The sequence below is a fragment of the Malus sylvestris genome, chromosome 16, assembly GCF_916048215.2.
Source record: "Malus sylvestris chromosome 16, drMalSylv7.2, whole genome shotgun sequence".
Lineage (NCBI taxonomy): Eukaryota > Viridiplantae > Streptophyta > Magnoliopsida > Rosales > Rosaceae > Malus > Malus sylvestris.
Window position 1 is genome coordinate 33,136,764 of NC_062275.1, and position 72,089 is coordinate 33,208,852.

The 72,089-nt window shown below is 39.0% G+C and overlaps 1 protein-coding gene, 1 long non-coding RNA gene, 1 other non-coding gene and 1 pseudogene across 3 annotated transcripts; 2 read left to right on the forward strand and 2 right to left on the reverse strand.

Moving 5' to 3' along the window:
- Positions 1–3,326: 3,326 nt before the first annotated feature.
- LOC126608480 (uncharacterized) lies at positions 3,327–13,877 on the reverse strand. The gene is made up of 2 exons (XR_007617881.1): positions 13,469–13,877; positions 3,327–4,146 (listed from the first exon to the last, which is right to left on the reverse strand). It is a non-coding gene; the product is annotated as an uncharacterized LOC126608480 (long non-coding RNA).
- A 27,885-nt stretch (positions 13,878–41,762) lies between these two features.
- On the forward strand, positions 41,763–49,430 carry LOC126608476 (1-aminocyclopropane-1-carboxylate oxidase homolog 1-like; annotated as a pseudogene).
- Positions 49,431–63,221: 13,791 nt separating this feature from the next.
- On the forward strand, positions 63,222–66,268 carry LOC126609301 (uncharacterized). Its single transcript, XM_050277249.1, has 6 exons — positions 63,222–64,080; positions 64,166–65,038; positions 65,192–65,280; positions 65,455–65,625; positions 65,756–65,812; positions 66,206–66,268. Exons 1-6 carry the CDS (start codon positions 63,222–63,224, stop codon positions 66,266–66,268), a joined length of 2,112 nt encoding a protein of 703 aa, XP_050133206.1.
- Positions 63,774–63,878, reverse strand: LOC126609436 (small nucleolar RNA R71). The gene has a single exon (XR_007618156.1). It is a non-coding gene; the product is annotated as a small nucleolar RNA R71 (small nucleolar RNA).
- Positions 66,269–72,089: the final 5,821 nt, after the last annotated feature.

Here is a 72,089-nt window from a genome sequence, read left to right on the forward strand (position 1 = left end):
ATAATCATCCTCTAGTGCCTCCTCTTTCTGGGGCTTTTCTGACTGCTAAGACTTCTCCTGAGCAACCTTTGTGAAGGCTCTCTCTTGTTTGTTTATTTTGATTCATGTATATGTACATATTTGTAACTTATCGGAGATATCAATAAACAAGCTTTGCTTCATTTTAACGTATTGTGTTAAATACACCAAGGCCTTCTTCACTAAGTTATTTGAATTTTTCCTTTTGTTGAAGCTTGTATGTTCAAGCTTTGTGAGTGAAGCATGTAGGTTGAGGTAGTGCTCCCTTAATTTCCTAAGTGAGAAAAACTTCTCGGTTGGAGACTTGAAAAAATCCAAGTCACTGAGTAGTCGTGAGACTTCCGAGTATCAAGGTGCAGTAGCATATGGTAGGAGTCCCCCAAGTCTCCGGTTGAGGGAGTTGACGAAGGAGGTGTCTTGCTAGTAGCCAAGTTTCCAAAGTAACAAAACTTCACCATTTTCCTTTCTAAGTGGTAGCCCAAAACTCCTCCTTCATATATATTTGTTATGAAAGTTGTTAGGCCCAAAAAAGATGAGGCCTAGGCAATTTTTTTTTTCTTTTGAATTTTCGATTTTTTTTTAATTTTCAAATTTTCGAATTTCCAAATTTCTGAATTTTCGAATTTCCGAATTTTTTAATTTTCGAATTTTCGAAAAAAAAAATTAAATAAATACATACATATATATATATATATATATATTAAGCTTTATAGGTGAAACTTTGTAGGTGAAGCTTTGTTGGGTACCATGAATTGATTTTGCTTCACACTATCTTGCTTCACACTATCTTGATCAAGAAAGTGTGAAGCTTTTGTGTTGAAGCTTTTGTAGGTGAAGCTTTTGTGGTGGGTGAAGCTTTTGTGGGTGAAGCTTTTTGTGGGTGAAGCTTTTGTGGTGAGGGAAGCTTTTATGGGTGAAGCTTTTGTGGGTTAAGCTTTTGTTGGTGAAGCTTTTATGGATGAAGCTTTTGTGGGTGAAGCTTTTGTGGTGGGTGAAGCTTTTGTCGGTGAAGCTTTTAGGGTTGAAGCTTTTGTAGGTGAAGCTATTGTGGGTGGGTGAAGCTTTTGTGGTGGGTGAAGCTTTTGTGGGTGAAGCTTTTGTAGGTGGGTGAAGCTTTTGTGGTGGGTGAAGCTTTTGTGGGTGAAGCTTTTGTTGGTGAAGCTTTTATGGGTGAAGCTTTTGTTGGTGAAGCTTTTATGGGTGAAGCTTTTGTGGTGGATGAAGCTTTTGTGGGTGAAGCTTTTATGGGTGAAGCTTTTGTTGGTGAAGCTTTTATGGGTGAAGCTTTTGTGGTGGATGAAGCTTTTGTGGGTGAAGCTTTTATGGGTGAAGCTTTTGTGGTGGATGAAGCTTTTGTGGATGAAGCTTTTGTTGGTGAAGCTTTTATGGGTGAAGCTTTTGTAGGTGAAGCTATTGTGGGTGAAGCTTTTGTAGGTGAAGCTTTGGTGGTGAAGCTTTGGTGTTGAAGCTTTGAGGTTGAAGCTTTATTGGGTACCATGAATTGATTTTACTTCACACTATCTTGATCAAGATAGTGTGAAGCTTTTGAGAATTTGTAGTTGTCCTCCATTGATGAAGCTTTTGTGGATTTCCCTTTTCTTTTTTTTCTGTTTTTTTGGGAAATTAGAAATTTGAAAATGTGGGAGAGACAACATATACAAATTTTGCTTCCACATTGTTGAGCAAGAGATTGTGATGCAAGCCACACTTTGTAGTAGTCGAAGGTTTGGATAAACCATATAAATTGAATTTGCTTCAAACAATCTTGAATTTGCTTCGAAGGTTTGAGAATTGTAGTTGCCCTCAATTGATGAACCTCTTGTTGGCATCATAAATTGGTTTTGCTTTACACTGTCTTGATCAAGAGTGTGTGAAGCTTTTGAGAATTGTGGTTGAACTTTTTTGATGAAGCTTTTGTTGGCACCATAAATTGGTTTTGCTTCACACTGTCTTGATCAAGAGTGTGTGAAGCTTTTGAGAATTGTGGTTGCCCTCCATTGATGAAGCTCTTATTGGCACCATAAATTGGTTTTTCTTCACACTGTCTTGATCAAGAGTGTGTGAAGCTTTTGAGAATTGTGGTTGAACTCCTTTGATGAAGCTCTTGTTTGCACCATAAATTGGTTTTGCTTCACACTGTCTTGATCAAGAGTGTGTGAAGCTTTTGAGAATTATGGTTGAACTCCTCTGATGAAGCTTTTATTGGCATCATAAATTGGTTTGGCTTCACACTGTCTTGGTCAAGAGTATGTGAAGCTTTCTACGAGTTGTAGTGTTTGCATTGTCACAAAGGGGAAATGTCTGAAGTAGATGCAAGAGGGCTGAATAGCTTGATCTTCGTATGCCATGCACTGAAGTTATTGTTGGCTTGCAATAAGACTTTGTTGGTGACTATAACTCTTGTTGGGCATAAGTGCTTGATGCGAAATATATAAGCACATAAATTGAACCCTCTTTTTATCAAATGTAGTAAAATATGTAAGTAAGGATCGTTCTGGACCGGGGATTAGGAGGGATTGCTAAACACTTGAAAACTGACTTAGAAACGTAAATACAAAGTTTAAAACACTAAATTAGACTCAAAGAATGTAAAACTAAAGTTTGAAACACAAACCAAAAGACTCAAAATAGCAAACAAACACTCAAAACTGCCTTAAAAACACTTTCTGGGCAATTTTGAACACAAACACAAATTTGGACGAAATTGGGTTACAACTTGAATCAAAACACTTAAAAACACAAACTAAATGGATTTCTAACTAATCTAACACTTTAAAATAAAGGGGGATTTGATTTTGACGAAATTGAAAACAAGACAAAACTTTGTAATTAAAACAAATTGTAGAACGAATTTGAATGAAACTTATGGATGGAAGGCTAGCTAGGAGGTTCTTCTCCACACATGTCACACTTGCATACAAAACGATTTCCAATTGCTTTTCAATAAACCATGAATTCTTAACGCCCCAGATTAACCGTGAATTGCACTAATTAACCCTCAGATTTTCCTAAAGTTATTGAATTGGATGATTGCATATGACAATCCAAAGTATTCCCCACAAGTTCCCTACATGAATTGCATAATAGAGATACAAGCAAGAATCATTAAATTCTATGAAAATCATAAACATTGACGAGGCACTTGTTACTATGAATTGCATGAAACTTATGCCAAGAATTTACTTAACGCGATTGTGATTAACAACCTTTACTACTTGTGAATATAAGTTCATAACGATTAGGTGAAACTCCCTTATATCCTAGCATTAGATTTATGCATGAAAATTAAGCGTGCACTCTCAACCAACACACACAAATCAGTTTTAATTCATATAGATAATTAAATTGAATTCACAACTTATGAAACACAATTAGAAGTAATCAAATCATATTGCAAGCATAAACATGGTTTCGAATTCCCCCTTAGCCAAAGGGGGTTTAATTCCTCATACTTACAAAACAAAGAGTATTGAATTTAAACATTGAAAACAAAGGAAAGAAAACACCTAAAACGTTCCAGCAATCCTAACTTAAATGGCATGCACGTCCAAGGTTTCTCCTCCTTCCTCTTTGCTACGGCACAAGGTTTTGGGGACAGGTTTGGATGATATTTGTATGGAGGAATGGATGGGAGATGGTATGGTGGTGTTTAGGATGGATGGGGGGTGTGGCAAAAGAGAGAAAGATGGCTGAAAATGTGTTTGTGATGTAGTGTATGAATGTGTAGATGGGTTTGGCTAAAAGAATGGATGGAGAATGGGTGGTGTGGCTGATTGTGTTTTTGATGTTGTGTAGTGTTCTTCCCTTCACTCCCTATTTATAGAAGCTCCAAAGCAAAGAATCACTCAAGTGGCTTCAATAAACAATACAAACAAAGACCAAAATGATGCAAAAACAGCTAGTTTACATGCTCTTTTATCATTGTGTCTTGCCTTTAACAAAAGGCAATCATTCCTCTCTTGCTAATTCAACTCCTTTGTAGCTGTCCATGTGCCTTCATTCTTCAATTTCTGATGCATTTGCCTTGTATTCCATCCCTTTTCCACATGTACTAGCTGTTAGACAACTTTCACACACATGTTTTGCATCATTTCATCTTGCAAACATCAACTTTCGGCCACTTTACACCTCTACACACATGTTATGCATCATTTCAGCTTGCAATTATGTTTGTAGTTGCTGAAAATGTGAATACAACTTGTAAAGCAATCCAACAAATGGCATCTTTCACTTCTTTTCCTTTCAAATTGTTCCTTAAGTGTATGTATCTGCACACTTCCACACTTCAACTTCATTATTCAGATTTTTGCATGTGTTGAAACCCTTTTTAAAACACCAAAAATGTCTATCCCACTTGCTCCATATGCATGCAATCCATTTTGGCCCAAAATTGCTCCAAATTGCACCAAAATGCACTTTCTTTCCAACTTTGTTATTAGGACCTACAAACACACGAAAATAGCTTAAAACACTCTTATAAGCAATAACTAACTAAGTAAATGCAAGAAAACATGTTAACTAAGTCGCATAAATATGCTCCTATCAAATTCCCCCACACTTAGCTTTTGCTAGTCCTCGAGCAAAATGAAACAAACAAACAAAACAAAGTAAACAAAACACATTCTAATCCTTCCAACATTTGCCTCAGGGATTTCCAATGCACATGACATGTTAAAAATCATTATTCCCACAGATTTTAGTTATCTTCACACTTGAGCAAATAATTAATCACAGTCACCACTTACTAGTTCACATTTAACCAATTAAAATGATGTTTTGAATGTAGTAACATGCCTTAGAGAATTTGCTCAATTCCTTACAAGATACTCTCTATTTTTCACACATTTTCTGACTACACACCCTACACTAGTTATATGTGAGAAGATTGATGTAAACATGAAAACGAACACTCACATATATGTGTTACAAAGAAAGCAATTTCTGGAGTTATTAAGCATGTTTAGATATGATCTCATGAATGGAATGCTACTACTTAGATGCGAGAACCAGTGACACCATATGCTCATATCAATTTCAAACTCCACAAATTGAAACACACAACACTCAAGATTGAAGTCAAGGGTTGTAACAGGGCTTGGGGGTAATGGCTAACAAAGAAAGGATAGGAATAACAAACGTTCTTAAAGCGATAGCAAGCAAAGTAATGGAATTGACACTTGGAATTTACTTTAGAATGCAAAAATCAACATTTAAACACAAAGGGAAGATTCATGCAACACTTAGGGTCGAATTCAATGCTTTGGACCCTTTCTTCAACAAACAACACTTTAGAGCTCTTTCACATAAAATTTTCAACTCTTTTCACAAATTTTCTTCTTTTCATTCTATTTTCCACGAATTTTTCTTTTTCTTTTCCTTTTCTACCCGTGCCTTATGAAGGACTTTGGCATACACACACACAAGAATCACTTCCCCCACACTTGTTTTTCTGCAAGAGTTCAACAAAAGGAATTCCTTCTAAATTATGCTTTACTATGCTTCAAGAACAAGGGTATGGATGGTCCTAATCTAGGCTAGGAGAGGATAGTGTGGGTAACAAAGAACATAGGCAACACAAGGCTCAACAGGGTTAAACTTAAACACATAATGAACGGGATAGGCTTTTTGGCTCTTGGCTCACTAAACAACTTCATCTTGAATATGTGTTATGCAAATCAATAACATGCTTTGAATGAAATAGGCATGAGTTCTAGCATTTGGAACTAAATGATGAAACGCCTTCTAAGGAGCAACCAAGCAAAGAATAATGAGATCATGCAACGACTTTAGAAAACAATGATGCACAGTTTATTAACTCTCCAAATAAACGTTTAGGCTCAAGTCTCACAGGGTTGTAGCGTACATTTGAGTTCCTTCTTTCAAGCATGTTACAAAACTGATTTTTCCTTTATGATTGCATGTGAATTTATAAATTATAACCACAACCAAGCATACACCAAAGAGTAAATCAAATTTTCATCCTTGTTTATAACTCTCTTTAACATTCATGTAATTAAAAACCAAATCCTCATCATTGTGTTGGAAGGTACCCTAAGACATAAATAAACATACAAAAACAACTCTTTTTGGGTTTTTCAAAACAATTTTTCAAATTTTTAAGAGATTTTCGGATTTTTATGTCAAAACACACTGAAACACTCCAAAACAGCTTAAAATCACTTAAAATAGCAAGGAACAACACTAGAAGTAATGAGTGATAAACTCCTACGAATTTCATGCAGAACAACTTGGTTACCCCCCCCCCCCCACACTTAAATCAAACATTGTCCTCAATGTTTCAAGCATAAACTCACACAAAAACAAGCAAACAAACAAATAACGAATAAACATGACAAATATGGCAAAGCAAAAACCAGATAGAGTAGAGTTTAAGAACACAAATCTGGTTTTGGAGATAGATGATCTTGTTGACTTTCCACAGCTTTGATCTCGAACTGGTTTGGAATTCTGAGCGAGAGTTGCACAGTCTGCATTCTTCTCTGCTTGTTTGTTCTGCATGGTAGGTAGGCACGAGGTAAAGGTGGTGGTTTGTTTCTTTCTTCAATCGTTCCAAGTGCCCACCTCTTGCTTTCTTTCTCCTTGTCCCTAGTTGAGGATGAATCAGCACGTTGTCTCCACATGCTTCGAGGTATCATTTTCACTTCCCTTATTTGTTCCCCAGGCAGATGTGGTAGACGAAGAGGAAGACGAGTACTCGAGAGCAAGGCTAGATAAGCAATCAGGAAGGGGTTCCAGGTAGTTGGTTCCAGATCGGAAGATTGATAGCAAGTGCTGGCTGGTTGCTCTCTTTCTCCTTGTCCCAAAACAACGACAAGGAGAATCACAGGGAGAAAGCATGATATGAGATACTCTTGCTTTCAACCTTCATGATATGAAATACTTTTTCTTTGGATGAGTTGTTTGCAGGGGTACCCCAAGGAATAAGGAACACTGAGTGACTCGAGAGGGTTTGTTGGAAAGGCATTCTCGGAGAAGAAGAAAGGTTATGTATGTCTGCCTTGCAATGGAGGGTGAAGGGTGACATTTATAGGAATTAATAACCGGTACTATTCTTTTACTCTTGTCAGCAACCGTTGGATGATTTAATAGTAAACTTCACGTGCTTTCTACTTCACAAGAGATCTTCGACAGATTGCCCGTAATTTTCGCAAAGCTGACTGTGCATGTGACAGGCGTTGACACATCTGGAAAAACAAGTGCCTCTTCGATATCTGGAAACGGCACTTCGACAAACTACCTGTGATTTCTGCAAAGCTGACTCTGCATGTGACAGATGTTGACACGTCTGGAAAAGCGCTTCGACAAACTGCCCGTGATTTTCGCAAAGTTGACTCTGCATGTGACAGATGTTGACACGTCTCGAGAAGCAGATGGTTGGAATCGGCGCTTCGACAACTGCCCGTGATTTCTGCAAAGCTTACTCTGCATGTGACAGATGTTGACACGTCTCGAGAAGCAGATGGTTGGAATCGGCGCTTCGACAACTGCCCGTGATTTCTGCAAAGCTTACTCTGCATGTGATAGATGCTGACACGTCTGGAAAAGCAGATGCCTCTCCGATATCTGGAATTGCCTCTTCGATCTCTGAAATCCCGTCGAGTGCAAAGGTTGCATGTGACAAGTGCGAACAAATCTGGAAAAGAAGATTGGCCGTGGTTTCTAAGCAAGCCCAGCTTTTGAGAAAGCTAGCGCCTCTTTGATTTTTGAGTTGGCCTCTTCAATTTCTGAGCTCGCCTCTTCAATCTTTGAAATCCCATCGAGTGCTAATTTTTATAGAGGTACGCCGGACGTTCAAAGTACACTTGAATATCTGCTTGTAGAAACTCCATTCTTGCACTTCTACGATCTTGACTTGTCCGACCTCTTCTTTCTTTAACACCTCTGAAAATGTCTGGCCCCTCCGACCATCATTTAGACTTGAACCTGGGTGAAGAGGCAGTCCCGCCTTCTCCAGACAACATATGGCGCCCATCCTTCATATCCCCTACTGGTCCCCTTACAGTTGGGGATTCGGTGATGAAGAATGATATGACAGCTACAGTGGTGGCTCGGAACCTTGTCACTCCTAAAGATAATAGACTGCTTTCCAGACGGTCTGATGAGTTGGCTGTTAAGGAGTCTCTGGCTCTTAGTGTGCAGTGTGCAGGTTTCGTGTCTAATATGGCCCAACGCCTATTTGCCCGAACCCGTCAAGTTGAATCATTGGCAGCTGAAGTGATGAGTCTCAAGCAAGAGATTAGAGGGCTCAACCATGAGAATAAACAGTTGCACAGGCCCGCACATAACTATGCTACAAACATGAAGAGGAGGATTGACCAGATGCAGGAATCTGATGGTCAGATTTTACTTGATCATCAGAGGTTTGTGGGTTTGTTCCAACAGCATTTGCCTTCGTCTTCTGGGGCTGTACCGTGTACTGAAGCTCCAAATGATCAACCTTTGATGCCTCCTCCTTCTGGGGCTCCGCCGACTGCTGAGGCTCCGCCGACTATTGAGACTTCTCCTAAGCAGCCTTTGTGAAGGCTCACTCTTGTATTTATCTGCTTAATGTTCCTTTCTTTTTTATGAATGTAAAAATACCTTGCATAACTGTCAGTGTTTCAAAAATAAACCCACACTAAAAACAATTAAACAAGCAACAAATAAAAATGACAATCATGGCAAAATAAAACTACAGAAAAGGGAAGGTTTTTAGAAACGCAAAACTGATTGTGGGGCAATTAAAAAATCTTCCTTATTTGAATACATGGGTTGCCTCCCAATAAGCGTTTGCTTTAACGTCTTGCAGCCGGACGATACCTCCAGTTAAGCTTGAATAGGACCCACGGTATGGAGGGGTATGTCTTCCACGGCATGCTCCTCAAAATACTCATACATTGGCTCTCTGAATGGAAGGGAACTGTAATCCTTCCTGATTGGGGCATTGAGCATCCTAAAGTCAATGTATTCATTCCCACCAGCTCGGATTCGATTGGGGACCTGCACCATACAAGGTAACAACTTGTTAGTTGAAATGGGAATCGAAATTGAACTAGGTGGCTTACCAATGTGTTGCAATGAAGTGGCAGCACTGTCAACAGATTTTCCAAATGTGCTTTCGGCCAAATTATGCATTTGGAGGTCAGTGGTGTGTTCTTTGTGCTCCACTCCAATTCCCTCTTCGTTGGTGGTTGGAAATTCATCATTCTTGGTTGGTGCTGAAGGTTCTTGCCCTATATCTTTAATTACATCAATGGCAAAACAAGAACGAACATCAGTAAGATTCACATTAGATTCAGGAATTTTAAAGTGAATCATATCACCACCAAATGCCATTGTTAATGCTCCCTTAGCCACATCAATCTTGGTTTGAGTTGTTTTCATGAAAGGTCGTCCAAGCAAGATTGATGATGGTGGAGAGTGGGCTGCATCCTCCATGTCAAGCACATAGAAATCTGCAGGAAAAATTAAGTGGTCTACCTGCACCAACACATCTTCCAAAACTCCTTTCGGGTAGGCATTAGATCTATTGGCTAGTTGAATAACAACACCATCATGTTTAAGCTCTCCTAGATTCATAGATGCATAAATAGAATATGGCATGACATTAATTGATGCACCTAGATCTAGCATAGCATGTTCAAACCTTGTATTACCAATTACACAAGGAATTGTGAAACTACCCGGATCTTTGCATTTGGGTGGCAGCTTTCTTTGTAACATTGCAGAGACATTCTCGCTTACATGTACCACTTATTTCTCCCGAATACGTTTCCTTGTTGTACAAAGCTTCTTAAAAAACTTGGCATACTTCAAGATTTGCTTTATAGCATCAAGGAGTGGGATATTGACATGCACCTTTCTAAACGTCTCCAGAACATCTTTTTCCTCCTCTTCGTTCTTGGCTTGCAAAAATCTGCTAGGAAAGGGTACATTGGGTGGAATATGGTTAGTATTAACCAAAATTGGAACTTCCTTACCTTTGTTGGCCGAATTGGATGGTTTAGGAGCATTTGGGGCCTGCAACAAAGGTGTTTCCACCCTTTCCGTGGGGGTGCTTTGTTCCTTCTCTTCAATTATCAACTCTTCAACCTCATTGGAACGTGATTTGAAAGGTTGGGGATCAGATCCAACTTGTTTTCCACTTCGCAAACTCATGGCTTTGGCAGATTCGAATCCTCCCTTTGGGTTGACAACGGTTGAACTAGGCAACTTACCTTGCTCTCTGAATTGTCCTACAAACTCCGCAATCTGCCCAATTTGCTTCTCCATTTGGTCCACCCTTTTGTCTTGGTTTTGCATTGCATTGGCTTGATTTTCTTGCCCCTGAGACAAATTGGTGAGTAACTTAAGAAGTGTCTCATTATCTAAAGATGTACCTGAGGTGTTTTGGGCAGGTTGTTGTGGGGCTTGTGTTGGTGCGTATTGCTTGGTATAGAAGCCTGGAGGTTGCTGCCTAAAGCCTCCTTGTTGTTGGGGTTGTTGGGGCTCCCTCCACTTGAAATTTGGATGGTTTCTCCAACCTGGATTGTATGTATTAAAATATGGATCGTTCCTTGGCTGGTTGTGGCCTTGAAATTCAATTGCATTGGTGCTTTCCCATCCACCATTTTCAATCAATTAAGGGCACTTTTCAAAGGCATGTCCTTGGATAGAACACACACCACATACACTTGGTTCTTTCATCCTCATTCTTTCAGCCATCTGAGACACAATGGAAGTAAGGTTAGCTAACTGTGATTGAATGTCGGATGTGGAACTTACCTCATTCACTTGCTGTCGTGGGGTGTCTATTTGACCAACGCCTTCATATTGTTGAGCATTCAATGCTCGGTTAGCAATTAAGGTCTTGGCAGCCATAGGTGTTTTGTCCACCAAAGCTCCTCCCACTGAGGCGTCTAGCATTTGGCGTTCAATTGGTAGAAGCCCTTCGTAGAAATATTGAAGAAGAAGCTCCTCCTTCATCTGGTGCTGTGGACATGAAGCAACAAGGGTTTTAAAACTCTCATAGTAAGTGGGAAAGGATTCACCTTGGTTTTGCTGAATGCCACTAATCTTTTTGCGTAGTAGAATGACTCGAGAGGTTGGGAAAAACTTCTCCAAAAATGCCCGTTTCATACTCTCCCATGATGTGATAGTTCCGGGGGCTAGCTTATACAACCAATCTTTAGCCTTTTCTAGGAGAGAAAAGGGAAAAGCCTTCATTTTCAGAATGCTCCCATCAACATTCACATGGGTCATGCTCGAACAAACAACCTCGAACTCCTCCAAGTGTTTATTAGGATCTTCTATGGACATCCCGTGGAACTTAGGGATGTGATGCAACAAACTTGATTTCAATTCGAACTCGTCTGTCTTCCCTAGGGCTGCCAGGGGGTATTGGATGTATAGGGGAGCGGCATTGTCCAATCCCGAAGCAGAAAGCTCCTTGATTGTTCGATTATCCGCTGCCATGTTGGGATCTTCCTCCTCTTTTTCAAGTGGATGTTCTTCCAACTCAGGTTCAGGAATAGGTGGGTTACGATCTTGCTGATTCCTATTCCTTCTCAAAGTCCTTTCAAAATCGTTGTCAAAGTCCAAGATATGCTCACGAATCGGATGAGAACTCCGAGTCATAAACTAGTACCTAAAATAAGAGAACAACAAGGTCAGTAACTAGTCAAAACACACGGAAATAAACAAAAATAAATAACAAGGGATTAGCAAAGTTGCTAATCCCCGGCAACGGCGCAAAAAATTTGATGCGAAATATATAAGCACACAAATTAAACCCTCTTTTTATCAAATGTAGTAAAGTATGCAAGTAGGGATCGTTCTGGACCGGGGATTAGGAGGGATTGCTAAACACTTGAAAACTGACTTAGAAACGTAAAAACAAAGTTTAAAACACTAAATTAGACTCAAAGAATGTAAAACTAAAGTTTGAAACACAAACCAAAAGAATCAAAACAGCAAACAAACACTCAAAACTGCCTTAAAAACACTTTCTGGGCAGTTTTTAACACAAACACAAATTTGGACGAAATTGGGTTACAACTTGAATCAAAACACTTAAAAACACAAACTAAATGGATTTCTAACTAATCTAACACTTTAAAATAAATGGGGATTTGATTTTGACGAAATTGAAAACAAGACAAAACTTTGTAATTAAAACATATTGTAGAACGAATTTGAATGAAACTTATGGATGGAAGGCTAGCTAGGAGGTTCTTCTCCACACATGTCCCACTTGCATACAAAACGATTTCCAATTGCTTTTCAATAAACCATGAATTCTTAACGCTCCAGATTAACCGTGAATTGCACTAATTAACCCTCAGATTTTCCTAAAGTTATTGAATTGGATGATTGCATACGACAACCCAAAGTATTCCCCACAAGTTCCCTACATGAATTGCATAATAGAGATACAAGCAAGAATCATTAAATTCTATGAAAATCATAAGCATTGACGAGGCACTTGTTACTATGAATTGCATGAAACTTATGCCAAGAATTTACTTAACGCGATTGTGATTAACAACCTTTACTACTTGTGAATATAAGTTCATAACGATTAGGTGAAACTCCCTTATATCCTAGCATTAGATTTATGCATGAAAATTAAGCGTGCACTCTCAACCAACACACACAAATCAGTTTTAATTCATATAGATAAGTAAATTGAATTCACAACTTATGAAACACAATTAGAAGTAATCAAATCATATTGCAAGCATAAACATGGTTTCGAATTCCCCCCTAGCCAAAGGGGGGTTTAGTTCCTCATACTTACAAAACAAAGAGTATTGAATTTAAACATTGAAAACAAAGGAAAGAAAACACCTAAAACGTTCCAGCAATCCTAACTTGAATGGCATGCACGTCCAAGGCTTCTCTTCCTTCCTCTTTGATGCGGCACAAGGTTTTGGGGACAGGTTTGGATGGTATTTGTATGAAGGAATGGATGGGAGATGGTATGGTGGTGTTTAGGATAGATGGGGGGTGTGGCAAAAGAGAGAAAGATGGCTGAAAATGTGTTTGTGATGTAGTGTATGAATGTGTAGATGGGTTTGGCTAAAAGAATGGATGGAGAATGGGTGGTGTGGCTGATTGTGTTTTTTATGTTGTGTAGTGTTCTTCCCTTCACTCCCTATTTATAGAAGCTCCAAAGCAAAGAATCACTCAAGTGGCTTCAATAAACAATACAAACAAAGACCAAAATGATGCAAAAACAGCTAGTTTACATGCTCTTTTATCATTGTGTCTTGCCTTTAACAAAAGGCAATCATTCCTCTCTTGCTAATTCAACTCCTTTGTAGCTGTCCATGTGCCTTCATTCTTCAATTTCTGATGCATTTGCCTTGTATTCCATCCCTTTTCCACATGTACTAGCTGTTAGACAACTTTCACACACATGTTTTACATCATTTCATCTTGCAAACATCAACTTTCGGCCACTTTACACCTCTACACACATGCTATGCATCATTTCAGCTTGCAATTATGTTTGTAGTTGCTGAAAATGTGAATACAACTTGTAAAGCAATCCAACAAATGACATCTTTCACTTCTTTTCCTTTCAAATTGTTCCTTAAGTGTATGTATCTGCACACTTCCACACTTCAACTTCATTATTCAGATTTTTGCATATGTTGAAACCCTTTTTAAAACATCAAAAACGTCTATCCCACTTGCTCCATATGCATGCAATCCATTTTGGCCCAAAATTGCTCCAAATTGCACCAAAATGCACTTTCTTTCCAACTTTGTTATTAGGACCTACAAACACACGAAAATAGCTTAAAACACTCTTATAAGCAATAACTAACTAAGTAAATGCAAGAAAACATGTTAACTAAGTCGCATAAATATGCTCCTATCAGTGCTCCCCTAGTTAAGTTGTTAAGCTTGAGGGTTTTTTATTATTTGTGAATGCTAGGAGTTCACATGTACAAGTTGTACCACTCGTCTTCTGGTATGTGGAATGAATGATGAGTTGCTTTCATCCCTTGGTTGGTGGTACGAAGGTGAGTTCCTTCATCACCTTTCATCAAATTTCGTCACCTAGTTGGTGGCACGAGGATGAGTTCCTTCTTCACCTGGTTGGTGGCATGAATGGCAAGTTGCCAAATGATATTAGAGTATGAGTTGTACATTTCATCACTTGGTTGGTGGCATGAAGGAGAGTACGAGTTGTACATTTCATCACCTGGTTGGTGGCATGAAGATGAGTTCCTTCTTCACCTGGTTGGTGGCATGAATGGCAAGTTGCCAAATGATATTAGAGTACGGGTTGTACATTTCATCACCTGATTGGTGGCATGAAGATGAGTTCCTTCTTCACCTAGTTAGTGGCATGAGTCGTAAGTTGCCAAATGATATTAGAGTATGGGTTGTACATTTCATCACCTGGTTGGTGGAATGAAGGAGAGTACGAGTTGTACATTTCATCACCTGGTTGGTGGCATAAAGGATAGTATAGGTTGTACATTTCATCACCTGGTTGGTGGCATGAAGATGAGTTCCTTCTTCACATTTCATCACCTGGTTGGTGAGAATAAGGGCAAGGTGTCGAGGCACATTGTAGCAAGTGTCGAATGACACAAAGTATGTTGAACCCTTTCGAAGCACAGTTGGCTTATGTATGAATGTGTTGGAATGTATGATTGAACGAATATACTGTGAAGCTGTTCGTTTATTTGTATAGTCTTGTTGACATATACTTAGACTTTGTTTCATGTTTGAAGCATTCATGTTGAAGCTTTGAACCCGAGTGTTTCATTGCTAGGAATGTAAGAGGATTAGGACTGAGTTGTCTACATCACCTCTTTATTGAATTCATGCCAAATAGTCTTCGTTCATAGGATGCCGAACGGCTGAAGCTTAACACTTGTACAATGTGAGTTTACTTGTAATATTACTTCAAGTAATCAGCGTTCCATGGATGGCCAAGGGTCTTGCCATCGGAGCTTCTAAGCTTGTAGGAGCCAGGGCGACTGATGCCAACAACTTCAAACGGTCCATCCCAGTTTGGACTAAGTATTCCTTCACTCGGGACTCTATTGCAAAGTAATCTTGTCTTCAATACCTAGTTCCCTACTTTGAAAGAACGAGGTTTGACCCTTGAGTTATAGTAGTTGGAGATGCGCTGCTTATAGGTGACATTCCTCAAGTGAGCCTGGTTTTTATGTTCCTCGACTAGATCTAAATTGAGGGTAAGTTATTTGCCATTTTCACTTTGCACGTAGTTCTGGACTCAGAACGTTGCTTGCTCAAGCTCAACTAGGACAACTGCCTCTGTAGCAAAGGCAAGTGAGAATGGGGTTTCTCCTGTTGATGTTCGATATGAAGTGCGGTATGACCAAAGAACTTGGGGTACGAATTTTGGCCAACAACCTTTAGCCTTGTCCAAGCTGGTTTTCAAAGTTCGCTTGATTATTTTGTTGATGGCTTCGACTTGTCCCTTAGACTAGGGATGAGCTGGGGAGGCAAAACATAAGTTGATGTTGAACTTCGAGCAGAACCCTGAACTTATTGTTGTCGAACTGTCGCCCGTTGTCAGTGACTATTGCATTGGGAATGCCGAATCTACAAAGGATGTTCTTCCATACAAAGTCTTCTATTTTTGCCTCTGTAATGGTTGCCAATGGTTCTACTTCAACCCACTTTGTGAAGTAGTCAACTACAACGATTGCATAGCGGACCTTACCCTTCCCTGCAGGCATTAGGCCGATCAAATCAAGTCCTCATTTGGCCAATGGCCAAGGGATGATCATAAAAGTGAGCGGCTCGGGAGGGGAGTGAGGAATAGTTGCGTAGTGTTGACATTTATCACTTGAGCAAGATATTCTGATGGCGTCTTGGTGGAGTGTTGGCCAGTAATATCCTTGGTGAAAAGCCTTGTGTGCTAAGGATCGAGATCCAGCATGATCTCCGCAGACTCCTTCATATATTTCCCGAAGGACAATTTTCGCCTCTGCGGGCGTAAGGCATCTTAGGTATAGTAGGTTAAAACCCCGCTTGTAGAGTTGGTCATTAATGATCAAGTAACTGGTAGCCTTGCATCGAATCTACTTAGCTTGGACGTTGTCATTTGGAAGGGTGCCATGAGCAAGGAATCTATAAATCAGGGTAATCCAATTATCCCCCTGTTATAAGGTTGCACACTTCCGTAGCCATGGTGTTTGGTGTTGCCAATAATTCGACCTGAATTTTTCTCCAAATCTTGTCTTCCACCGCTGAGGCAAGGCGAGCCAAAACATCTGCATGATTGTTTGCCGCTCGAGGAATTTGGGTGATTTGGTAGTGGAAGTGCTTGAGCAACAATTGTGTTTGTGCTAGATATGCTGCTGTGGAGCTATCCTTAGCGTCAAAGTTGTTGGTGACCTGGTTAACCACCAATTGGGAGTCACTGAAGATATCAATTCATTTAACCCCTAGGTGTTTGGCCAAACATAAGCTTGCTAGGAGGGCTTCATATTTGGCCTCATTGTTCGACGCCTTGAATTTGAAATGAAGAGCATACTCCATCGCCACTTTGTCATGGTCGTAAGGACTAATCCTGCTCCACAACCTTGTTGGTTGGATGAGCCATCAACATATAGACTCCATACTGGGGCTATTGGTTCTATTTTCTAAGCTTCCGAGGGTAATGAAACCACTTCTTTAGGCGTAGAAACAATGTCAACAGGATATGTAAAGTCAGAGATGAAGTCTGCCACTGCTTGGCCCTTCTCAGCTGGCTTTGGTTGGTAGTAGATGTCAAACTCACCCAATGCTATCGCCCATTTTATCATTCACCCCGAAGTGTCAGAACTTTGGAGTATCTGTCGAAGATGATGATTGGTAAGCATGATGATGGAATGTGCTTGGAAGTAAGGGCGAAGTTTTCGAGCAGACATGACCAATGCTATAGCCAATTTCTCAATGTTTAAGTATCGTATCTCTGCATTTTGTAAGGCCTTGCTAGCGTAGTAGACATGTCGTTCAGCAGTACCATCCTTTCAAATGAGAACGGAACTTACTGCTGAAGCTGATACCGATAGATAGATAATGAGAGTGTCACCAACCTCAGGTTTGGAGAGCAAATGGGCTTTACTCATGTAGTCTTTGAGGTTCTTGAATGCCTCTGCATATTCATCAGTCCATGTAATGTACTTCTTACTTCCCTTAAGTGTTTTGAAGAAATGAGCACATCTGTCTGTGGCCTTAGAGATGAACCTAGTTAAGGCTGCCACCTTGCCAGTAAGGCTCTGGATGTATTTTGAAGTTACCGGTTCCTTTATGTCGATGATTGCTTTAATCTTCTCAAGATTAGCCTCAATGCATCGTTGGTTTATCATGAAGCCTAAGAATTTGCCAGAGCCTACGCCGAAGGTAGATTTGTTGGCATTCAACCTCATTCAATACCTCTTCAGAATGGTGAAAGTTTCAGATAGGTTAGCGATGTGTTGGTCAGCATGTTTGCTCTTGACTAGCATATCATCAACGTAAACTTCCATGCTTTTCCCAATCTGTTCGGTGAACATTGAATTGACTAGTCTCTGATAAGTCGCTCCAGCATTCTTTAGGTCGAAAGGCATGACTTTATAGCAATATAGTCCATTGTCAATAGTGAAGGATGTGTGTTCTTTGTTCGGAGTGTTCATAAGGATTTGATTGTATCCTGAGTAAGCATCCATGAAGCTTAGGAGTTCACACCCTGCCGTAGAGCCTATAAGTCTGTCAATGAGAGAAAGAGGAAAGCTATCCTTCGGGCATCCTTTATTTAGGTCAGTGTAGTCGACACAGATTCTCCACAAGACCTTTTGGAGCAAGAGACTTTCTTTGGTCAAATTTTTCTTAACAATGACCACATTTGCTACCCATGTTGGGTAATTGACTTCGCGGATGAAGCCTATGCCTTTGAGTTTTTCAACTTCTGCCTTCATTGCTTCGTATCGTTCAGCGTCATAAGATCTTCGCTTCTGTCTCACCAGCTTGGTCTTGGGGTCAATACTCAAGCGATGACATATGATATCGGGAGAGATGCCTGGCATGTCCTCGTATGACCAGGCGAAGACCTTAGTATTCTCTTACAAAAAAGAGATCAATGCCAACCGAATGGGTGGTGACAAAGTGGTGCCAATCTTCACCATACGATCTAGATAATTTTTTGATATAGAAACCTTCTCCAGCTCTTCAGCGGGTTGTGTTTGCTGGGTGAAAGAGTCATCTCGAGGATCGTCGGGTTGACTGTTGCCACCGTGAAGATCCAAGTTGGCTTTATCTGGGCTGGTCTTGATGACTTGGTCATGTATAGAAAAGGTTTCCTTGGGCACAGGCAAGTGTTATTGCTTGACCGAAGTGTTGTAACATGACCGTGCACTAAGTTGATCTCCTCTGATATAACCATTGCCATATAGGGTTGGAAATATCATCAACAACATATGTGTGGATACCATGGCCTTGAGATCATTAATGCATGTTCGTCCATAGATGAAATTGTATGTCGTTGGGCAATCAACCACCAGGAAGTTAGTGGTAATGGTAGCTACGTAAGGGCCTGTACCAATGGTGAAAGGTAAGTGTATGCTCCCTAAAGGTTGCACGATATCACCGGAGAAGCTTATCAGATGAGAAATCGAGCGATCGAGCAAGTGTTCAGCTACATTAAGTGCCCTAAAAGCTTCAGCAAACATGATATTGACCGAAGCCCCCGTGTCTACCAGGATTCGTCGTACTTCAAAGTTGGCTATGTAAGCTTCCACGATCAGTGGGTCGTTGTGAGGGTAGATACTTGCCTCCTCTTTCTTCCTCAGGGTAGAAACATATTGGATCCCAATTAGGCTTTTGATACTTGCCTCCCATGATGTCTTCCACGTGAAACACTTGGTGGCCAAGCCTTAAAGCTCGTTCGCTGTTTTTCATGGCCCTATTGGAAGATTCAAATATGGGTGTGTCGCTGCTTATGGAATATATCACATTCACTTGGCGTTGGTTACGGTTATGCCTTGAAGGGTGAAGAAGGAATCAATCAAATTTTCCTTCACGCGCCAAATCTTCAATATGATCATGAAGGGTGATACACTTCTCACCGTCATGGCCGTTATGCTCGTGGTAGCAGCAAAACGTGCCCGTGTTCTTCGTGGGCTTGTAACCCGACTGCCTCGGTATTGGCTTCAGTATCAGGTGTGTTATGCTGGGGTAAATAGCCACGCATGTGGCGTTCAAAGGTGTGTATGTCTCATACCTCGGGGTAGGGCTTATCCTGACACATGCTTGGCCCACTGTGTTGACTGCCTGAGGGGTGAGCATTATCGTGGCGATACCCTTGGTTATCACGATAGTGTCCCTTACTCCTTTTACTAAAATGAGACTAGTGAGGATGGAAATCTTTCCTTTTGCCCTGAGGTTAATATGTCTGTTGACTTGGCAAACTATTAAGTAAGGCAGGGGGAGGCACCGCTGCCGTTTGGAAGGTCAAGGTCTTCTCATTTGGTTGGATCTGGCTTCCACTCCCTACTTGTTGATAAGGGGTGGCTGTGGGGGTTTCCCTTGATATGTCCTTGCCTCGACGGAGGCATGGTTGTAAGCCTGTACCATCACCTTAGAGTAAGTCTTCCAAGTGTTGGCATTGATCATGTACTTGAAGAAACAATCACATAGGCCTGCCGTGAAGGCTTTGAGGGCAGTCTTGTCGTCTGCCTTGGCACAAAGGGAATACTCATGGCTGAAACGGCCAAGATACATACGTAATGACTCGTTTGGCTTCTGGCGAATAGTGTACAAGTCATCCGCAAAGTGCAAGCAATCGGTCTGGAAATTGTGTTGAGAAACAAACAGTTTCCTCAATTCCTCAAATGAGTCTACCGTCTCAGGTAGAAAACAGCAATACCAATTTAGAGCTCCGCCAGATAGGTTGGAGGGGAAGAAAAGACATCTCTCTTCGTCAGTGTGCATCTGGTATGCCATGGTGGACTCAAAGAGGTTAAAGTGTTCAATCGAGTCCCCCTTTCCTGTATAGAGTTGCAAGCCAAGCTTCTGCTTTGTCTTTGCTTGAAGGGGGTGTCGAGGATCCTTCTTGTAAGAGGGTCAAGCCTAGGTTGGTTCCAATCAGGTATCTCAGCTTGTCGTTCAGCCTTCAACTTGTTTACTTCCTTAAGGAGCTATGGGACAAGAGGGTCTTGAGTGGATTCATGTACCACTGGAGCTTTCTTTCATAAATCTCCATCTCCTCTTGGAAGTATGAAGGTTTGATCAAAAGCATGTGATTTTTCCCTGGACTCGCCGTACTGACTTCCAAGGTATGTCTGTCGAAACATCTCTGAGTCCCCTATACCTTCGTGTTTCTCTAGGACTTGTTGCCCCTTCCCCAAATTGGTAGCCGGCCTGGGACATGGGAGGGGGCCGAGTCTTTCAAAGACCCTTGGGTCATTGATTTTCAAGCTTACATGGATGGGATTGTCTCGACGTTGCTTTAGGAAGTCTCGACAGTCACGAAAGACGGCTTTCGATCCTTTCACTCATTCTGTAAGGAGATGCTTTCCTCCACTCCTCCTGCTTCGGGTCGAAGTAGCTGGGTTGAGAGAAGTCTCATGTTGGTCGCCATTTCGATGAGTAGCTCGTTCCTCAATGGGAATACCCATGTCGAAGGCAAATAACCCACCATGTTGGGGGGCACCCAATTGATGGTTGACTTCCACAGGGGTGATGAGCTTGTGTGTTTTAGTATATCTAGCCTCATGAAGCATCTTAAAGACCTTCTCATACTACTCTTGGAGGATCTCATTTTTCATCGCTATCTTGTTGTTCTGAGCCTCCAGCTCATCGACTTTAGCCTGAAGAGAAAACTTCTTTTGTTCATTCTTTCGTTGCTTCGCACCAGGTGCAAGAAGGGTGTCATTCTGTGTGTTGTGGCTTCCTTCGCTCCCCATGTTGGAAAGGGATGCCTGGTCAAAAGAGAGTGTACGAATGGTGGAAACCAGCTTAACAAAGCTGAAGAGAGTTGGAATAAGTGTCATTCCCACAGACGGCGCCAAATGTTGATGCACAAAATCAGTGGGGACTTTGGTATAACAGAAAGTGTCAAGTTTGTGACCTTAGCTAGATTGATCCAGTCACTAGTGTGGATAAGTATACAAATGGATAGAGACAGAGAAGCAAACACAAGATGTACTTGGTTCACCCAGATTGGCTACGTCCACGAAGTAGAGGAGTTCTCATTAATTGTGAAGGGTTTACACAAGTACATAGGTTCAAGCTCTCCTTTAGTGAGTACTAGTGAATGATTTAGTACAAATGACATTAGGAAATATTGTGAAAGAATGATCTCTATTTATAGAAGAGAGTTTCTAGTTTTATTCTGACATTGACACGTGTTGTGTTGTGATTGGCTTCTGATGTTAACACGTGTCGCGCTATGATTGGCTTCTGATGTCGACACGTGTCGCGTTGTGATTGGCCTCCTGGTTGGAGGGAACTCTTCTGGGTCCTTGACGGTATAACGTTGACCGGTGCTCAGTAGTTTCGGGGATTGGTCAAGTATGGTATAAACAACCAATATCAAGCTAGTCCTACTTGGTTGAAATGATTATTGTACGCTTAATGCGTTTTTTATGTGTTTAATTGTAGGCCTAACCAATAGGATATGATTATCATATAGAGATACAAGAGTTGATGTCTGACCACAAATTAATTCATACCTTAGAAATAACAACCTTTAACATTGGCATGGTAATTGGATAGTAGTTGGCTCTAGGAAAAGTAAATAGGATTGTTATTGGTGAATTCATAACCTTAGGCTTTCTTGTGTCATGTGTTTATCTTAATTAATTGTCTTTTCTTTTTCTTGTTAATTTTAGTTTTAATTAATTACTCAATTTTTCAATTCAATCTATCCTTTATTTGTTAAATTAAGTCTAGTGTAGTTAATCAGTTAAATTGGTGTTAAAACAATCCTTGTGGGACGACATACAATTGCTTCATGCGCTTGCGAGTTTAATTTGGTTTAAATTAATCTATTATTTAAGTTAGTTTAAATACACATCAGGGATCACAACGTACCCCATCATTATTGCTGTTGTCGCCATTATATACAATCATATCAAATTTTTTCTTTTTTTTTTAAATTTACCATACGCATTTGCACTATCATTCTTGCTCACAACACTTCAAAATTATATTTCATCTAACACTCAACTACTATATTTTACAGCTGATACTTTTAAATTACAACAAAGTGATTTTTTTTAAAACACAATAGTTCCAAACTAACACTTAGTCTAATAAAACTTTTCTTTCCTTTTCAAAGTTCATTGTTGAGCAAACTCAAAGTGAAAAATAAATCGAATTCAATCCTTAGCGAAGGGAAAAAAATATTTAGAAAATTAAACTTTCTAACATGTGTAATTGACCTAATTAAGAACGGTCAGAGATAAAACAAAACTTCAAAGAAGAATCTACAAAAGAAATCAAAAAGCTAACTTTAAGAGTGCTATGAAGTAACAGTATTTTCTTTCTCAAAATAATCTAAACTACTTATTAACAAAATCTTCTTTTTCAACCAAAAGGGGGTGAAAAAATAAGTAGTCTTCTATCACAAAATAAAATTACGAACAGTAAACAATTTAGTCTTCTATTACAAAAAATGATCTTTTACGTTTACGCATCATTCTTTTCACCGAATTTTGTTTTTTCAGATTTTCTTTTTGAAAACATGATCTTTTAGTGGATGCAAAAAGATGATTGGTTCGAATCATTGATATCACGTTTAGATTTTTACGGTTAGTGAAAATATTAATTAGAGTTTATAAAGTCTCTAAAAACTATATAACATCAGCTCATATTTCAGTTAACGTAAACATCAGAACATGATATCAATGGTCAGAACCATTCACTTTTCTACATCCGCTAAAAGATAACATTTTAAAAAATGAAAATTTGAAAAAAAAAATTCGATGAGAAGAATAAAGCGTAATTGACAATCGATAGTTAAATATAAATCTAGGGTTTATGGATTATGGTGCCAGATTTCGAAGTCAAGCCCTTAACAAATTTTGTAAAGTTTGTCATTATGAGTGATTGCATTTTTCTTTTGTTTACATTTTTCACACTTCTACATTAATTATTATGAATTTTATTAATATAACACTCAAACATAAAAACTATTCATGATCGTTTAGACAATTTTAAAAATCTAAATGAATATATAACCATTGTCTAAGCATAGAGGATGCAACCACAACCATTTATATATTCTTTCACATTTTTCAACTTGTACATTAATTATTATGATTTTTTATTTATTTTGCACTCCCCCAAAAACACTATTCATGAGGGTTTGTAGGGTTATAAAAAATTCAAACGATGATGTACCAACCGTCAAAGTGTAGAGGATGCGATCATGAACGTTACATATTTTTCGCACTTGTAGATGAATTATTATGGAATTATTAATGTGCTTTGGTATTTTTAAATTGCTTTGTAATTTTAAAGTGCTTAGGAAAATTTTAAATCTAACTTTTTTAGATTAAGTGCTATGGCTATTGTCGCAACTAGCAAGGGTTTTTTAGTAGTTTAAAATTATCAAACTAACTTTTTTCTTAATGTGTTGAAACAGGTTGCCCTCGTATAAACTCGTTAAGAACCTGTTATACTATTAACGGGTTCTTAGCGGGACCCAATAACGACCTGATTAGTTATCGTGTTGACAGAAACATGTTATTTTTGTATCATGTTAACCAGTTGTCCGAGAAATTGTCAGGTATATATATATATATATATATTAGTACTAATATGTATGATTAGTCCTTCCCACGACAAAAAGAAAATAAAAAAAAAGGTTCTTTAGATATAAACCCTTGTAACTCTTATTTCCTATATAAAAACCCACCTAATTATAAACATTCAAATAAAACCCAAATTTAAAAGTGATTGCCATGTAGGAAAGTAATTGACCTATTAATACAAAATATTTACAGCTTGTACCACAACATTCAAAATAAATCAATAAATATTATTACTCACCTTAATTACAATGAACAAATAATTTATCGCATATTATTACCCCTAACACACACACACACACACACATATACATATATACGTTCAAATGTATATAGTACTACCACAAGCTTAATATATATATGTATATATATATATATGTATGTATGTATATGTATGTATGTATATGTATGTATGTACGTATGTATGCATAGTACTACATATATGATCAAACATATTATACTAATTAATCTACCTATATGTAAATTTATGATGAGCAAATAACATATATTTTGTAGGTATATTATTTTGTATGTATCATCATATATATTGGGCACATTTTATTATTATATGTCACAGCTCATCCCGAAATAAATTTTTCGATGGTATGATTTGTCTAGAATACCCTTGGATGTTGAGTACGTTGTGTGATGTTGTGGTTTGAGTTTGGGTTTTAGACTTATCTATTTAGTTCCTAAGTTTTTGGAACTTAAAATTTGTGGTTGTTATTTGTTGTGATTGGCTACAAATTGGACCACACACACACACCAACCCATCCTTTTGTACAACGTACGGACAACCTTCAAACCTTCACTTCTAGTCACTGATCGAGGTTGTAGTTGGCACCTTTAAACTCCTAGTAAGTTCAGGAGTTGTTCTATACCATTTTTGGTACGTGAAACCCTAGAAAACCCAACAACCCAAGAACCCGATTTGGAGCACTATTCTTGCACTCGTGATTGTGAAGTTTTCAAGAAGTTTTAAGGTTATAGGAAGCCTTAAAACACCTTCACAAAGCTCGGAGAAGAAAAAAGAAGTGTTTTGGACGTCGGGAAGTTGAGTTTGGCAAGTTTCAAGTTTGGCCGGATTATCGAGGTTTCTTCGGCGAAATCTCATGGATTTCAGGGCTTTAAATTGGTAAGGTTTTGTTCTACTCGTTGTAAGCTTCATTTTGGTACAAATTTCGTGAATTTTGGTTGAGAATCGAAGAAGATATGATTATTTTCCTAGTTTACGGCGATAGCAGCGGCACCAGCGCCGGGCTCCGGCGAACCAAGGAAGAAGGAGAAGAATAAGCCGTCAAAGTTGACTGAATATTATGACGTTGTCAGGTATAATTAACTGCATATTCTAGTTTTTAACGGAATATTCCCTAACGCCGTTAGGGAATCCGTTTGGTGTGCATGCGCATGAGCCGCTCGTCTGGCCGTGCCTTGGCATGCGTGGGGTCATGAAAATTTTTTCTAAAGATATGGGGATGTTCCTGAGGTTGAGTAGGTCATGGTGGTATATTCAAATACCCCATTTGAGCAATGTATGAGAAGTTATTTCCTAGTTTTGTGCATGTGCTTTAAATAACGTTTATTCAGTTAATTCGCATATAGGTGAGACCTATCCTAAGGACGAGCGCCATCAATCGAGGCTCAGGGGCTACGACCCTTCGACATATCAGTGAGTGGGCTTTTGGTTTTCCGTATATACCTATATACGGGAGATTTTCCCAGAAAATGAATTTGAATGATTATACGTTTTGAAATGTCATGCAAAGTATCTGCTTATTTTATTTATGTATTAGTATTTGCATATATTTATGATTGGTGCTGCGGACGCACAGGTAAGTGTCAGGTAAGTTCATAAATTAAAGATATGAGGTTACTTTAGTTATGTGAGATATGATGTGATGTATTGAGAGCTCATAAACCTGCACCTCAATGTTAGTGCTCCCACCCAGAGTTAGGGTACAGTCCTTCACGTGATGTTCACCTCCCACACCATATGCTCACCTTGGATCCCAAGTTAGGCTCACCTTGGATCCCAAGTTAGGTGCACAGGTTTGTCGTACATACCATTATAGGTGGTTCCAACTCGCAAGTGACCTGTAATTATTCGCACAGCCATCACGTGATCGTAGCACTAAAGCATATTTATTTTACCCCTAGTCTTGTCGTGCAGACCACTTTAGGTGCTTCTGACTCGTGTACAGGATTTGATATGATTGAGATTGATTATGAGCTATACTCTCAGCCGTACAGATTGAGTTAAAGGGATTTGGCTAATGCAATATCTGGCATTGATATATTTGTCTGGATTACTGATGCATTGCATTGAGATACTCTAACATGGTATACTTCTATAGATTTTCATCTTAAGTATGATCTAATATAGCTTATTATTATTATTATTATTATTATTATTATTATTATTATTATTATTATTATTATTATTATTATTATTATTATTATTATTTTCTGGGAAATTATATAGGTTTCACGGTGAGTGGTTAGAACTTTTGAGAAATGAAATGATTTTGAAACGCTTTGTTTTTGCCCACTCACACTTTCTATTTTGCGCCCCTCCAGGTTTTAGGTAGAAGTGCTTTGGTGGCTCATGGGGATTTCGACGGTGGTTCTGACAGAACATCATAAATGTAGGATCACCCTTGGGTGTTGTATAATTAGCACTTGTCCTGCTTGACTGCACTTAGGCTATTTATGCTATGGTTGTGTATTTCACACTTAATCTCGCACTGGCACCTTATCTTATCTAGTACTCTAATTGATTTAGTTTTTGGTTTATTCATAATTCCTTATATCTCTTTTACTTCTGCACTATGCACATGGTTACGTCACTCTCACGTGACGGCCAGCATGCCCTTATTCAGGTCGGGGTGTGTCATTATATGTACAAAATAATAGGTAAAATAGTATTGAATAAAATAATAATATTTTTTTATGTAGGTACATTATTTTGCTTACATTGGGTTTGCTTTATTATGTAGGTAAATTATTTTTCATGTATTTTACATACGGTGGGGAAATTATTTTGCTTTTTTTAAGCAATCTAACATTTTAAAATTCAAATAGTAGGTGCACTGAATCAAATAACATTTTTTGTAGGTACATTATTTTGCATACATTGGGTTTGCTTTATTATGTAGGTAAATTATTTTGCATGTATTTTACATACAGTGGGGAAATTATTTTGCTTCTAACATTTTAAAATTCGAATAGTAGGTGCACTAGATCAAATAACATTTTTTGTAGGTAAATTATTTTGCATGAATTTTTATGTATACCAGGCATATTTTTTATTTTTTATTTTTGTTATATATATGTGTGTAAAATAATTTACCTCCATTTATATGTAAAATATAATTTGTTCATTTATGTTTTGTTGTTATTATATATTAGGAAATAAATTTATTATTTATTATTTTCGTAAAATCATTAATTCTCCCTTACAATCTATATTTGGGCTGGTTCGGTATGGGATACCGAACCGAAACCCATGTCCCGATTCTCAAATCGAAATTTTTAGGAATCCCAAATCAATTTTTTGGGAATCCCAATTTTTTGGAATCCCGAAATAATTTCGGGATTTAGGGACAAATCGGGAATCCCGAAATGATTTTGGGCTTTTGGGCTTTTGGACTAAAATTTGACATATTATGTTTTGGGCCAAAATTCAACCTTTTATATTGGGCTGCCAATCTGTTGCAGACTAAATTTTCTTAATAAATTTCATAGGCCATTCTAAGTTACAAGTATACAACCAAACCAATCTGTTGCAATAAAAATAAATTTAATCTGTAACTTACAATTTAATCTGTGCACAGATTAAATTTCATGGAGGACCTGAGCATCAAAATTCCCATTAGTCATTAGCGTGCATTTCACTCCTCATTCCCCTCCTTATCTGTCCTAGTCATTTACAATGCCAAATGCCAAACTTTTTCGTGTTTCCCATGCACACACAGACACACATATATACATTCACACCAGGAAAGATAAATCATACACAATTTATATGCAACGGTTGAGATTAAATCTGAACAAAATCCAACGTCTATTAAAATTCTAAATATATATTTAAAAATTAAATAATATATATATATATATATTTTGGTTCGGTTTGGGATTACCGAAATCCCAAAAGCTTGAGATCGATTCCCGTACTGAAATTTTGGGATTGGTTCAGTATTGGGTACCGAAATTTTCAGGAATTTCGGTTTGGGATTTTTTCGGTTCGATTTGGGATTTTTGGGATTTTTTTCCAACCCTAATCTATATGGAACTAATTGTGTACATCAAACATTCAAATAGGGGTGTTTTGGGCATTGAAATTTTTTAAATGTGTAAAGTCAAATATAATTAATGAATTTGCTGATGTGGAATCTAGTTAATGGGTTTTATTTGAGTAACAAAATTATGACGGGTTTTATGTGGAGAAAATTAAATTTTAGAGACTAAAGTCATATTTTCAGTAAATAAAATAGGCAAATACTTTGCATGGCATTTCAAAACGTATAATCATTCAAATTCATTTTCTGGGAAAAATCTCCCATATATAGGTATATACGGAAAACCAAAAGTCCACTCACTGATATGTCGAAGGGTCGTAGCCCCTGAGTCTCGATTGATGGCGCTCGTCCTTAGGATAGGTCTCACCTATATTTGTTTGGATTACTCATGGCATTGCATTGAGATACTCTGGCATGGTATACTTCTATGGATTTTCATCTTGAGTATGATCTGATACAGCTTATTATTATTATTATTATTATTATTATTATTATTATTATTATTATTATTTTCTGGGAAATTATACAGGTTTTACGGTGACGGGTTAAAACTTTTGAGAAATGAAATGATTTTGAAAAGCTTTGTTTTTGCCCACTCACACTTTCTATTTTGCACTGCACCTGGTTTTAGGTAGAAGTGCTTTGGTGGCTCATGGGGATTTCAACGGTGGTTTTGACAGAACATCATAAATGTAGGATCACCCTTGGGTGTTGTATAATTAGCACTTGTCCTGCTTGACTGCACTTAGGCTATTTATGCTATGGTTGTGTATTTCACACTTAATCTCGCATTGGCACCTTATCTTATCTAGTACTCTAGTTGATTTAGTTTTTGGTTTATTCGTAATTCCTTATATCTCTTTTACTTCCGCACTATGCACATGGTTACATCACTCTCACGTGACGGCCAGCATGCCCTTATTCAGGTCGGGGTGTGTCATCATATGTACAAAATAATAGGTAAAATAGTATTGAATAAAATAATAATATTTTTTTACGTAGGTACATTATTTTGCATACATTGGGTTTGCTTTATTATGTATGTAAATTATTTTTCATGTATTTTACATACGGTGGGGAAATTATTTTGCTTTTTTTAAGCAATCTAACATTTTAAAATTCAAATAGTAGGTGCACTGAATCAAATAACATTTTTTGTAGGTACATTATTTTGCATACATTGGGTTTGCTTTATTATGTAGGTAAATTATTTTGCATGTATTTTACATACAGTGGGGAAATTATTTTGTTTTTTTTTAAGAAAACTAACATTTTAAAATTCGAATAGTAGGTGCACTAAATCAAATAACATTTTTTGTAGGTAAATTATTTTGCATGAATTTTTACGTATACCAAGCTTTTTTTTTTTGTTATATATATGTGTGTGAAATAATTTACCTCCATTTATATGTAAAATATAATTTGTTCATTTATGTTTTGTTGTTATTATATATTAGGCAATAAATTTATTATTTATTATTTTCGTAACATCATTAATTCTCCCTTACAATCTATATTAGGGCTGGTTCGGTATGGGATACCAAACCGAAACCCATGTCCCAATTCCCAAACCGAAATTTTTAGGAATCCCAAACCAATTTTTTGGGAATCCCAATTTTCGGGAATCCCGAAATAATTTCGGGATTTAGGGACAAATTGGGAATCCCGAAATGATTTTGGGCTTTTGGACTTTTGGACTAAAATTTGACAGATTATGTTTTGGGCCAAAATTCAACCTTTTATATTGGGCTGCCAATCTGTTGCAGACTAAATTTTCTTAATAAATTTCATAGGCCATTCTAAGTTACAAGTATACAACCAAACCAATCTGTTGCAATAAAAATAAATTTAATCTGCAACTTACAATTTAATCTGTGCACAAATTAAATTTCATGGAGGACCTGAGCATCAAAATTCCCATTAGTCATTAGCGTGCATTTCACTCCTCCTTTCCCTCCTTATCTGTCCTAGTCATTTACAATGCCAAATGCCAAACTTTTTCGTGTTTCCCATGCACACACAGACACTCATATATACATTCACACCAAGAAGGATAAATCATACACAATTTATATGCAATGGTTGAGATTAAATCTCAACAGAATCCAACGTCTATTAAAATTCTAAATATATATTTAAAAATTAAATAATATATTTTTTTTTTTCGTTCGGTTTGGGATTACCGAAATCCCAAAAACTTGAGATCGATTCCCATACCGAAATTTCGGGATCGGTTTGGTATTGGGTACCGAAATTTTCGGGAATTTCGGTTTGGGATTTTTTCGGTTTGGTTTGGTATTTTTGGGATTTTTTTTCCAACCCTAATCTATATGGAACTAATTGTGTACATCAAACATTCAAATAGGGGTGTTTTGGGCATAAAGTCAAATATAATTAATGAATTTGCTGATGTGGAATCTAGTTAATGGGTTTTATTTGAGTAAAAAACTTATGACGGGTTTTATGTGGAGAAAATTAAATTTCAGAGACTAAAGTCATATTTTCAGTAAATAAAATAGGCAAATACTTTGCATGGCATTTCAAAACGTATAATCATTCAAATTCATTTTCTGGGAAAAATCTCCCGTATATGGGTATATACGGAAAACCAAAAGCCCACTCACTGATATGTCGAAGGGTCGTAGCCCCTGAGCCTCGATTGATGGCGCTTATCCTTAGGATAGGTCTCACCTATATTTGTCTCGATTACTCATGGCATTGCATTGAGATACTCTGGCATGGTATACTTATGGATTTTCATCTTGAGTATGATCTGATACAGCTTATTATTATTATTATTATTTTCTGGGAAATTATACAGGTTTTACGGTGACGGGTTAAAACTTTTGAGAAATGAAATGATTTTGAAAAGCTTTATTTTTTCCCACTCAGACTTTCTGTTTTGCGCCCCTCCAGGTTTTAGGTAGAAGTGCTTTGGTGGCTCATGGGGATTTCGACGGTGGTTTTGACAGAACATCATAAATGTAGGATCACCCTTGGGTGTTGTATAATTAGCACTTGTCCTGCTTGACTGCACTTCGGCTATTTATGCTATGGTTGTGTATTTCACACTTAATCTTGCACTGGCACCTTATCTTATCTAGTACTCTAGTTGATTTAGTTTTTGGTTTATTTGTAATTCCTTATATCTCTTTTACTTCCGCACTATGCATATGGTTACGTCACTCTCATGTGACGGCCAGCATGCCCTTATTCAGATCGGGGTGTGTCATCATATGTACAAAATAATAGGTAAAATAGTATTGAATAAAATAATTGTGAACACAGAAAATTCCCGAAACGAAAGAGACAAGAACAACGTGCACAAACAAATATTTGTATTTTTGATGATTTTGGGTTACAATCTCTCTCTATTTTGATCCTCTGATTCGATCTCCGTAAGGTATTGATTTGTGGATGTTTCGTTGATCCAAGGGTCGTTGAGGCTTGATTTTGGATGAACTGTTGGAAGTTTCTTCAAGGGCCGTGGGCTTGATCTTTGAAGGTGGATTTGAGAGAATCTTCAAGGAGCCGTTGGGGCTTGATCTTGAGGATGAGTGTTTCTTCAAGGGCCGTTGAGGCTTGATCTTGAATGACGGTGATGAGCGGATCTTCAAGGGCTTTTGGGCTTGATCTTAAAGAACAGTGATGAACGAAGGCTTGATCTTGAAGGTGGATTTGATCCAAGGGCCGTCGGGGCTTGATCTTGGATTGGTGGATGATTGTTGATCCAAATGGCCGTTGGGGCTTGATCTTGGAAGAACGATGAACGAAGAACGAATAACACTTTCTTCAAGGGCCGTCAGGGCTTGATCTTGAATTGGTGGATGATTGTTGATCCAAAGGGCCGTTGGGGCTTGATCTTGGAAGAACGATGAATGAAGAACGAAGAACGAAGAGAGCTTTCTTGATTCTTCGGGAACCTGGATGCTTGAGAGCTTCGGAGTTTCAGAGTTTCAGAGCATGCTTAATGATTTTTTGGTTCCCCTTCAAATGAATGAATTAGCCTTCTATTTATAGAATTTTCCAAGGCCTAATTTTGAATATAATATTCCAGATGAAATAAGTCGTTTCTGCCAGGTGTTGACACGTGTCCTGTTTGATGACTTTTCCAACTTATTTCGATTTTTTGTTTAGACACACGCTGCGTGTAAAATTTATGTAATACATGAGCGTTGAAACTTTGATTTATCGATCAACATTTATTTACCGAAATTTTGATGTCTACAAATGCCCCCACTTCAAGGCGCATCGTATACATGTGCTTGTCACGTGTAGGAGATGCGTTTTGAAGTCCCTTACTGTAGATGTCGATCCAAGGGCCATCGAGGCTTGATCTTGAATTGGGCTGGAGATTTCTTCAAGGGCCGTTGAGGCTTGATCTTGAATTGGGCTTGAGATTTCTTCAAGGGCCATCGAGGCTTGATCTTGAAGGTTGAAATTGGACCACAAGTAGTTTCATGTGGTAGATGATCCTTGGCTTTGGTAGTGGATGAATCGGCACGTATTTTGTTGCACTTGTTGACTTTCCACAGCTTTGATCTTGAACTGGGTTGGAGGACTTTCTGGATTCCTCCTATTGTTGACTTTCCACAGCTTATTCTTGAACTGGGTTTGATTCAAGGGTGGTAGACACTTGATCTTGAATCGGACTTGTGATTTTCTCAAGGGCCGTCGAGGCTTGATCTTGAATTTGGCTGGAAGCTTCTTCAAGGGCCGTTAAGGCTTGATTCTTGAAGGTTGACTCGAACACATGGCAAACAGGCACGAGGTGAAGGTGACGACTTGTTGCTTTGTTCAATCTTTCTAATTCACACCTGAGCAGTTTGGTCAACGGTATGATCTTCAAGATTGATGGGCTCTTCTTCTAGTTGGTGACTTGATCTTTAAGGATTTGATTCAAGGGTGGTGAATCGGCACGTGCAGTCCACAACGCCTAGTAAGTCGACCCAAGAATTTGAGGGTCAAAACGAGTCCTCCACCCAGAGTGATTGCAAACCTGATGATATGAGATACTTTTGATTTTGAAGAAGTAGTGGATGAATCGGCACGTGCTTTGTTGTGCTTGTCTCCACATGTTTCAATGTATCATTTTCCCTTGTCCTATATATTCTTCTGGCAGAATGTAGCATCTTCTCGAGTTCTTCAGCTCAGACTCCTTCTGCTGAGCTGACTGTGCAGGCTGCATTCTTCTCTGCTTGTTTCTTCAGGCAGATGTGGCAGCTTCTTGAGTTCCTCAGCTCGGACTCCTTCTGTTGAGCTGACTGTGAAGACTGCATTCTTCTCTGCTTATTTCTTCTGCACGTTGTCTCCACATGCTGCAAGGTATCATTTTCACTTGCCTTATCTGTTCTCCAGGCAAATGTGGCATCCGAGTTTGAGTGGAGGTTCCGGCATATTGTTTTCTTTATCCTTGTCTTTGTAGGTAAGAACAAGGACAAAGGAAAGGACAGGGAGAACGCATGATATGAGATACTCTTACTTTCTACCCTGGTGATATGAGATACTTTTGTTTTGGTGTCATTTGTTTGCAGAGGTACCCCAAGGGATAAGAAACACTGAGTGACTCGAGATACTTCGTTGGGAAGGCATTCTTGGAGATGAAGAAAGGTTCTCGGAGATGAAGAAAGGTTATGTATGTCTGCCTTGCTATGGAGGGTGAAGGTGGACAGTTATAGGAAATTCTTTAGTACCTGTAGAGGTACTATTCTTTTACTCATGTCGGCAACCAATGCGTGATTGATCAGTATGGCTTCACGTGCTTTCTTCTTTATCAGAAATCTTCGACAAATTGTCCGTAATTTTCGTCAAGCTGAGTGTGCATGTGACAGGTGTTGACGAGGCTGAAAAAGACTGGCGCCTCTTCGATATCTGGGATCGACGCTTCGACAAATTGCCCGTGATTTCTGCAAAGCTGAGTTTGCGCGTGACGGGTGCTGACGAGGCTGAAAAAGACTGGCGCCTCTTCGATATCTGGGATTGGCGCTTTAAGAAATTGCCCGTGATTTCCGCAAAGCTGAGTTTGCGCGTGACGGGTGCTAACGCGTCTGGAAAAGCAAGATGCTTCTCCGATTTCTGAGCTTGCCTCTTTGATTTTTGAATCAGCCTCTTCGAATTCTGAGCTCGCCTCTTCGATCTCTGAAATCCCGTCGAGTGTTGATTTTTATAGAGGCACGCAGTTCGTTTCAAAGCACACTTGAATTTTCGCTTGTAGAAACTCCCTTCTTGCACTTCTAAGATCTTGATTTGTTCGACCTCTTCTTTCTTCAACACCTTTGAAAATGTCTGGACCCTCCGACCATCGTTTTGATTTGAACCTTGGAAAAGAGGTAGTCCCGCCTTCTCCAGACAACATATGGCGCCCATCCTTCATATCCCTTACTGGTCCTCTTACTGTTGGGGATTCGATAATGAAAAATGATATGACCGCTGCGGTGGTGGCCCGGAACCTTGTCACTCCCAAAGATAACAGACTACTTTCCAAGCGGTCTGATGAGTTGGCTGTTAAGGATTCTCTGGCTCTCAGTGTGCAGTGTGCAGGTTCTGTGTCTAATATGGCCCAACGCCTTTTTGCTCGAACCCGTCAAGTTGAATCCTTGACGGCTGAAGTGATGAGTCTCCAACAGGAGATTAGAGGGCTCAAGCATGAGAATAAACAGTTGCACAGGCTTGCACATAACTATGCCACAAACATGAAGAGGAAGATTGACCAGATGCAGGAATCTGATGGTCAGATTTTACTTGATCATCAGAGGTTTGTGGGTTTGTTCCAACAGCATTTGCCTTCGTCTTCTGGGGCTGTACCGTGTAATGAAGCCCCAAATGATCAACCTTTGGTGCCTCCTCCTCCTGGGGTTATACCAAGTGGTGAGGTGCCCAACAGCCAACCTCCGGCGCCTCTTCTTCCTAGAGCTTCGCCGAGTGGTGAGGCTTCACTTGATCGTCCTTGAAAATCCCCTCTTGTAAATTTGATTTGACCCCTTTTTTTTTAGGTATGTATAATGTAAATTTATGTAAAATTTCCAGAAAAATAAATAAAATGGACTTTATTTCTCTCAATGCATTTTTTTTTTTTTGTATACATACATATATTATGTACATATATATATATTTCACGTGGACTGATCCACCATTCCAAAACCCTTTCCCCTTTTTGTTGCATGGTGCTAGCCACCAAGAATCCATTTACTTCTTTATATATATATATATAATTTTTTTTTTTTTTTTTTTTTTTTGTTTCTTCTTTTCCGTTTGCTTTCGGTGATGACCACCACCAATTGTGCAAATGGTGCGGCACCATTCTCCTCTTTTGTCATGCATCCACTACCATATATATTATATATTATTATACATATTTTTTATATGGTGCGGATGTACTAACATTCCACTATATTTTTTTTATTTTTTTATTTTTTTTGTATAAATTTGGATGGTGAGTTGAGGAATTTGCAAACCAAGTCTCATTTTGAAAGAGAGAGTGGAAAACTTGCTAAGGCCTAAGCCAAGTCGGGAAAACTACAAGGGATGACACTGACGCCCCGTCCGCCCTCGTCCACTTCAAGCACGAGTCCCTCAAGCTCCACGTCATCACCTTCCTCGAGAAGTACTTCGACTACCAGCTCCAAAACGCCGGTGTTGACCTCTCTTCCGTCCATGTACTCGACATCTCCGACGCCTGCCTTGATCCTCGCTCCTTTCCGTGCGTTCTTTCGGCTCTGCAACCTCGTCGGTGATGACGCTGCACCCATCTTCGTGAGCAGGCGACAAAACGATGGTGGAGGTCATGAGGTTGAAACTGAAGTTGAAGATGGTGATGGTGAGGAATCTGGTTGTTTGCATAAAGCTTGTACTCGAAGAAAGGCACAAGGTCATGACGGTTGGAAGTGAGCAAAGGGTGGCTCTTTGAGTTTGTGGTGAAACGGTGGCGGTTGACAATGGCGAAAGCCAAGGCTTTCAGCCATGTGGTGCCGGATTTTGGTATGGTGGCTAACACTATGTCAGTGTCAGTAGCTTGGAAGTGCTTTTGGAAAGTGATTATAGACTGGATCTCAGCTGCCTGGCACCAAAAGCCTTGGAACTGATAGAGGTGAAGAGTTCTCCAACCTCTCTCCTTGGGGAGAGAAAGAAGCATTTGCTTGCACTCATCACCGATTTTTTCTTCCTCAGTGGGTGTCATAGATGTGGTTGTGGAGGTCTTAGAGCTTCTGGTTTAAGAGTTGTCTCGGGAAATCCGAGTTGAGACGAAATCGTTCGACACGCTGCCGCTGTTGACGCTAGAGATGATGCATTGGATGGAAGGAGTTGAAACGTCCTCCAGGTCCAGGTCCTGCCATGGGTACACATCAATCTCGTCCTCCAGGTTCTGCAAATTTCTGCAGCTTTCGGATCCAATTCACCCAGAGAACTGGACTGCATTTATCCCGTCCTCGCTGCCGTCGGGTACTGCATGGGCATCCATTGCTGCTGGTGGTGCTGAGGAATGATTATCCGAATAGCTTCTTAAATATTTATAGCTCTTGGAGGCTGCCGTTTGTGCATGGCTATAAGGAGGAGGTGTTCGAAAACCTGAACTCGATGAGGAATACACGGACTTGGCATCCATGGTGCTCGAGTTTCGAAAATGACTAATGCTGCTCCTTCTTCTCCGCCTCCCACCTTGAGAGCTCGGTTGCTTGTATTTCTTGTGTTTGATGTTGTTTTGCTTTTCCACCGCCACGTGGTTATGGTGATTAGGGTTTTGCTGGCATGGATCCTGGCATCGCAGGCCAAGCAGAGAAAGGCCCAGTAGGGCGAGTGCGGAGAAAAGCTTCCATCTTCTGATTTTATTTTGTTTTTTTCTTTTCTTTTTTTTTTCTAAATACATAATAACATATGTATTCATTTTTTTTTCGAAGAAACTGTAATTTAATTTTGTACAAAGAAAATTGCAAATTTTCTTAACAAAATAAATTTGTAATAAAATTGACCTTCTTTAATAAAACATTTATTCTTTTTATTTTGATGTGACTAAACTCGAAAAATTTGAACATTTGAGCTGCCTACGTACCCCTCCAAAGAAGAGATCAAGTCGTAACGTAGTTCAAATACATACATATATTTTTTTTTGGTATTTTCTTTTTTTGTGCCGTTTACAGTTTCAGCTCATGCAGGCAAGGAGCGTTGATGTTGCCTTTTATGCTCGTGCAGACCAGGAGCTTTGATGTTGCCTTTTATGCTTGTGCAAACCAGGAGCTTGGGTGTCCTGCAGTTTAGGCTCTTGTGGACAAGGAGCTTTGTGAATTTGTCAAACGATCCTGGAGAGGCATTCCTTGCAATTTTCATAGCAAGAAGTCTTGACCGAGTGATTGAAGAAGTCTTCAGGAAAGAAATCGCGCATCGTGATGGGGATGGACGATCTATGTGTCGAAATTTCATCATCTTCAACCCGTTCACGTTGCTTTGAAGGTTGACAAGAGTTGTTTTGCCCCCTTTCCGATTGGCGGACTTGTGGAGGAGACATACGCTTCTTGTGCAATTTCTTAGGAGTGACTTGAGTCCATCCTTCAACTTTGCTTGTCTTGGAGGATGCCCCCAGCGGTTGAGGTAAAAACCTTGAGTCGGAAGAGCCAGAAGTGATGGTGGTATAGTTTGACTTCACCATATCGTCAAGATCTAGCTTGATGATTCCTTTCTGAGCCAGCTTCATGATGAGATCTTTCCGCACGAAGCACTTTTCTGTCGGATGACTGATGAAGCGGTGGAATTTACAATACCTTGGATTGTCGGTGCGATTCATCTCTTCTGGCCGTTTGCACTCAGGCAAGCTAATCACCTTCTTTTCTAGCAAGTCTTCTAACATGGCAACCACATCAGAGTCGGGGAATGGATAAGTTTTCTCCTCAAGCTCCTTCAAAGTGCCTCTACGCATCTCTTGATTACGAAAGGCTTCGGCTTGAATCGCCTTGCCTCGTGTAGGGATTTTGACGGGAGCTGTGTTGACTGTCATTGCTTCCTTGGTGGATTTCCCCATAGCCTTCTCCACCTTTGTCTCAAAAACTTTGTCGTTCTTGTAGTCGGCGATCGGTTCTTTCTTCCCATGATGGGCGATGCTTAACTCCATGTCATGGGCGTGGGTGGCTAGCTCTTCGAAGGTCCGTGGTTTAATGCCTTGAAGGATGTATTGCAAACCCCATTGCATACCTTGGACGCACATCTCGATTGAAGAGGTCTCCGAGAGCCTGTCTTTGCAGTCGAGACTTAGAGTGCGCCATCTGTTGATGTAGTCAATGACCAGCTCATCTTTCCATTACTTTGTGCTCGTTAGCTCTAGCATGCTCACAGTTCGGCGAGTGTTGTAGAAGCGGTTGAGGAATTCCCCCTCCAATTGCTCCCAGCTGTTGATGGACTCAGGCTCTAGGTTCGTGTACCACTCAAAGGCGTTTCCTTTCAGCGAGCGCACAAACTGCTTGACGAGGTAGTCCCCTTCGGTCCCTGCATTGTTGCAAGTTTCAACAAAGTGGGCGACGTGTTGTTTCGGGTTTCCCTTTCCATCAAATTGCATGAACTTTGGCGGTTGATAACCCATCGGCATCCTTAAGGCGTCGATCTTCTTTGAATATGGCTTCGAGTACAACCCGGAGGTATTTGAGCTCCCTTCGTACTGTGCCTTGATGGTGTTGGTGATCATCTCTTGCAGCTGCTGGATAGAAAAAGATCCCATGAGTGCTGCTGCTTGGTCTGGCTCCGGCTTCACATCGATTCTCTCCACCGTAGGCTCATCTTCTGGGTTAGGGTTCTCGCCGTCTTGTGGCTCCAGTCGGCTGACGAGTGCAGCGATTTGCAAATCTTTTTCTTCCACAATCTGTGTTAGCCTTGCAATCGCTTCATTCATTTAAGCCAGCTATTCTTCAATGGAGGTAACGCCGATAGTCATGACTTGTGCGACCAATAGATGTGACTTTCCTTTAGACATCCAGGATGCTGATGAAGAACCTTGTTGGCTGCTTTGGGATGTCATCTTATGTGCCTCAGCATCATGCTTCGGTGCCCCCAGCGAGGTCAGGTTGATGACGGACTCACGCCTTTGATGCTCCCCTTGCTCCTTTAGCGGCACCAACTTTGAAGTGGCATGTTGAGGAGCGGTTGTGGGGCCAATGGATTGTCCGTTTGCGGCAGAAGTGCTTAGGATCCTTCCCTCAGTGGTTGCGAGAACGGCTTGTCCCTTGCTTGATGCCATTGACTTTGAGGTGTGTTTGGATTCCTTGAACGGAGAAAAAGATGAGGGGTAGAGATGGTCCCACTAGGCGTGCCAATTTGTGAACACAGAAAATTCCCGAAACGAAAGAGACAAGAACAACGTGCACAAACAAATATTTGTATTTTTGATGATTTTGGGTTACAATCTCTCTCTATTTTGATCCTCTGATTCGATCTCCGTAAGGTATTGATTTGTGGATGTTTCGTTGATCCAAGGGCCGTTGAGGCTTGATTTTGGATGAACTATTGGAAGTTTCTTCAAGGGCCGTGGGCTTGATCTTTGAAGGTGGATTTGAGAGAATCTTCAAGGAGCCGTTGGGGCTTGATCTTGAGGATGAGTGTTTCTTCAAGGGCCTTTGAGGCTTGATCTTGAATGACGGTGATGAGCGGATCTTCAAGGGCTTTTGGGCTTGATCTTAAAGAACAGTGATGAACGAAGGCTTGATCTTGAAGGTGGATTTGATCCAAGGGCCGTCGGGGCTTGATCTTGGATTGGTGGATGATTGTTGATCCAAATGGCCGTTGGGGCTTGATCTTGGAAGAACGATGAACGAAGAACGAATAACACTTTCTTCAAGGGCCGTCAGGGCTTGATCTTGAATTGGTGGATGATTGTTGATCCAAAGGGCCGTTGGGGCTTGATCTTGGAAGAACGATGAACGAAGAACGAAGAACGAAGAGAGCTTTCTTGATTCTTCGGGAACCTGGATGCTTGAGAGCTTCGGAGTTTCAGAGCTTCAGAGCTTGCTTAATGATTTTTTGGTTCCCCTTTAAATGAATGAATTAGCCTTCTATTTATAGAATTTTCCAAGGCCTAATTTTGAATATAATATTCCAGATGAAATAAGTCGTTTCTGCCAGGTGTTGACACGTGTCCTGTTTGATGACTTTTCCAACTTATTTCGATTTTTTGTTTAGACACACGCTACGTGTAAAATTTATGTAATACATGAGCGTTAAAACTTTGATTTATCGGTCAACATTTATTTACCGAAATTTCGATGTCTACAATAATAATATTTTTTTATGTAGGTACATTATTTTGCATACATTGGGTTTGCTTTATTATGTAGGTAAATTATTTTGCATGTATTTTACATACGGTGGGGAAATTATTTTGCTTTTTTTAAGCAATCTAACATTTTAAAATTCAAATAGTAGGTGCACTGAATCAAATAACATTTTTTGTAGGTACATTATTTTGCATATATTGGGTTTGCTTTATTATGTAGGTAAATTATTTTGCATGTATTTTACATACAGTGGGGAAATTATTTTTCTTTTTTTAAGCAAACTAACATTTTAAAATTCGAATAGTAGGTGCACAAATCAAATAACATTTTTTGTAGGTAAATTATTTTGCATGAATTTTTACGTATACCAGGCATTTTTTTTATTTTTTATTTTTGTTATATATATGTGTGTGAAATAATTTACCTACACTTATATGAAAATATAATTTGTTCATTTATGTTTTGTTGTTATTATATATTAGGCAATAAATTTATTATTTATTATTTTCGTAAAATCATTAATTCTCCCTTACAATCTATATTAGGGCTAGTTCGGTATGGGATACCAAACCGAAATCCGTGTCCCGATTCCCAAACCAAAATTTTTTGGAATCCCAAATCCAATACCGATCCCAAACCAATTTTTTGGGAATCCCAATTTTCGGGAATCCCGAAATAATTTCGGGATATCGGGATAAATTCTAAATATATATTTAAAAATTAAATAATATATATATATATATATTTTGGTTCGGTTTGGGATTACCGAAATCCCAAAAACTTCATATCGATTCCTATACAGAAATTTCGGGATCGGTTCGGTATTGGGTTCCGAAATTTTTGGGAATTTCGGTTTAGGATTTTTTTGGTTCATTTTGGGATTTTTGGGATTTTTTTTCCAGCCCTAATCTATATGGAACTAATTGTGTACATCAAACATTCAAATAGGGGTGTTTTGGGCATTGAAATTTTTTAAATGTGTAAAGTCAAATATAATTAATGAATTTGCTGATGTGGAATCTAGTTAATTGGTTTTATTTGATTAAAAAACTTATGACGGATTTTATGTAGAGAAAATTAAATTTCAGAGACTAAAGTCATATTTTCAGTATAATTTGGTTACTTGATTTAAGGAGTTGGCTTCTAGACCTTCAACAACTGAAGTAAATAAGGGTGGGCTGTATTGTGGGTTATGTTTTCTTCACGTGTCACATAATATTTAGGCAGCTGGCTGCTGCTGTTGAGGAAGAGTTATATGGTCTCTTTTTTTTCGGAAATTCCTGCGCATGTTTAAAAGACCATTTGTTGACCCGTCCTATACATATATATATATATATATATATATATATATATATATCTTATACCCCTCATAGGGTTGTCACAGTGCTATTCTAAACTCTAATCCTTATTCCTTAATTACGTTTTCAGATCCAAAGCAGATAACGAAAATGGTGATCAAAACAAAAGCAGATGAGAGGGAGGGAAGTGGTGCCAAACTCAGTATTCCAACCATTAATCTTTATTGCATTGATAGCGACTCAGTTTTACGTGCTGCAGTGGTCGAGAAAATTCGATATGCATGCAAGAACAGAGGTTTCTTTCAGGTTAAAAATGGAATTCCAGTTGACGTTTTGGACAGGATGGTACATGGAATGCGTGAGTTTCCTGAGCAGGAAAATGGCCTTAAGAAGGAGTTGTACTCAAAGGATGCTGGGAACAAGGAGCAGTACCTGTCCAGTAATCGTTTCTACAAATCCAAAAAAGAGGAAACTGGAGAGATACGTTTGTGTGTTATGGGTCTCTTAATCCACCCAAACCCGAAGAACTACCCTCGGTTTGCAGGTATGCACATCATTATTTGTAGCAATACCTAATTAATAGTTCTGATTTACAATCTAACTAGTCGATCGTTGCATGCAACTGAGTATCTCGCATGAGAGAATCGATTTAATTTCTTATAACAGCGTGTAACTGTATAATGTATTTGATCCTTTTCCATGCATACCTCAAATTTATATAAATATGTCTGAGTATATAAACACAAACTCCTCCTCATTTGCGTCCTTAATTTTGTAAACAAAGGCCTTTTTTTACGTAGTGGAATTACTACATATAATTTGCCTTTAATTAGGTTCTTAGCCATTACTTACATTCTTAATAAACAATAATATTATTTAGTCACACTAACAGTATTAGAGAGTGTGTGCCAACAAGTATATGTTAGTTTTGAGTATCTAAATAGCATTACTCATTAATAATTTTTTATTATTATGTTTTTTTTTTTTGAGCAAATGATATTATCTACACTAAACGAGAGGGGGTAGGTTAAGCCTCACAATGGGTTAGCAATAATGTGGTTCAAATTCGTCTTTGGCGAGAATCGAACCTAAGACCTCTCACTTACAAGTGAAGAGGAATACCACTAGACCGTAATCCTACTAATTCCATGAGTTGGAATACTTGCACAAGAAATAGTGATTGAATATTTTTATCACTTAATAAACAATGATGCTATTTAGACACATTGAGTGTATTAAGTAGGGAGTGTGTGTCAACAAGTCAGTTTTGGTATCTATACATCATTACTCAACAACAACAACAACAACAACAACAAAGCCTTTTCCCACTAAGTGGGGTCGGCTATATGAATCCTAGAACGCCATTGCGCTCGGTTTTGTGTCATGTCCTCCGTTAGATCCAAGTACTCTAAATCTTTTCTTAGAGTCTCTTCCAAAGTTTTCCTAGGTCTTCCTCTACCCCTTCGGCCCTGAACCTCTGTCCCGTAGTCACATCTTCGAACCGGGGCGTCAGTCGGCCTTCTTTGCACATGTCCAAATCACCGGAGCCGATTTTCTCTCATCTTTCCTACAATTTCGGCTACTCCTACTTTACCTCGGATATCCTCATTCCCAATCTTATCCTTTCTCGTGTGCCCACACATCCCACGAAGCATCCTCATCTCCGCTACACCCATTTTGTGTACGTGTTGATGCTTCACCGCCCAACATTCTGTGCCATAAAACATCGCTGGCCTTATTGCCGTCCTATAAAATTTTCTCTTGAGCTTCAGTGGCCTACGACGGTCACACAACACGCCGGATGCACTCTTACACTTCATCCATCCAGCTCGTATTCTATGGTTGAGATCTCCATCTAATTCTCCGTTCTCTTGCAAGATAGATCCTAGGTAGCGAAAACGGTCGCTTTTTGTGATCTTCGCTAGATTGCTCCGGTCATTAGTGTAGATAAGTATATAAATGGATAGAGATAGGAAAGCAAACACAAGATGTACGTGGTTCACCCAGATTGGCTACGTCCACGGAATAGAAGAGTTCTCATTAATTGTGAAGGGTTTACACAAGTACATAGGTTCAAGCTCTCCTTTAGTGAGTACAAGTGAATGATTTAGTACAAATGACATTAGGAAATATTGTGGGAGAATGATCTCGTAATCACGAAACTTCTAAGTATCGGAGTGTGGTGTCGTCTTAACTTGCCTTATCTGTCTCATAGGTAGATGTGGCATCTTCTCTGGAAGTACTCTTCCTGGGGTGGTATCTTTAACTGGTGGAGATGCACAAGGTAATGTATCAATTTCACTTGAAGCTTACTTGTAGTTTCAGGCTTGGTCAAGCGCGATACAAACCATGTAGTAGGAGTCCCCCAAGTCGCCGAGCTAGGGGGTCTGCTGAAAGAGGTGACAGACAAGGTAAGCAATCAGAGCTCCGACTGATTGTTCACCTTCTCCCCATCTTGCAGCAGCATGAAGGATAAAGAGAAGAAAAATGAGAAGAGATGATATGAGATACTTTTGCTTTTGAAGAAGTAACTTTCCACAGGCTTATTCTTGAACTGAGCTGGAGGGTTTTCTGGTTTCCTCCAGAGTATAAGGCCGACTGAAGAATTTGAGGGTCAAAACAAGTCCATCAAATCTAGAGTACGTTCCACCCTGCTGATATGGGATACTTTTGCTTTTGACAGAGTAATGGATGTATCGGCACGTGTGCTGTTACGCTTGTCTCCACATGCTTCCTTGTATCCTTCGCACTTGCCCTATCTGTTCCTCAAGCAGATGCGGAATCTTCCCTGGAAACATAACATGTTGAAGATGAGTACTCGAGAGCAATGCCAGGTAAGTAATCAGGTAAGGGGTTCCAGGCAGTCAGTTCCTGGCTGGAAGCTTGATTCCAAGTGCTGACTGATTGCTCTCTTTCTCCTTGTCTTGCAGGTAAAAACAAGGCCAAAGGAAAAGACAGGGAAAAAGCATGATATGGGATACTCTTGCTTTTAACCCTGATGATATGAGATATTCTTGCTCTAGTATAGCTTGTTTGCAGAGGTATTATCAGGGGGAAAGAAAGCTGAATATTTCGAAAGGCTTCGTTGGGAGTGCCCTCTCAGATATGATGAAGGGTTGAGCATTTTTGCAGGTCTGCCTGTCCGTTGGGGATGGAGGTCGACATATATAGGAGTCTCCCTAACAACAAGTAGTAATGCTATTCCTTTACCCTGCTTGGTCATAGCACGGTAGTGGGAGCTGCCAGTTTCACATGTTTTAACTCTGTCAGAGCACTTTGAAAAAGTGGTCTGTGGTATCTGGCTCTCGAGATTCGGAAAACGATGCCTTTTCGATTTTTGAGAAAGCAATCATGCTGGGGGTCTGGCTCTCGAAATTCGGAGAGCAGTGTCTCTTCGATTTTTGAGGAAGTAATCATGTTGGGAGTCTGGCTCTAGAGATTCGGAAGGCGGTGCCTCTTCAATTTTGGAGCAAGCAATTCTGTTGGGAGTGTTGTCTCGAATGTGAGTAAAGGTTGGGCATGTTTGCTAGTCTACCTTGCCACGAAGCACAAAGGTTGACACACAGGGACTTTCCAATTATCCAGCAATGGTACTGTTCCTTTACCCTCTCTTCGCTTTTGAGAAAGTAGTCATGTTGGGAGTCTGGCTCTCGAGATTCGGAGGACGGTGCCTCTTCGATTTTGGAGCAAGCAATCTTATTGGGAGTGTTTTCTCGAATGTGAGTAAAGGTTGGGCATGTTTGCTAGTCTACCTTGCCACGAAGCACAGAGGTTGACACACAGGGACTTTCCAATTATCCAGCAGTGGTACTGTTCCTTTACCCTTATGGGTAATAATATGGTAGCTAGACCTTCAAAATTTATGTGTCTAAACTTTGTTAGTGCTGTTTCTTTGCTATTCTTTTACCTTTCTTGGTCAGAGCGATGTAGTGGGAGCTGCAAGCTTCACGTGCTCAACTTTGGCAGAGAACTTTGGCAAAGTTATCTGTGGTACCCATGAGCTATTGTTGCGTGTGACAGGTGCTAACAAGGCTAGAAAAGTAGGTGCCTCTTCGATTTCTGAGATCGGCCCTCGTGGTCTCTGAGCAGCCCAGCTTTTGAGAAAGCGAGCGCCTCTTCGATTGATTCGGAGAACGATGCCTCATCGATTTTTGAGAAAGCAATCATGCTGGGGGTCTGGCTCTCGAAGATTCGGGAAGCAGTGTCTCTTCGATTTTTGAGAAAGTAATTATGTTGGGAGTCTGGCTCTCGAGATTCGGAGGGCGGTGCCTCTTCGATTTTGGAGCAAGCAATCTTGTTGGGAGTGTTTTCTCGAATGTGAGTAAAGGTTGGGCATGTTTGCTAGTCTACCTTGCCACGAAGCACAGAGGTTGACACACAGGGACTTTCCAATTATCCAGCAATGGTACTGTTCCTTTACCATCTCTTCGATTTTTAAGAAAGTAGTCATGTTGGGAGTCTGGCTCTCGAGATTTGGAGGACGGTGCCTCTTCGATTTTGGAGCAAGCAATCTTATTGGGAGTGTTTTCTCGAATGTGAGTAAAGGTTGGGCATGTTTGCTAGTCTACCTTGCCACGAAGCACAGAGGTTGACACACAGGGACTTTCCAATTATCCAGCAGTGGTACTGTTCCTTTACCCTTGTGGGTAATAATATGGTAGCTAGACCTTCAAAATTTATGGGTCTAAACTTTGTTAGTGTTGTTTCTTTGCTATTCTTTTACCCTTCTTGGTCAGAGCGATGTAGTGGGAGCTGCAAGCTTCACGTGCTCAACTTTGGCAGAGAACTTTGGCAAAGTTATCTGTGGTACCCGTGAGCTATTGTTGCGTGTGGGAAGTGGGTGATTGAACAGTAAGATTCATGTGTTTTCTACTTCCCCAGAAATCTTCGACAGAATGCCCATAATTTCCGCAAAGCTGAGTGTGCGTGTGACAGGTGCTGACAAGGCTGGAAAAGTAGGTGCCTCTTCGATTTCTGAGATCGGCCCTCGTGGTCTCTGGGGAGCCCAGCTTTTGAGAAAGCGAGCGCCTCTTCGATTTCTGAGATCGGCCTTCGTGGTCTTTGAGCAGCCCAACTTTTGAGAAAGCAAACGCCTCTTCGATTTCTGAGATCAACCCTCGTGATCTCTAAGCAGCCCAACTTTTGAGAAAGCAAACGCCTCTTCGATTTCTGAAGCTCCGTCGAGTGCAGATTTTTATAGGGGCTGGCATTAAGTTCCAAAGCACACTTGAATCTCCACCAGTAGAAGCTTCATTCTTGCACTTCTAAGATCTTGATTTGTCCGACCTCTTCTCTCTTCAACACCTTTGAAAATGTCTGGCCCCTCTGACCGTCGTTTTGACTTGAACCTTGTTGAAGAGGCAGCCCCGCCTTCTCCAGACAACATATGGCGCCCATCCTTCGTCTCCCTTACTGGTCCTCTTACCGTTGGGGATTCCGTGATGAAGAATGATATGACCGCTGCGGTGGTGGCCAGGAACCTTCTCACTCCCAAAGATAACAGACTACTTTCCAAACGGTCTGATGAGTTAGCTGTTAAGGATTCGCTGGCTCTCAGTGTTCAGTGTGCAGGTTCTGTGTCTAATATGGCCCAACGCCTATTTGCTCGAACCCGCAAAGTTGAGTCATTGGCGGCTGAAGTGATGAGTCTCAAACAGGAGATTAGGGGGCTCAAGCATGAGAATAAACAGTTGCACCGGCTCGCACATGACTATGCTACAAACATGAAGAGGAAGCTTGACCAGATGAAGGAAACTGATGGTCAGGTTTTACTTGATCATCAGAGATTTGTGGGTTTGTTCCAAAGGCATTTATTGCCTTCGTCTTCTGGGGCTGTACCGCATAATGAAGCTCCGAATGATCAACCTCTGATGCCTCCTCCTTCTAGGGTTCTGTCCAGTACTGAGGCTCCAAATGATCCCCCTCCGGTGCCTTCTCTTTCTGGGGCTCTACCGACTGCTGAGACTTCTCCTAAGCAACCTTTGTGAAGGCTCCCTCTTGTGTGTTTATTTTGACTCATGCATATGTACATATTTGTAGCTTATCGGGGATATCAATAAATAAGCTTTCCTTCATTTCAACGTATTGTGTTAAATACACCAAAGCCTTCTTCGCTAAGTTCTTTGAATTTTCTTTTGTTGAAGCTTGTATGTTGAAACTTTCTGAGTGGAGCATGTAGGTTGGGGTAGTGTTCCCTTAATTCCCGAGTGAGGAAAACTTCTCGGTTGGAGACTTGGAAAATCCAAGTCACTGAGTGGGATCGGCTATATGAATCTTAGAACGCCATTGTGCTCGATCCTGTGTCATGTCCTTCGTTAGATCCAAGTACTCTAAGTCTTTTCTTAGAGTCTCTTCCAAAGTTTTCCTAGGTCTTCCTCTACCCCTTCGGCCCTGAACATCTGTCCCATAGTCGCATCTTCTAATCGGAGCGTCAGTAGGCCTTCTTTGCACATGTCCAAACCACCGTAACCGATTTTCTCTCATCTTTCCTTCAATTTCGGCTACTCCTACTTTACCCCGGATATCCTCATTCCTAATCTTATCATTTCTCGTGTGCCCACACATCCAACGAAGCATCCTCATCTCCGCTACACCCATTTTGTGTACGTGTTGATGTTTCACCGCCCAACATTCTGTGCCATACAGCATCGCCGGCCTTATTGCCGTCCTATAAAATTTTCCCTTGAGCTTCAGTGGCATACGGCGGTCACACAACACGCCGGATGCACTCTTCCACTTCATCCATCCAGCTTGTATTCTATGGTTGAGATCTCCATCTAATTCTCCGTTCTTTTGCAAGATACTATACATCATTACTCAATAAAAAAAAATCATGATCAGTACTAACTTCATAAGTTGGAGTACTCTGCAGAGAAATAGTGATTGAGTATTCAAAGCAAGTGAAGAATTTGGGATATACTTTGTTTGAGTTGCTGTCTGAGGCTTTTGGGATGAATCCCAACAAACTTAAAGACATGGATTGCGCTGAGGAGCTTTCTATCTATGGTCACTACTACCCACCATTCCCTAAACAAGAATTGACTATAGGCACCGACCAGCACACCGATGGCAGTTTCATCACCATACTATTACAAGACAAAGTGGGTGGCCTCCAAGTTTTGTATGAGAATCAATGGGTTAATGTTCCTCACATGGAAGGAGCTCTTGTTATCCATGCTGGAGACCTTCTGCAGGCAAGTTCTCATAACCCATCATACGTTATACATTATTATCAGTGTTTTGTTCTCATGTTACTTGATGACCAAAAATTCATGGTCATCACCCATCATACGTTAGATTTTGATATTACTAAGGGTGGGGAATAAATTGATGTGCTTTTAATGTTTTAATCTTTACCATTCATATCAATTAAATACAAGGAGGAGTGACCATGTATATTCTTGATCACTTATGACCAGTGAAACATTTTTTGTGACAAAGATTATACATTATTATTAGTTCATTGTGAGGTCTAGCCCCACTCTCTCAACCCTTTAGTGTAGATACAACGTTTTTTTTTTTTTTAATAAAGAAAACTGATAATTCTTTGTTGCTTTGGTGCAGCTCGTGACAAATGACAAGTTCATCAGTGTTAATCACAGAGTTATAGCGCAGAGTGTAGGCCCAAGAGTTTCTGTGGCAAGCTTTTTCATGCCAGATGCTCGGCCAGGAAATTCAAAAGTTTATGGACCAATCAAGAAGTTGTTATCAGAAGAAAATCCCCAGATATACCGAGAAGTTAATATTGAAGATTATCATAAACACTACCTCTAGGAAAGGGTTAAAGGAAACTCTGCATTATTACAGTTCAAACTGTGAAGTGTATTCATTTGTTTTGCTACTCCCTAGTCGTCGTGGTTGGTAGCGGTGGATCATATTGGCCCCAGGCCAGTGGTGAAGCCAAAAATTCTCAAGGAGAGGGGCGAAATTTAAAAAGTTCAGGGGTCCCCGAAAAATGTGAACATTCATTCGAGGTCTAAGTCTAGGATTTACAAGAAGATTATTTGCACTACCCGTAATATTCATAGGAGAATTTGCACTAATCAAAATATTCAAAAGAGGATTTGGACTACTCAAAATAGTTGAAGTAGGGTTTGAATTTGAATGATGATTTAGCACCGTTTCTTGTTGTATCGTCCTATTACTTAACTGTATAATTAGCAAAGTTTTAAAGGATATTAAGCTCTAGTCAGGTGGTGAACATGACTTCACACTTAGGCAAGGACCTAGGCAAATTTGAATAAATTTATTGTATACCATATAATATCCGAAAAACATTGATTATAAAATATATAATATAAAAATATTGACAAATTTTCTTTATTACTTTGTTGAATTTGATGGTAAGAGAAAAAAAAAACAAATAATTACGAGTTCGTAATATTTTACAAATTATTTTTTAAAGCTCATATAAATTTATAGTGAATTTTAAGATAAATAACAGTGTCAAACAAGTGGCTTAAAAAATATTGAAAGAGTGGTCAAATTAATTGGACAATAATTAAAAAAAAAACAAATTATAATATAAATAAGAAATAGCAAGTTAGGTGGCACAAATTGATTGGCCAATAGTTAAAAAAAATTGTAATTGCTCGTGGGTGGGATGGGGGAGAGAGAAAGTCTATCCCTTTTTCCTTTCTCTTCTTCTTCATCAAACAGAACCTCTCCATTTGCAGAAGCTACGAAATGCAGATCTTTGTTCCTCCCTTCTTTGGCCTAGGTTTTTTTTTTTTCTTGGAAAAAAGAGAGCTCGCGATCAACCCATGGTGCGATAGAGCAGGGAAACTCAAAATGCCAAAAGCCACATGAAATTTCATCACTTCCAACGAGACCGGAGGGGCGGAAACACTGCTTCTGAGCTTGATTTCCGGCAAGGGGACTGGCGGCCGCCACTCCTCGCCCTCACATAACTTTGCCACTGTCCCAGGCTGAGCCTCTGATTGTAAGGCTAGGGTTTTCTATTCCTTAAGCTCTTCTTTTTCTTTGTTAGGTTCATTTGTCTGGACTTCTCATTTGTTTTGTTTATCCCTCGTCGTCGTGGTTGGTGGCAGCGGATCATATTGGCCCCAGGCTGAGCCTCTGGTCGTCGGGCTAGCATTTTCTTTTCTCTAAGCTGTTCTTTTTCTTTGTTAGGTTCATTTGTCCGAACTTCTTATATGTGTTTTAGTATTCTTACTTGTATGGTGACGAATCTATGTGATGTCCTCTCTACGTTCTAGCACCTGGGTGGTGGGAAAAATTCAAAATAATATGCTCAAAAATAAAATAAGTGCTACAAATAATATGTGGATGGCCCACATGAATAGTGATTCCTCTGCCTATAAAATGAATGAGAGGATGAGGAGGAACATACAAAAACGGAAGAAAGAAAGAGGAAAGAAGAGAGAAAAGAAAGAAAGAAAATAAAGATGGAAAGAATAGGGAGAAAATAGTGAGAGTTATCTTTATACTTTTATTATTCCAGATAATGAAAAAAAGTAATATTGTTGCTCCAAGGACGTACTATAGTTACACTACCGTTGAGGAACCTTGTAAATATTGTGTTTTATTTCATTTATTCCACTGCACACATACCGCCAGTTTCACAACATGTTATCAACACGAGAAGCTCTCGCATCAGGGGAAAGCACTACAATATCCAGTTCGCACAAAATCTAAATCCAAGACAATGGTTCAAAACAACATCGTTCTCAAGTATTATCCATCTTTTTCTATCATTCTCATCTACCCTACCGTGCCAGAAGCGAGCCACTTAATCCGGTGAGAACTGAGTTTTCCTAAACGACCTAGAGTCGTCACAAAATCAGGGAAGTGGTACCTGAAAACTGGTTTCTAGAGATCCAGAAGAATCTCATCATATTGGAAACCCAGATCGCGTCGTTCTCAACGCACTACTACAAAATTATCTATAACTGGCAGTCCAAAAACCGACAAAAAACGTATATTACTGCCGGATTTTAAGAAAAATCCGACAGAAAATAGATGCATTGGCGGATGTAATAAGCGACAGAATTGTCAGCGTCAAGAAATTAATTTTTCGACAGAAAATACTCTAAAACTGACAAAAATTGTGTCAGGTATAACCAACAAAGAATATATTAATAATGAATAAATAAGAGCATTTATGTTAGCTAAAACCAACAGAAAATACTAAAACCGACAAAACTTCTATCGGATATAACCGATAGAGAATTTATTAATAAGAATAAATAAGAGCATTCTTGTCGAATAAAATCGACAGAAAATATATTAATAATAATAATATAAAAATAAAAAAAAAGTTGCGTTCTTCACTTGAAATGTCTTCTGGCATTGGTAGAAGCAACAGCTGCAACAGTGAAAGGAAACACCAGAAAATGAAGAAGATGGTGAGGGCGCTGAAAGGGATTGTACCTGGTGGGAATGAAATGAAGACCGTCGCTGTTCTGGACGAAGCTGTTTAGTACTTAAAGTCTCTCAAGGTTGAGCTGCAGAAGATTGGAGTTGAGAATTTGAACGACTAAACGTGCACTTGAGCTATGGTGGTAATAACGGAAACTCTTGTAGTTATTTATCATTCCCCGCTTTGTTAAACGAAAAGAAGAACAAGTTGTTTGTAATAGTAATGTGTATTAGGAAAAGAAATCAACCTAGTAAGAAGAAGTGATGAGAATATCAGCGTCGGCTTCCAAGTAGTCTAAGTGAACCTGAGGAATTCGAAAATTTCAACCCAAACCCAACATTCATCAGAACAATTAGACAGAGAGATCCAATCAAACAGTGAAGAAAATGGAGAGAGAAAGAGAGAGAGAGAAAGAGAAAGAAATAGACAGACAAATCGGTTTGATGAGGTCGGGTTGTTTGATGAGGCAGACAGCGCTCCAGAGAGGGTTGTTGATGGCAGTGCCTTGCCTCTCCGATTAGGTGGCGCAGCCTCCGTCCACCAAAGCACAGCCCCATGCTTTCTCTATTACATCCTCTAACGACGAGGTCATGGCCTTCTTCAATCCCATCTTTCTAGCTACTGTAAGTCTGCAGAGAATAACAGAGATTGCGGAGTAATGTGGAAAGAAGAACAATGAGGGAAGGAAAGGGGAAGGGAGAAGGCACTGGCGCAAGGAAAAGATGGAGGGGTTTTATTTTGGAAAATTTTCATTATTGTCCGTTAAAACCGACAGAACCATTTTTTAAAATATAAACCAACAGAAAAAAAAAATGTCGGCAAAATTCCCTCCCAAAATTTTAAATTCCCTTCCAAAATTTTAAATTTCCCCCCAAAATTTTGTTACGATTTTTAAAAATAAATAATAATTGTTTTGTTTAATAAATAAATAAATAATATGTATTTAAATAGAATGCGTTTTTAAAAATTAAATAAATAATTGTTTGATTTAATTGATAATAACCCATGTAAAATATGCAATAAAGAAACAAAAAGATAATTGTACAATGAAAATGTCATCACATAAACTAAATATTGTCTAAGGAATACCTGAAAAACATAAATAAATATTGTCTACGAAACTAGTTTCAATAATCTAACCGTCAAACTTATTTGTACACACTCCAACATCGCATACGTAAAAAATCACAAAAAAATAAACATTCAGAGATTAGGTAACGGAACAAAAGTTTTCGATGGTTATAAATGAAAAATCACAATTTAACGGTTATTTTAGCTCCAGTTTTGATGATTTTTTTATAGCTACACTCCTTGACACACCCCGACCTAAAATCAAGGCGTGATGGCCGTCATGTGAGGGTGACGTAGCCATGTGCACAGTGCAAAAGCAATAAGGATATGAAATATACGAATAAATAAGAACCGAAAGCTAATTAATGTGCACTAATAAGCAGAAAGTGCTAGGAATGATATACAAGTGTCAATACACCTAATCAAAGCATAGAAGTCTAGGTGCAGGACAAGTACTAGTTATACAGTACCAGAAGAAGTCCTACGAATATTATACTTTCTTAGAACCGCCAAGATCCACAAATGCCACCAACAGCAAGTCTACCTAAAACTTGGAGGGGCGCAAAACAGAAAGTGCGAGTGGGCAAAAACAAAGCTTTTCAAAATCATTTCATTTATCAAATGCTCTAACCCCTCACCGTAAAACATGTATAATTTTCCCAGAAATGGAATATAAATAAATATATATATATATATATATATATATATATATATATATATATATATATCAAATCATGCTTCACATATCCATAATCATAAGTATGCGATGCCAAAAATATAAAACAGAATAAGTAACTCAAGTGAAAATAAATTCATGGAAAATAACATATTAGCCGAAACCCCTGCAGAAGTCTGTACGGTTGAATTCATATAACCGCCACCATTAACTTAAAAACCTCCAGAATCTATCAACAATATTTATATAAAAAAAAATTCAAAAATACTGTCGGTTATAACCAACAGGATTTTTTTTATATCCGCCCAGAATTTATGTCGGATATAACCGACAAGATTTTTCTAATATCCGCCACTAATTAAATGATATGTCGGATATCATTTATCCAACAGGATTTTTCTAATATCCACCACCTAAAGCTAATATTGTAGTAGTGACGGATCTTGAGGACTCATAATAATTCTAGCTTTGAGTCTTATGTTGCTCGACCCGGGGCCCATGGCTACCGTCTTTTGATGGCATTGCAACCCCCTAGAGGAATACAAGTTCTCGTTGCCCCTATGGCCATAGCATTGCTCACAGCGCCTCTCTCATTGCCCCTATGGCCATAGCATTGCTCACAGCACCTTTCTTGGCCCTGGTAATCTATACGTCGGAGAAAGTCGTTTGCCGGCGAAGCGCAAAACACCCAGATTACTTGGGGTGCACCAGATAATGACCAAAAGATTAAAACCCCCATTTACATTCCTAGAACCTGGCAGAACGGTCCAACCCAAAAGAATAAAAATAAAAGAAAAGTGAAATGGGGCCAAGGCTTTTGGAATGGTGCGGTTTTGGTTGCACCATAAGAAAAAGATAAATTGATAGTGGGAAGTAATGATGGCACCACCACCATGTGAAGAAAAAGGTTTTGGAATGGTTCGTTGGCACTAAGGGTGGGCAAACGGGTCCTGGACCAACGGGTCAGGGCGGGTTCGAGGCAGGTTCAAAAATTCAAAACACAAAACAGTGCGGGGCAGGGTGGGTCTACAAAATTAGCGAGGCGAGATGGAGCGGGATTGAAAATAAGAAGGAATGGGCCACCAACCCAGCCCGTTTATAACGTGGGATAATGGATTGGATTAATATGATTTAATCAAATCCAAAACTCTCTAGCATTCTTTTCCATCATCTCAAAGACTGTCATTCAATCTCCCCTTCTCCCATTCATTCACGACTTGAGCTTGAGTCAAGTTCTAGACAGCAGTCATCCATCACCATCTTTCTAGCTAATTGCGACCATCATCAACAATCACCACTATTTACCTCCTCGACAATATCACAATCACAAAAGTCACCAAGACCATCACTGCCATCACGACCACCATGACTCTGCTGCCCTCAAGCTCTTGTTGTAGTCGCTGGATGGTCAAATCTTGGTTGTTGACCACCCAATATGGTTCAACCCGGCCGATTTCGCGGCATTCTTGACTCAATCAACAACCTCATCACCATGATCCATGATTGGAATGGACTTTCATGGCCGCTGCTAGTCCGTCGTCGTTGCGCGTCTTGAGTTTCTTATGGGTTTTTTTTGGGTTTTTTTTGTGGTTTTGATTTTGTGTTGGTTGGGTGGGTTTTATGGTTTTATATCGATGAAGAGGACGACTAAGGAAGATGACTTGAATGGTCATAGATGCATCTGGCTTTTCCGGCACCATCTGGCCATTAATCCATCTGGGTTTTCCAACGCCATTTGATTTGACCATCTGGGTTATCACTGAGGAAACGGGGAAACAGTTGCTCGATGATTTAAATGATGTCATCCCTTCTGTGCCGACGAAAAACAAAATGCAATAAGAACCGTGGACCCGCCCCGAATAGGCCCGTTTGAAATGTCCCAAGTTAAGTCTGATTCCCAAACTTTAAAGCCCTATACCCGGCTCAGCCCACCCCGTTACATTTTAAAACGGATAGGGTCCCGTTCCTCCAAGTTTGGGCTCAACCCGGCCCGTGCCCAGCCCTAGTTGGCACCATGTGAAAAGAAGAAAAAAGAATGATGATATTCAAAATGGACCTGCCATTGCACTTCTTTATTAAAAGGGCATGATACTTTTATTTTATTTATAAAATTATAATATGAAAGGTGCTAGTTTAAAGCTCATGTCACAAGTTCTATTTATTTAAAGCAATTTATTTACAATGGGTGGAATTATATGCCCTTGCTTTAAGTTTTGATATTTAAGTGAATGGTGCTAAATTAAAGTCATCATCATAAGCTTTATTTACTTAAAGGTAATTTATTTACCATGGCTGGAATTACCGCCTACTGCTTTGATTTTTTTGTTGTACTACATTTTGTTATGATGAGTATATACAGGACCCGAAGTTCTTTGATCGAATTAAAACCTGATGTTTCTTGATCTTCATCATATAAAGTGATTGGACCTGAAGTTCCATCATGTAAAAGGATCAGGCTTGAAGTTCCTTGATCATCATCATACAAAAAGATCAGGCATAAAGTCTCTTGATCCTGAGAATACAAAAAGATCGGAACTAAAGTTCCTTGATAAGTACCATAAGTTTGAAGTGTCATAGTGCCACAGTGCCACAACTTAATTGTAATAAAGACCATGAAAGCCTCAATCCACAAACTATTAAATAAGGACCAAAAGTTTCTTGATTCATGTAAATGATGATATAATCCATGTACAATTGAGTACAGGCATGAATTCCTAAAATATGAATTAAATATCTCAAAAATAATTGTGGAATAATCCAACCAAAATGCTGACCATTTCAATATTGTATGGTATTGGTTGATGCATCTACTAGGTGGTCGCATGCTTGCCTATTGTCTGCTCGAAATGTAGCATTTGCGAGACTCCTTGCTTAGATAATTAAATTACGAGCACAGTTCCCAGATTATTCTATTCAACTTGATGATGCTGGAGAATTTACATCTCAAACTTTTGATGATTATTGCATGTCACTAGGCATTGATGTTGAACACCACGTTCCTTATGTCCATACTCAAAATGGTTTAGCAGAAGCATTTATTAAGCGACTAAAATTGATTACCCGCCCTCTGCTCATGAAAAAGAAATTGTCAATTTCTACATGGGGACATGCCATTTTACATGATGCATCATTAGTTCGGTTAAGATATGTTGCCAATCATCAATACCTCTCAGAACAACTTGTGTTTAGACACCAACCAAACATTACACATTTATAAGTTTTTGGTTATGTTATCTATGTGCCTATTACACTGTCATAATGTACTAAAATGAGGCCTCAGCGCAGACTAGGAATGTATGTTGGATTTGATTCACCATCTATCATTTGACATATGGAACCCTTGACTGGGGATATGTTTATTGCTCAGTTTGCGGATTGTCACTTTGATGAGACAGTTTTCACACCATTAGTGGGAGAAAATACTGTTCTAGAAGAACGATGAGAATTGACGGGGACGTACCCATCTTGTCTTATTTTGATTCACGAAGCAATCAATGTAAAAATGAAGTGAGAATAATTTCTCATCTTCAAAGTATTGCCAATCAAATGCCATATGCATTTAATGATGCAACGAAAGTGATAAAATCACATATATTAGCTGCAAATGTGCCTACAAGAATTGATGTCCCTGTTTGACAGAATAATGTGGCAATAAATGATTTATCTGTTGCACGCTTGAAGTGTGGCAGATCCTCAGGCTCAAAAGATTCAGTTATTCGAAAGAGGAAGAATATGGCACTACTAAACTATTGCATTCCCGAAGCATAATTGTTGCATGCCGGAAGTATGACAGTCGTCATATGGATACACGTCCCAAAAGGACAATCCGCAGACATGGCAATCTTGGTGTCTCATGCATGAAGCATGATAGACGTATAGGTTCCAATGACTCAACTCCCGGAAATGGAGATTAAAAAATTCAAGCTCTATAACGCTTAAGAGGAGATTATGATCCGCATTCTCTAAACTATGATTGTCCTGGAAAAGACAATGTAAAGCCCTTGAAGAGCCAATGGATATCCAAAGAAATAAAAAGTTTTTATACATGCACATGAGAACATGGGATCATGAATTTATGATAACCAATGGTAATTTTGGTTTATAAAAGTAGCTACTAAATTCATCAATGAGCTGTGTTGATATTGAGTCACGTTGATATTGAGTCATGTTCTTTTGTTCATCAATGAAAGGAAAAATTATTGGTAAAAATGGAGAGGCAATTCTATTATAATTTTGTAAGAACATGGAAAAGTGGACCTATATATATAATACAAATAGCCAAAATATGTTGAACTAAGAAGGTTACATATGGGCATTTGTAATACAGTGAGATACATTCACATGATATAACACAAGATTACTAATTAAAACCTGAAATTATACTCCTATAAATGAATGGAGAATATTATATGAAGGGTTGTGAAATGCCCACCTCATATCTCCATAAGTAATTCCCTCAAGTATACATGGGAGCAAATTGCTCTGTATAAGTTCCAAAAATGTAATGTGTCAAGAAGTGTAGAAAATCCATGAAGGATTTAAGTTGCTTGAAGTAAGCTATGGAAGGTTAAGGCACAAATAATGTACCCAATACCAGTGGATGGTATATTGCCTTAGTGGGTACTTTCATTATGATATTGTTGCCACATACTAAATCTCTTGCAAGAGTTGATGATATTAGATTGGGACTCTTGAAGAGTCTTTAAAGATTTAAGTGTTAAAAGAAATATTGTCTCGAGTTGCAGATCAAAAAATATGCCAACACTATTCTTATCCTTTAAAAGGTTCATTGATTTATACTCTTGGAACTACATCGTTTCCTCATTGATTTATTGATTATGGAACCAGAAGTTTCCATGGATTTCTATATCTAACAAGCTGAACTAAAAGTTTTTAGGCATAAGGAGGAAATTTTTATACATACATACATGTGAGTTACAACTATCAAAAAAAGAGCTTTCACAAAGTTGCTCATGTGAAGCCTCAATACTTGGCAGAATCCCAGAAGAAGGAGGCACTGAAGACTGATCATGTGGAGCCTCAGTACTTGGCAGAACTCCAGAAAGAAGAGGCACCAGAAGTTGATTATTTGGAGTCTCAGTAATTGGTAGAACTCCAGAAGGTAGAGGCAATGGGTGCTTTTGGAATAGAGCCATACACCTCTGTTGGTCACTTTGAAACCGACTTTCGGATTCCTGCAGTTGGTCGAGCTTTCATTTCATGCTCGTTAAATAATTATTTGCAAGCATAAGCAACTCTCTATTGTTTGAGCCCTGTAATCTTTTGTCTAAGCTTGCCACCTCAGCCATTAATGATTTAACTTGGCGAGTTCAAGCAAGTAGACGTTGACCCATATTGGATATAGGCTTCGCACATTGAATGCTGAAAGCCAGATATTGTTGAAAAACCAATTCATTGGACCATTTTGAAAGTATCTTTTTATCCTTGTGAGTGAGAAGATTCCTAGCAACTACTGCAGCGGTTATATCATTCTTCTCACATAATCCCCAACCGTAAGAGGGCCATTAGAGGATAAGAAGGATGGGTGCCAGATATTATCCTGAGAATGCACATCTACATCTTCAACAACATTCAAATCAAAACAACGGTTAGATAGGCAAGCCATTTTCAAAAAAGTTAAAAGAAAAGGAGGTCAAATAAAGTGAAATCTCAAGGCAATTTTCACAAGAAGACAACTTTCCAAGCATGCTTTTGGATATAATTGATGCCTTTATAAAAGGAAAGGCTACACGGCCACTTGTTAAAAAATCAAAGAGACACTGCTCTCCGAATTTTAAAATCCGGATTTTCCTGAATAAAGTTCATTGATACTCTTAGACACAATCTCAGCTTTTTGGATATCAAGGATAACTATGTCAAAATATCTCAGGCAAAGTTGAAACACGTGAAATTTACTATTTCAAATACACCACTGTTGTCAACAAGCGTAAAGAAAGTGGTCCCAACAGCACCACTACTTGCTTAAATCCCTATATATGTTGACATATGTCCTCCATGGCAAGGAAGACCTACAAGAATGCCTAACTCTTCTCATTTTTTTTCGAAGTGCATCTTCAACAAAGCATCTCAAAATACTCAGCTTTCCTGCTCTATAAGAATACCTCTTCATCCAAGTCGCTTAAAATGCTCAACTTATTTCCTCAGCAAGAAAATAGTTTTGATCGAGAAGTTTTACATTAGCATCAAAATCTTCTACCATTTTCTTCAAGAGCAAAAGTATATCATATCATGTTTTACCCCTGTCCTTTTCTTTGTCTTTGCTCTTACCTGCAATACAAGGAGAAAGAGAGCAATCAGTCAGAACTTGAAATCAAACTTCCAATCTGAAACTGATTGCTTGGAACCCCTTCACTAATTGCTTACCTTGCATTGCTCTCAAGTAGTCATCTTCAACTGTTGTTAGATCTCGGATTTCCTCAACAAACACCCTATAACAGTTGATATGATGTTGGCTCTTTACACTGAAGATGCCAAGCATGGATGAGTTGTTGAGAAGTGATGTTTTGAAGGATCAAAGGAAAAAGTTGCACACCACTTCTACTATGCAAGAGACTGAAGCAGAAGGATCAACAGAGAGCCCACAGAAGTTCAAGTATTGCATTAACACGCATCAGCCTAAAAAATATGAAATCAGGGGGAGCATCCAAAACTGATCAAGATTTTAACAAGGAAACCAATATTTACATATGGTCATTCAAGGGTGAGTGTTATAAATTATATGTGGATGGCCCACATCATTAGTGATTCCTTTGTCTATAAAATGAATGAGAGGAGAATGAGGAGAACATACAAAAATGGAAGAAAGAAAGAGGAAGGAAGAGAGAAAAGAAAGAAGGAAAGGAAAGATAGAAAGAAGAGGAGTGAGAGTTATATTTGTACTTCTATTATTCCAGATAATGAAAGAAAGTAATATTTATGCATCGAGGACGTACACTAGTTACATTGACTGTTGAAGAATCTCATAAATATTGTGTCTTATTTCATTTTTTCCACTACACACATACCGCCGTTTTCACAACAATAAGATGAGAATGCATAATTACATCATAATTGTATCATAATGATACACAAACGTGGTATGCTTAATATTTTCTCTGAAGATATTCTAAACAAAAAGGAACCATTAGTACTTAATAGCATCCTCCATAGGTGGAATACACATGTCTCACTCTTTGTAAATAAGATACTTTTACATATCAACTGTAAAAGTATCAAGTTACATATCAATAATGAACCACAGATTTATTTAGTGTTTAAGATCGATTGATCAATCGGGGAGCATGTTTCTTTTGAAGTTTTAGAGTTCTTTTGATTCGGGCGTTATTGTTAAAATATTATTAATGTTTAGTTGTAATTATAACAAATAATGTCCTTTTAAATGTAATTTGCATGTCTAGCGTTGTGGATTAAGAAGGCCATGTACCTCTTAGATGAAGTCTGTGTGGTTGAAAGTCATTATGACTTAAAACCAAAAGCTATCTGGTTTTTGAAAAGGTTGAGAGGAAAGTCGTGACTTTTGTAATAAATAGAGAAAATTCATCTCTCATCCGAAATCAAAACAAAGGCCAAAGTTCTGGTCCTTTCTCAAGATTCATTTTACAGAAGATTCCGCTATTACTTCTCTTCATTTTCATCCAAATCTTCAATGTTTCTTGTGAAATTTTTAATCTTACGAAGTGTACATGACGCGCAGACCGAGTAATTATGAGCTAACTACATCCTTTTTGTGAATGTTGTCAAGCAAGTAAATAGATTTAGTGGTGATAGTGTCGAATGGCTGTTGACTTCTGTACTCAAACGATTATGACCGAGGAAGGAACACATATCAGCTTTGGGTTCTAGAACCTGAAGACAAGGTTGCCTAGTGATGAGTAGATTTTATATTATATATTTTACCCTAATCTTAGTATATTTTGGTTAATATTTTGGAAGAATTTTGATACTTTGAATTGTATTTTCAATATAGGACTTTCGGCTTCCTCTGGAGCAAAACAGGATCAAATGGACGAATTTTGGAGTAATTCCAGTTGGAGGACGTTCGTGAGTCACTTAGCTTGATCGTATCAAAATTTGGGATTTTTCCACCAAGCGGTGATTTTCTGACGATGAAATAAAGAAGCAGTGCGCAGTGCTGGAAAGTGACGTTTTTGGGCTTAAATTGCGTTTTTGGAGCCCAAGATGACCTCGGATGGGTTCGTGGCCTTCTGGAAAAGTGTTCAGAATAGTCCAAACATTAAATCCAGCTATATTGGGCCAGTTTTGGAGCAGCTTATGGGCCAAAACGTGGCTGTTCAGATTTTAGACGAATTTTTATCATTTAATTTAGGGTTATGTTTTCTAGGGTTTTTGGTGGGGGCTTAGCAGATATATTGCTTGGCCGTCTACAGTTTTAGGGTACGCTTTATTTTATGCAATACTGGAGACAGAGAGAAGTTCTAGGGTTTCGAAGATTTTCTACTTGAAGGTGTTTTCAATCCTTTTCTTAATAGATATTTCTATGATTTCAATTATGAATATGCGGAACTAATTTCTTTTGCTAGGGCGAAGCCTTGAGCCTTAGCATGAATATGTGATTTTTATTTAATTGCTTATGATCGATTGCATGCGTACTTTGAATTGTTAATCACCGGGATAAAAACTATCTAATTGTCGTAATGCCTGATCACCATTAGGATCTTTAGAAAAGTAATTTGATGCAATTTTGGTCGGAAGGTTCCCTGAAATTGACGCTGGCTTCTTGTGATTAATAATTGTAATTTCTCTTAGGATGAATATCACGTCTTAAGGATTGCATGGTTTTTCAAAGGATTTTCATAAAGCATAATGAGTCTTTCATGTTCATATTTGATCCGAACGTCCGGACGGGTTGCATGTTAGATATACGTTCTACGTTGGAGATTCCAAGTATAATATGAATTAGGAAAATCTAACCTTCAAAGTGGTATGTGTAGATCATAAGTAATGGGTAAAAATTCATAGGATTACTAGGTGATGGTGGAACCCTAGTGCCTTCTCAATTTGATTTTCTCAAAACTGTTTTCTTCTCTAGTCCTAATATTGCAGATTATCTTATCATTAATAGTTAAATTCGTTTTTAATTTAAGTAGGTTATAAAATCAATCATCTAAATTTCTACTTTACAATCATTAATTGGAATCTGATTTGTTTCGAATTATTTAATAATCCCTGTGGAGAATGACCTTGCGAGATCCGTTTATACTACAATAACCTTGTGATTCTTGCAAGTAAAATAGGAGGTTTTTATCGCATTCACATAAGCAGTAAAAATCTTATCAAGAAAATGGCGCCGTTGCCGGGGATTATTTAAAATAATCCCTACGAATCAGATTTTCAATTAGTATTGCTGTTTATACATATATAAAAAAAACAAAAAAATATTTAATTTTCGTTTTCATCTATTTTTACAGATTACAACAGTACAGATTTCAGAAATCTGTGCATGGTCAGCACCCGTTCAACAGTGCAAAAATTGATTCCATTTGATCCAGAATTTGAACAGCATTTAAGGAGGAAACGCAGGGAACAACATTTGCAGCGGGTTCGTCCTCTGCAGGAGAGGTTTCTGGAATCAGTCTTTTCTGGGGACCTGCACAACAAAGAAAAAATGGCGTTTATAATTCCAGAGGCAGGTCTGCCCCTGGGTGATTCACTGACTGCCCATACCACAAATATACCCAGTTGCATCACATATCCGGCAGTGGAGGAAGGGACTGCATTTGAAATAAAACAGCACATGTTGAATATTCTACCTACGTTTCATGGGTTGTCATCTGATGATCCTAACATGCACATTGCAGAATTTTTAATGGGGTGCAAAAACATTTTGGTGAGAGGATTTTCAGCTGAATCTATTAAGCTGCGGTTATTTCCATACACTCTAAAAGATCAGGCAAGGAGATGGCTCCTCACACTCCCATCAGGAAGCATTACAACTTGGGCCCAACTCAGTGAAAAATTTTTAAACAAGTATTATCCGGCTTCTAAGACCCTTGACATGAGAACTCAGATTTTATCTTTTGCCCAAAAACCAAATGAAGAGTTTCATGAGGCGTGGGAGCGATTTAAGGAGTTGATTAGAAAATGTCCACATTCGGGTATTAACACTACTGATCAAATGCACATATTTTTCAGAGGGTTGAATATGACTACAAAAACTCTTGTCAACGCTTCATGCGGAGGTACGTACAAAGACAAAAATGCACAAGAGGCTTGTTTGTTATTTGAAAAAATGGCAGAAGATACTCAGCAGTGGGCAGTGGAGCAGCCACAATCTAGGTCAGCTTTTGAGATGCCAAATGGTTCTCCATATGTTACAGCACAAATTGAAAAAAATGGAGAAAAGGCTAGAAGCAAAATTTGACATGTTATTACAGAGAATGCCAGGTTCACAGGTTGCTGTACAGCAGCCTTTACAAGCTGCCTGCAGCATTTGCAACATGATAACTCACGATTTTATGAGCTGCCCACATAAAGATGTTTCACCAGATTTTACAGCAGAGCAGGTTAATGCATTTAACAATTTCCAGCGGCCCAGATATGACCCATATTCTAATTTCTACAACCCCGGATGGAGAGATCATCCTAATCTAAGGTGGGACAAGGAACAGCACACTAGGCCTCAATTTCAACAGCAGGTACAGCAACCTGCTGCACCTAAGGCTGCTTGGGAAGTCGCAATTGAAAAATTGGCAAATACTACCACTCAAGAAATTCAAAATCTACATGCAGCAGTGAAAAACATCGAAAAACAGATGGGGCAGATTGCTTTACAGGTTTCAGAAAGAGCTCCGGGTACATTTCCTAGTCAAACAGTACCTAATCCAAGAGGACGAGAAGAATGCAATGCTATACGGACTCTACGGTCTGGCAAAAGCTACAACAACAAACATGAAAATTCTGTTGGGAATTCACAGGCAGCAGAACTACCCCAAACTAAATCTGCAATTATTGCAGATTCTGAAATTTCTGCAGATTCTGGGCAGTCCCAAGACAGATCCGAAAATACTGCAGAAGCTTCCACAAAAACTGCAGAACGTGTTTACGAACCCCCTATGCCGTATCCAGAAAGGTTGAGACCTAAAGCTAAAGATCAACAGTTAACAGATTTTATGAAAACTTTGGCTAAAGTTCAAATTAATCTGCCGTTAATTGATGCCATTAAGAACATTCCGTCTTATGCCAAGTTTTTGAAGGATGTTTGCACAAAGAAAAAGAAGCTTGTTGATTTTGAGAAAGTGATTCTTACAGAACAATGCAGTGCGGTCTTATTACATAAATTGCCTCCAAAGAAAAAAGATCCCGGGAGTTTTACTATCTCTTGCACCATTGGAAATTGTGATTTTAGTAGTGCTTTAATTGATTTAGGTGCTAGTGTAAACTTAATGCCATATTCTGTTTTCAAACGTTTAGGTGAAGGGGAGGTGAAGCCAACCTCCAGTATTATTCAATTGGCTGACCGTTCAATTACCTACCCTAGAGGAGTCATTGAAGATGTTATTGTGAAGGTTGACAATTTATATTTACCAGCTGATTTTATGGTGTTGGACATGGATGAGGATTTGACAACGCCCATTATTTTGGGCCGCCCATTTCTGGCAACAGCCCGAACTCTTATTGACGTTGAAGCCGGAACATTAACATTCCGAGTTGAAAATCAAACTGTTGTTTTCAAGTTATTTGAAGCAAGCATACATTCAGGTGACAAGCAAGAATGCATGCGTGTTGATGCATTGGATGGTTTACCAAGTGCCAAGTTTATGAACAGATCATCAACTGACCATCTGTCCATAAAGCCCCCGAATTTAACTCCTGATTTTACAAGTCCTAAACCACAGCAGCAAAGGGTGCTACATGAAGACCAGCCAATGAACACATTGAAAAAACATGAAAATTTGCCAAGCAGCCCAAATTTTAAGAAAATACAGCCTGGTAAAGAAGTGTGGTTATTAAGTTCAGATTTCAAGTCATTTCCAGGGAAACAAGAGTCTAGATGGAAAGGCCCTTTTCTGGTTACTAAAGTTTTTCAGAATGGTAATGTGGACATTAAGGCTAAGGGCACAGATTTCTCATTGAAGGTGACCAAACATCAACTAAAACCATGCATAGAGAAATTTGGTGTAGGCGAGTCTTTGACTCTAAAGGCACCAATGATCTAGCCACCGGACTTCCGCAACGTCTAGCTACAGACTTAAAATAAAGCGCTTATTGGGAGGCAACCCAATTTTTCTAAACTCTTTCTTAATTTTAATTTTCGTTTGATTTTCTCTTTAATATAAAAAAATAAAAAATAAAACATACATAAAAAAAAATAAAAAAATAAAAAAAAAACAAAATTTGAAAAAAATGGAAGATTGCATATTGATTTTATTTACCCAGTTTATTTGATTTTATTTTAATTTTTTGACGCATATTGGTTAATTGCAGGTTGCGAACGTGGAAAATAAAGCGCGTCCTATGCTGGAATCCTGCACCCAGCAGCAAGCCTAACGTTCACATCAACCACATCTACACTATGCTGGAAATTTAAAGTAGTCCATATAAAAAGCCATTCACAGATGCAAGTTTGGGGGTGATTGTTGCAGATCCAGCACATAAACAGAATTTAGAGCAGTTAATTTCTGCAGCTCAGTTTTGCGATGCATGGAGGAAGCACAATTAAATCACAGATCCATACACCACAGAACTGAGTACAGATATTATTACCAGATCTACAACAACTACACTTGCAGGGATTCGAATTTTACCTCCCAGATGCATCGATCTGGGTCATGCGGCCTGTGCTGTTTTCCTCCGTTGCTCTTGTGTGTTTACTTCTGTGTCCTTGGCTCTATCATGGATCCGTATACCCCTACATAAAGACCCAACAATATGAGTACATACAGGTTTACATATGGCATTCAAATGAACTGTTGTTGAACTTGTAAATGTTGAGCTTAGCAAAAGCAGACGAACGAGATCTGTACCTATATGACATACAGAGGCCGCGACAGTTGCTGTTGATTTTGCTTCAGGAACCACTAGACCGGAAGCTCATAGTTGTTGTCTCTCGGTTGTACGCTGGAGTTGAGGGAAAAGTTTTCAGTCACAGTAGTGGTTTTATTATTCAACTCTCAGATCATCATTCATCCATCAAAAGGGTTACGGGTTTTACCTCAACATTTGCAGATCCTTGGTTGAGCTGAGCTGCTGACTCCGGGGGTGTTCTTGTGTTGTTGTCTCGGATTTGAAACCATTAGGGCTCTTCCCACTGATAAACCACATGCAGGTGTTAGTGTTTGTTCCAGATCTCTCCAACAAATAAATTGGGCACTGCAACCACAAGATTGGAGGATGATTTTACCTTTGGGCTTCCGTTTTTCCGATTTTCCACCACGGCGGGGTACTCACGGCGGTGTGTTGTTGTTGGGTTATGGACGGCTACGGATGCATCAATCTGCGAGGAAACTGAGACATACACAGAACAATCAAATGCATCAGTCACAAACATTTTCATGTTACTCTTGGTGATGAAGTTAGCAGAAATGGAGCTACATCTTTACATTTGAACGAACAAAAGGAGAAATGGCATGGCTTAGTTTTTACCTGCAAAGGGAGGAAGAAGGACTTGCTTTGACATGGAGAGAGTAAAAGCATTTTCAGACTTTCTAGAGAGAGCAGAGCTAAATTGAGGAAAGGAGAGAAAAATGTGAGAGACAGAGAGGTCCTTTCATTTTAGCAAAATGGGGTCTGCGAGAAAGAAAGAGATATGGGCAAATGGATTGATCTTCACTCTTAATTTCGAATCCTATGGAGCTACCCTTCTTGATGCATGCCACGTGTGCAAGGCTGGCGTATTCTCAGGTCTATTCATGGGGCTCGGTTTGCATTAAAGGCAAAGAAGAGCCGTTCGGCTCGAGACCCAATATTTGGAAGAGCCGTTCGGCTTTGGTCATATCTCCATCAAGTGGGCACTGTTATCTGATAAGTCTATTTTAAAAAAAAAAAAATTAGCATGCCAGCTGTGCACCATTTTTCCCACGGCATGCCAATTGCATGCCTTTCTGACAAGGAATCCAAAGTTTGGCATGTCCTGTTGGCCTTACCTACACGCCAGATGCATGCCTTTCAAAGCAAGGAAATCCTAATGTTTTCAATTGCCGTGCACATGGATTTGGTGTGCAAGTTGGGATCATGCTTCAAGGCAATTAAATCTGCCACATCAGGTGCATGTTTCCTTTCTTTAACTTTGTTTCTTTTGTGACTTTTCCCCGTGACCTTAGAACCTGATTTCGAATCAGGTGAGTATTGTAGTTTATTTTTTTGTTTTTTTGTTTTTTTTGTTTCGTTTATTTAGTCTAGGTTGTTTGTCTTTTCCAGAATTGGTTCTTTTTGGTTCATTTAGTTTCTTTTATTATTCTACACCTTGAGGACAAAGTGTGAAATAAGTTTGGGGGTGGGAAAATAACATTTTAGGTTTTAAATTTTTGTGTCGGTTAAAAGTTTTCATTCTTATTAAGTTAATATCCATAGATTATTTTAAACATTGGAACAAATAGACATGGTGAAAGTTAATCCCACATTAGAGTCTTTTCTATTTATCGTTGCTTATACACTAATTCATGAATTATACTTTGAACTTTGCACATCACACCAACATGGTTTGTGGGGAGTGAGATTGAAATACTTGCTTTTAGTCTAAGTTTATTTTTATTTTTTATTTTTTATTTTAAGTAAAGTCAGTTATTAGTGTGAAAAAAAAAAAATTAAATAAATAAATAAAGTAATAATTGTCTCACCCGAGGTTCTGCCTAGTAACCGGGCCAGTCCTGCCTAATCAGCAGTGATTCTCGCGTCAAACGGTAGAGTTTTGGCATGAGGCAGGGTGGTTAGTTGGTTTCGTAGCCTTTTCAGCTCGGGTTAATAAGTCCTTAGGGGTGTTCTACACCTAGTGTCCTAAAGCCCTAGTGGTTTGGGAGTCATTGACCTAAAGCTCGCTACATGGGTTGGATCGAAAGCTTAAGTAAACCGACATTGCACGACCACTACTGTTACTGGAGAAAAAAAAAATGTTATATATGAAAAAAAAAAAAAGTGAAAAAGAAAAGAAAAAAAAAAGAAAAAGAAAGAGAGTTATATTTAAAGTTACTATGTGTGAAATAAATAAGGACGAGAGGTAAGGGTTTTAGTCGAGTCTCCTTAATTATGTTGGTTCACTTTACACCAAAGGAAGTTTGTGAATTCTTTTCTAATTGATTCTAAATGGCTTAGACTCTGTGGTGGGATTGGTTGGAACTTTTGAAAAGATGTTCTAGTTTTTAAAATTTGCTATGGATTGCAACTTTGAAGGTGAAAATTTTTGTCAGTTAAGTTTAGCTAGTTGTCTAGTTTGTTAAGTTTTTATCTTTGTTTGAGTCTTGTATTGCTTGAGGACAAGCAAAAAGCTAAGTCTGAGGGTATTTGATGAGTAGATTTTATATTATATATTTTACCCTAATCTTAGTATATTTTGGTTAATATTTTGGAAGAATTTTGATACTTTGAATTGTATTTTCAATATAGGACTTTCGGCTTCCTCTGGAGCAAAACAGGATCAAATGGACGAATTTTGGAGTAATTCCAGTTGGAGGACGTTCGTGAGTCACTTAGCTTGATCGTATCAAAATTTGGGATTTTTCCACCAAGCGGTGATTTTCTGACGATGAAATAAAGAAGCAGTGCGCAGTGCTGGAAAGTGACGTTTTTGGGCTTAAATTGCGTTTTTGGAGCCCAAGATGACCTCGGATGGGTTCGTGGCCTTCTGGAAAAGTGTTCAGAATAGTCCAAACATTAAATCCAGCTATATTGGGCCAGTTTTGGAGCAGCTTATGGGCCAAAACGTGGCTGTTCAGATTTTAGACGAATTTTTATCATTTAATTTAGGGTTATGTTTTCTAGGGTTTTTGGTGGGGGCTTAGCAGATATATTGCTTGGCCGTCTACAGTTTTAGGGTACGCTTTATTTTATGCAATACTGGAGACAGAGAGAAGTTCTAGGGTTTCGAAGATTTTCTACTTGAAGGTGTTTTCAATCCTTTTCTTAATAGATATTTCTATGATTTCAATTATGAATATGCGGAACTAATTTCTTTTGCTAGGGCGAAGCCTTGAGCCTTAGCATGAATATGTGATTTTTATTTAATTGCTTATGATCGATTGCATGCGTACTTTGAATTGTTAATCATCGGGATAAAAACTATCTAATTGTCGTAATGCCTGATCACCATTAGGATCTTTAGAAAAGTAATTTGATGCAATTTTGGTCGGAAGGTTCCCTGAAATTGACGCTGGCTTCTTGTGATTAATAATTGTAATTTCTCTTAGGATGAATATCACGTCTTAAGGATTGCATGGTTTTTCAAAGGATTTTCATAAAGCATAATGAGTCTTTCATGTTCATATTTGATCCGAACGTCCGGACGGGTTGCATGTTAGATATACGTTCTACGTTGGAGATTCCAAGTATAATATGAATTAGGAAAATCTAACCTTCAAAGTGGTATGTGTAGATCATAAGTAATGGGTAAAAATTCATAGGATTACTAGGTGATGGTGGAACCCTAGTGCCTTCTCAATTTGATTTTCTCAAAACTGTTTTCTTCTCTAGTCCTAATATTGCAGATTATCTTATCATTAATAGTTAAATTCGTTTTTAATTTAAGTAGGTTATAAAATCAATCATCTAAATTTCTACTTTACAATCATTAATTGGAATCTGATTTGTTTCGAATTATTTAATAATCCCTGTGGAGAATGACCTTGCGAGATCCGTTTATACTACAATAACCTTGTGATTCTTGCAAGTAAAATAGGAGGTTTTTATCGCATTCACATAAGCAGTAAAAATCTTATCACCTAGATCATTGCAAAGCTTAGGATCTTTTGTACTAGGTTCGAGTGCCTTGACTACATTCATGAGAACATAGGTGTGTCGAATCGGCATCAGGTTGTAGGGAACCGGCACCCAAAGGAGATTAGCGTTATTATGGTGAACGTGGTTCGACAGTTTGTATGCCAAACTGCAAAATGTACCTGAGAGTAACCAATCATAGAACACTTCACTTTGCTAGGAAGCTAATGAAGTGACCTCTTTCAATGAAAATGTTCTTAGAAACTCTTCAGCGATTGAGACTTGGATATATAACCAACCAACCAAAAGCAATGTTGTCCACTGATCCGAACTCAAGGTGCTCCTGAATCACCTAGTTTTACGGCTCCAATGTTGTTCACCTATCGGAATTGAAGGTGTCGACGGTTGCCAACACAATGTTCTTCACTTGTCCAAATTGAAGATGTGTTAGCGAGATGGTTGGGATGGTTAGTGTTTTTCTCAAGGATGTTAAAAGGTTCCATGTATAGCAAGGGTTTTTGCGTAGAGCACTTTGAGTTGTTTGTTAAGTTGAAAGGTTCTTTTGTTGCAGAGCTTTCTCTTTTTATAAGCATCTGTGATAAACAAGAATGTCGAGGCATAGTCTTGATGGGATTTTTGTCACATCCCAGTCTCGGCTCCGCCGTAACACGATATTGTCCGCTCTGGGCTTATCATTCCCTCACGGTTTTGTTTCTGGAAACTCACACGAGAACTTCTTAATGGGTCACCCATCCTAGGATTGCTCTCGCCCGAACTCACTTAACTTCGGAGTTTTAATGGAATATGAAGCCAATGAGCTCCCAAAAGGCCTTGTGTTATATGGAGGTGGGCATGTACATATAAGGCACATCACCCCATCTCCGTTGGTCGATGTGGGATGTTACAATTTTATTTGATCGACATCTGCTTGGATATTCCCTTTATCCTTTTGTGGCAAAAAATTCATCTTCATCCAATCTCGGCCTCTTTGATTCCAACTAGGGCTCCAATCATGAGACTCATTCATTTTGTCTAATCACGCAGGCATTATGATCCTTGGGATAATTCGTATTTATTCAAGGCTTTCAATTCCTATAGGACTCGACTGAGCAATCCACACTTGATCTCTTCGCAGTCTTGCCTTCATAAGGACTCGGTTGAACAGATCTTATTTATGGGCTAAAAGCCCACCATCTTGAAGGATGCATACTAGCCGGTGGTTTGTGGTTCTTGGGTTGACCTTCTCAACCCAAATTGTTATTTCAGGCCCAAACATTGCCCTCTCACTTCTAGAATTTTCGGCCATAGAAACTTAACCTAGAGTTTTTTAAGATGCGAATATTCTTTAATTCGTCCACTAGCTTGCATTAAATGCCTCAATCCCAGTAAACACGCCAAATTTTCCTACACTTTTTTCCTTTCTTTCTGCCATGTGTCAAGCTCT

Bases quoted from the DNA above. Each gene is read 5' to 3' on its own strand.
- LOC126609301 (XM_050277249.1), top strand. From the start codon at position 63,222: ATGGTCAGCACCCGTTCAACAGTGCAAAAATTGATTCCATTTGATCCA. The intron at 65,626-65,755 runs GTGCTACATGAA...AGTCATTTCCAG, and splicing joins CTAAACCACAGCAGCAAAGG to GGAAACAAGAGTCTAGATGG. The intron at 65,813-66,205 runs GTAATGTGGACA...GGTTAATTGCAG, and splicing joins TACTAAAGTTTTTCAGAATG to GTTGCGAACGTGGAAAATAA.